The sequence below is a fragment of the Thamnophis elegans genome, chromosome 10, assembly GCF_009769535.1.
Source record: "Thamnophis elegans isolate rThaEle1 chromosome 10, rThaEle1.pri, whole genome shotgun sequence".
In the NCBI taxonomy this organism is placed as follows: domain Eukaryota; kingdom Metazoa; phylum Chordata; class Lepidosauria; order Squamata; family Colubridae; genus Thamnophis; species Thamnophis elegans.
In genome coordinates, this window is record NC_045550.1 from 410,257 (window position 1) to 473,801 (window position 63,545).

Below are 63,545 nucleotides of genomic sequence, written 5' to 3' on the forward strand. Positions count from 1 at the left end.
TTTGTCGTAAACTCCTATTCAAGTCCTTTAATTTGGCAGTGTAAAATAATCTGTTTTCCAAATATTTTCAGTAAAAAGAGGTGCTTGGGGAGTGCAGACAAGGCAGATTCTTTTTGTGATGATAAGTTATTTAAAAGGAATGTAAAATGGACCTGCATAATTCATCTATCCTAATGGAAACCATAGAGATGCTCTTTTAAGATCCACTGATACTGATAGGAAATTTAGGCTTTTAATAGCATCTGAGCATGGCCAGTGTATAATTAAAGTTATATGCAGGTATTTTCAGCCAGGAATTATTATGACAGAGATGTAATATTGGAGCGTCCGCCTGGGGGTGCGATAATTTTCTGCGCAGTACGTCTGGCAATATGGTCATCTGCTTGAGATCCTAGAAGAGATACAAAATAGACTGTCGACATTTAAGTAAATGAAAACATGTATTTGATCATACAGTACGCTCTTATAGTTGCAATTACATGGAGATAATTAAAAGCAAGTTCAGCCAGCAATTTTACGTACTCTCTCTCTCTCTCTCTCTGTATGAATATGTATACATGTATGTATATGTGTGTTGTGTATATAATTACATATCATAGTTATCATATAGTCGATATGGTGTGGGTGGGTGTATACATACACACACCCCCATATCTACTGTATAACTATATATGTAATTCCTCCAAAGTAAACAGTGTTTAACCAGATGTGATTTGTTTTTGATTAGACTTCATGGAATTATTCTACCAAACATATTTATGCTGAGAAAGGAAACTGTATAAATTAAGGCTGAAAATTGCCAAATTCAAGTGAAAAGAGGTTTTGGAAACCAGGTCTTCATATTCACATGTACAAGAATGCTTTTTTTAAAAAGCCTTCAACTTCCAGTCTTTTAATCAAATATGAGGAACTACTAAAAGGGAGGAATTTTGTATACATTAGTTTCTATAGAAGAGATTTATGATTGTGCTTAACTTCCATAATTGAAATTAATAAAAAATAAAAAATGCTTAGCTAGCTGGAATAGACCCAAGGGATTCTCGAATGCGTTGTATGTAAGTATTTGGTATCAAAAAAATCAAAGTTCTGGAGTCTGACACGTGACTGGCGTGTAAAGTAGCTATAGCCTATTGGTAGGAATATCATCATCTTTATCACCACCACATTCTTTGCCATCAAGTTGGTTTTGACTCTTAATGGCCACACAGATTTTCTCCCTGGTGATTTGTCCATAATATCCTTCAAATCTTCTCAAAGAGCATTGATTGCTACGTTACTTGGTCAACCTTCCTTGATGCAGTTCCATTTCCTTCTCTTTCCTTCCACCTTTCCCAGAATTAGTCTTCTTCAAGAGAATTACTGCATGTCTTTTACTTAATATATAAAATGTAGGATAATACAATCCTAGCCATTTGTGCCTCCAATGGAAACTCTGGGCTAATTTGTTCAATGAAACGTTTGTTTTCTTGGCTGTCCATGGTCTTCTTGTGAGTCTTCAAAGGCTTCGTTCTATCTAGGTTCTTCAAAATCCAACTGGCTTGCCCTATTTGTAGGTATAGACACATCATTTGAATAACTTACCAAGACTTCCATGGGTGCTCTACTAAGTGTTAAGCTGCAGTATTTTTATTGACTACTTGTTGCTTTGCAGTAATGTTGGTAGTTGTTATTAAAAGGCAGGAGCTAACTTTTATTTTATTTTATTGATCCTATAATCCATTGCATCAGGGTGGAGTTGGGGCAGCTGAATGGAGCTGAGCATTTACTGGCTGGATGCCCTTCCTGATGCCTACACAGAGCTCATAGCAGATATTTTTCTTGTGTGCCTAAAGAAAGAAATACTTGCCACTATCTAGGATCAAACTCAAATCCCCCTGATTGTGAGACAAGAGCTCCACCGCTGGGCCACCACACTACTCAAAAGGCAGAAGCTATCTACCGCTTTGATAATTTTATTTCAATTTATTGTACCTGTTGTGATTAGTTTGATCCTCTTTTTATATAATTTCACTCCCATTTTTTTCACTGTGGTTCTCAACACTTATTACAGATGCTTTGCATTTTGCCCGATATCAGCATAGAGCAGGTACTTGATGTTTCCTCCTCCAATTTTAAAACCACGCTCATATTCCAATCCAGCTTCCCTTAATATACATTCAGCATATATATTATCTCCAGATATAAAGGGCTAAAAAGTTCCCAAGAGCTTTATAATGACTGAAATATAAGTCATGCACTGCTTACCAATTGATGATCTCAAAGATGATAGTAAGCTGTCATAATTCTGTTATCACCTCAATTTTTTCTTTCTTTACAACTTGACTTACCAGACAGACTGAAGCCTGACTGATGAAGGTTGCGGATTGGTGGAACCTGTATTTTGCCTGAGCAAGTAGCTAACCTTGAGGTAGGAGCTGGAGTAACAGCTTTAGCGGTTACTATGACATCATGAATAGGCCCATCATAAAGCCCACGAGGTACACCATGGATTTCAGCCAACTGTAAACATGCAATAGAAGGGAGAACCGTTATAATTCCATGGACAACTTTATGGGTAAACAATTTAGGATTAAAAATCAAGCTTCATTTAATTTTCATGGCTACAATACAGAAGGGATCTGCCATTGTCTTCTGGTGTATTATGGAACACAAACATGCTCACATACTAAGCATGTTGTGCAAATGCACGGGTCATATTCTGCAGGTTTAAGTTTCTACTTAATACAAACTTAAAAACTGAATATATAATGGTGAGAATGGCAATGGCAATCATGGAAAGAAAATCCTAAATTCAAATCTTTAACTATAGGAAGTTCAAATCTTTGCTTAACTGTGACTTTCGCTGATCTTTAGCCAGCTGTCACCTAGGTTCTCTTAGCTTGTATTATATACTAAACCATCCTGTAGTTGCTTTATTTTGGCTTCGTGTGTTGCATAGCACCTGTACTACTACTGTAGTATGCCTTAGGCTCCTGTATGAACCTGGTCACAATTTATTTGCCTAGGCTACCTCACAATGTAGGCATAACTTCTTTTTCTCAGAAAATAGAAAATCTGGACCTACGTGAAGGAAAGCCAATGATTTAAAACCTTAATCGAAGACCATGTTTCTGATTTTCCCAGTCTTTGTCCTGGACTTTTGATGGTGCAGACATAGTAACCGTTAACCAACAAAGTCATGGATTTCGTATAGAGAAAAATCCTCACCCTATTCCGGGCTTTTATTCTTTTGTAAACAAAATCAGGGAATGTCTTCCGAGGAATGAAACGACCAACACCTGGGGTGACACAGAGGTTCCCATCCTCCAATACAACCTTCCCTTGACTTATAACCACTGTGGGGACACCACGACATTCGGCTCCTTCAAATATGTTGTATTCCACATTCTGGCAAAGCAAGTATTACAGACTCAGGTTAATATTCAAACAAAACCACAGGACTCAATGCACCAATGTCCACGCACATCATTCAAACAAAGGTAGGAAAACTATACACTCAGGGATGGAAAGGTACATATAATCTTTATATTCTCCAAGTAATATTGTGAATATGTGCCATTTTAAGGTGTAGGTATGGCACACACATTAGTCAGTCTTTTATACTAGGCTTATGCATGATGCTGGACCAATATGAGAGAGCCTTAGGAGCCCTATACATATACGGTGCAGCACAATTCAACTATCATTCATAGAACTCAAGAATATAAATTGCTCAGCCTATGAATTTCCCAACGAAGTGTTTTTAAAAGCTCTTTTATCTAGCTTTAAAAAAAAAGATGAAACTTGACAGAACAAAGAAAATGACTTAAAGGCCCAATTCGAGAGAGACAGAATTTATAACCAACGATAGATGTAAAACCTCAACATCAAATATTATCTCCCTTGACAAGGCAGGGTTCGCAATCACAGAAAGAGGTACCCAGATATGTATGTATGTATGTATGTATGTATGTATGTATGCATGCATGTATGTATGCATGCATGCATTGTATCACAACCCCTGGTATGCCCTAATATGGGAGGGAGCATACTCCCTCCCATAACACAACTGCCTGATATGTAATACAGCCCAGGTTCGAATCCCAGTAAGGGTATGGCTAGCTGATGAGAGCTAAATAGCTTGAAATAGATCTATACTAGTCTCCCTTTATTTATTTATCAGCACAAATGCAACACACACACACAGTGTGTGTTTTCACAGATTTTCACGGGTGTAGGTATGCTGGTCTTTTTGTATTCGGGTCTTTTCCCGTGTAAGATTGAGATTGTCATTGGAATGTGGCATTGAATGCAATTTCTTGTATTTGATTGCTTAAAATGATCTTCATCTTGGTGTATTCGGGTCTTTTCCCATGTAAGATTGAGATGACGAAGACGAAGATCATTTTAAGCAATCAAATACAAGAAATTGCTTTTAATGCCACATTCCCCCCCAAATAATGGCAATCTAAACAAGCTACAGCTTGGTTTATCTTTCTAACCTATTACAACTGAATTTTTCTTACTATCCCAGAGATAGAATTTTTAATGCATTGAACCAGGTCTCCCAGTAGCCTAAAGGAGTCCTCCCAGAATGCCCTGCTGCAGATTTGTACTTCTTTTGGCCAAAGCCTAGTCAGATGTTCCTTTGAGAAGCCCGATGGAAGAGCCGTAGGGAAGGGTTGGAACTCTGCGTGAAAAGACCAAGTTCTGACACACACAGATTAAATCCTCGCACTACAAAGGAAATCCTGAGATTTCCTGCCTGTTAATTGAGACAGGACTGAGTTAGATGGATCAGTGTGCTGTATCTGAATTATGTACCTTATGAAATTCAACAATGAGATTGAAACCATTGTTATTTCTTCCATTTCTGCCCAACATTTCCCAAAATGAAATACTCGAGTAACAAAATTGTACTAGCAAATGGGCACGTAGTTATGAACAAGAAAAAAAATCCCTCTATGATGAACAGGTTTAATGCAACTAAAGTTAAGGATGCTTATTTCAACTGTAAATTAAGCTTGCAATTCATATCTAGTAATTTGTACGTAGCATCAATACTACCAAAGTTAACCGATGCAGAAAATGATAAAGGAAAACTAGCAAGCTCAGTCAGATCACAATAATGACTATTATAAACTATGGAATATCTAATCCAATGAAAAATAAAATAATTGTAATTATTGTTTGCTTTTACCGAGTTGTGAGTTTTTGCCGAAATGATCTTTGTAGCTTTAGAGTTCCAAATAACCAAATCAGCATCTGACCCCACAGCAATCCGCCCCTTCCTGGGATAGAAGTTGAAAATCTTGGCTGAATTAGTGCTGGTCACTGCAACAAATTCATTTTCGTCCATCTTCCCCGCTGCCTAGAAATGAGGTGTGTGTGTGTGTTTGGAGGGAGAGAGGAAGGGGGGAGAGGAGGAAAGGAAGAGAGAAGTTGGAGAAAAAACATGAGGTGGGAAAAATAATAATTTGAATTATGTTTCTTATGAATTCATGAACTAAAATTCAGACATTCCTTGATTTCACTTTCAAATGCCAAATAAATGGCAACTTTTTATTATATGTTCATTGGGTAAATAAATTATTTCAGAACACCAAATACCACTGTAAGTAACAAGACAAAGGAGGGCTGCTATTAGTACATTTAATGGGAAACTTTCCAGAAATATCTAAGATAAACAGATATGGGTGATAAGACTAGTTCTGAGAGCCTCTTGGGGTTCCAATCTTTTCACTCACGGGCTGCATTGAGTAAAGAAAACTCTCTTGGGCCGCATATAAAAGTTATAATATAGTTCATGTATATAAATCGCATAATAATGTTAAAAGCTTACAATCCTGCGTGGCTGCATGCAGCCCACAATCCATGGGTTGAACATGTTTGCTCCAGATCAGTGGTTCCCAATCTTTTTTGGCCATGCCCCACTTAAGCATCTCTAAAATCCTGATGCCCCCCCCCATGTGATATATAATTCTTACTTTACTCAAAAAGTGAACTTTACTCACGTGAAGGAAGCCTAAAAGGACATTAACTTGGTTTAAACAAGGTTCAAACTGCCTCCATTAAAAATCAAATTGCCCCCTTGTGGGGCGTGAGCCTCATTGCTCTAGACAGAGCCTCTAGATACATTGATCTACCACTTCACTAATTCCAAGTCATGGGGGGTTTGACTCAAGCCATGAGAATCCTTCTGATGAGCTAGAGAGGAGGTTGAGATATAAGGGATTTAGAGATGGCATTGATTTCTGTTCTCTTTTAAAGGCATGGCAAGTTTGTCTCATAGCAACGAACTTCCTTCCATGTCAATCCCAAACGTAAGCATTTTGACTGATGTTTTTGTTAAAAGAAAGGTAAAGGAATTCCTGCAGATTTTTCTCCGCTAGCCGTTGGCTGCCTAGAGGGGGCGGTTTCATTTCAAGGCCACTGAGCCAGCGCTGTGTGAAGACATGTCTGGGTTCATCTGGCCAGCATGATGTCATAAAGTCCTGTTACCTTCCCAATGAAGTGGTACTTAGTTATCTATTTGCATTTGCATGTTTTCAAACTGCTGGGTGGGGTAAGAGGTGAGGATGGGAGCTCACCCCATTGCATGGATCTCAGCTGCCCATTTCCCAGCTGACAAGCCCAGCAACTTCACTTATGAGCCAGTCGCCAAGAGTCTAAATTTTGATCATGGGGACAACAATTGTTAAGTGTGAAAAATGGTCCTGGTTTTTTAAGTGCCATTGTAAATTTGAACAGCGTCACTAAACAAATGGTTGTAAGTTGAGGACTACCTGTAAACCGAATGTGCATCCTTGAATTTGCCCTTTATGTCATGAAAAAGTAAAGTTTGAAAATCCCAAAGCAAACGAGGATGTTATAACCAGTTAAAACTTCATTATTTTGTAACAAACTTTTTCCGCTGAACTTACCACACATTTTTCCCAAATTACTGACATTCGTTCTTCGATGCCATTTGTTCCTTCTGGAATCAGAGTGAAGTTATCCTTTCCAACTGCCTTCTGGGCTGTGGTGAAGGTACAGTGAGCACTGCCCACCACTTGGAGATCTCCACTAATTAAAAGAAATGTCAAATCAATAAACAAAAAGAAGAGGCTCCAAGACACTCAACATCTAAGGCACTTCTGAAATTTGATTTGAAGTCTCATCGGTAGAAAGGAAAGAACGAACAAGTTTTTTTTTTAATTCTTAAAGAGTACAATATAATTTATTTTGGTATTATTTTATAGTTGAAAGGATGCAAAATCCACATCTTTCCACTGCTTTATAGCTTTCTCAGCTCTCTGCAATTTCTGGTCTGAATAAGTACAATGAAAACCTCCCTCCTGTTATCTTCTCTTAGATTTAATTAAGGGAAGGAAGCCAGGGAGGTTACAGAGGACTGTCCAATGAAAACCATAGTTTGATGATGTTATAATTTAATAACTGCCCTCCTTTGCAAAAATACGATATACTAGATTTCAAAGCTATGGACACACCAAACAATATGTCTTCTTAATGACTACGGTGAAAGCCTGCCAATTGGTTGCTATTATCTGGATCCCAAGAGGGATTCTTGAGATCCAATTATGCTGTTTTCCTGCTCTCCACTCTGCCCATTGAGATATCTCTTGGGCTCCAGACAGGCTTCCTGATCCATCTGATATTTTTCAAAATAATTTCTCTTAGTTAAAAAAAAGTGGGAAGTTGATATTCTGCCAACAAACACCAGCTTTGAACAACATTTATTTAGTTGTTTCCAAGAATGTTTGCGGCCCTGAAATGAACTTCTCCCAAATATTTCATGAAAAGTAGATGAAGTCCATTACTTTGGAAATGTTCACAAGTATCCAGAAAAAAAATCAAGCTGAGGTAGAAGAATCTAGGCAAGTGTTACAGAACAACCTCATTAGATCACAATTAAATGGTGTGGAACTAGCCGGATTTCAGATGTTTCCTCCATCTTAGAAAAGGTTGAAAGTCCTGCATTAGCTCTTCCCATTAAAATTTTGTTTTGCAGATTGAGAAAATGACTTACCAGGCCAAGAGCGAAGAGAGATAATCAGGGGTTGTGGGGTCTGGACTGACAGGTGGAGATGTGACAAAGGCTGCCGCTTTTGCCCAATTCTTACTCCAGTAATGGGAGCCATCAGTACCAAGGCTTGCTGTAATGGGCTCTCCATACACAATGGTGCCTAAAGACATAATTGTGTGTTGGTCATTCCTGGGACAAATGAGATGAAGTCTCTCCCAACTAGAATAGAATAACAGAGTTGGAAGGGACCTTGGAGGTCTTCTATTCCAACCCCCTGCTTAGGCAGGAAACCCTACACCACTTCAGACAAATGTTTATCCAAAAACTTCTTAAAAACGTCCAGTGTTGGAGCATTCACAATTTCTGGAGGCAACTTCTGTTCCACTGATTAATTGTTCTAACTAGATGTTCTTCAACTAGCGTGTTTCCCCGAAAATAAGACAGGGTCTTATTTTCTTTTAACCCAAAAATAAGCACTTGGCCTTATTTTCGGGGAGGACTTATTATTTTGAGGTGCAGGAGGCGGTGAGTGTGGTCACCTCATGGCTGCTGCTGTGTTGCAATATTTTCAGGAAGGTCTTATTATCCAGGGAGGTCTTATTTTCAGGAAAACAGGGTAGTTCTGGACATTTGATGGGAAGAGACTGCTCCTGTTCTTTTTTATTTACACAACTCTTATATATGCAGGTCTTGGCCTTTTCTCGTGTAAGATTGAGAGTATCTTGGTGAAGTTTCAGGCTGGTGCCTTCAGCTTCGTGCTTGTGCGAGCAAAGCGTGATTGGAGCTGCCGTCTTTCTATAAATATTGGTGGGGTGTGTGTGGAGTGCTGGCTTTGTTGCTGTAAGCGGATTGGTTGGCTGTGTTGCTACATCTTGATTAGTTGATGGAGTTAATGTATGCAGATTAGTCGGCTGTTTTGTAACATCCTATGTGGCTGAGGTGCTAGCTGTGTACCCATTAGTCTTTTGTGTTGTAACGACCTGGGTAATGGGCTGTGTGATGACATCCTGAGCTCTAGTGTAGTGATATCCTGAGTCCTTGTACTGCAACATCCTGAGAGGTTGGCTGCATTGTAACATCCTTAGTCTTTGCGTTTAACCTCGTTGAAACGTCGCCAAGATTCCCTCAATCTTACACGGGAAAAGACCTGAATACACCAAGACCTGCATACCTGTATCCGTGAAAATCTACAAAAACAAATATAAATATAAATACAAACACACACACACACGTCTGGTGCTGGGGAAAGAGAACACACGCTAAGAAAAATCCGGTGATAGTTAAGTCCAATGACAATTTCTCGAATGGACAATAACCAAATTAGCAAATCGCTAGGGGCAAATCTATTCAGAGAAATGTAGAGCTTTTCAGGTAGAGAATGTATCCCTGTGTTTTTTTAAAAAGCTGACATTTCTGGACCTCAGGGCTTCTGCAATAGGAATGATTCTAAAGGCAATGTGACAATTTGACAGTATCTTGCCTGCAACCTCCTCGCATGTGAAAGCCACTGCCACCGCTAAGGATGCAGGCATGAAAGAATTTCAACTTCACTTTTAAAAGGAAATCAAAACGCACTGCTAGCAATTTTGCTTAACCTCCCGAAAAAGTGCGCTTGCTATAAATGTGGCAGTCTGGATCCTCTCTTTTTCCATTTAAAAGCTCTTAACATAATAGAAAACTACCCATGGTTTTCAAACATCAGGAAAGTAATTAGTTCTAATGCAGAGAGGCTGAGGAAGGAGGCAGCGACAAACTCCTTATGAGAAACTTTCCCAAAAGGACTGCAGGGACCTGCAGAGTGTTTGACTAGAGTATTTCCAAGAATCAGACACGATGGAACAAAAGAGAGAAAAAAGCTAGGCTCAAGGTAACAGCCGTTAAATGCAATTAGTCCTTGACCTATGCGCGCAATTGTACCCAAAGTTTCTCTTGCTAAGTGAGACATTAGTTGAGTTTTGCCTCATTTTATTATCTTTTTCACCGCAGTTGCCAAGTGAATCACTGCAGTTGTTAAGTTAGTAACATGGTTGTTAAGTTAACTTGGCTCCCCCATTGACTTTGCTTCTGAGAAGGTTAGAAGACGCTGCAATCGTCTTAAACAGGAGTCGGTGTGAATTTTGCTCAAGTGGCCATGGAGGTGGCTGAAGCAGTTTTAAGTGTGAGAAAGGGTCATAAGTCACTTTTGCCATTCTAAATTTGAACCATCACTAAATAAAGTGTTGTAAGTTGCAGATTACCCGTATCTGCCAAATGGGTTTATTGTGACCAGACCTAGATGGCATTCCATGGAACTGAACTATAAATAAATAGAAAATAAAGAGAGAACCAATGGTTTATATTGTATAACAAATAGGTATTCAATATATTATTCAATACAGAGAATGAGGGAGTTGGAAGGGCTGTTCTGATCATTCAGTCCAGCTCTCTGCTCAAAACAAGAATTTAATTTAAAGTATCCAGCCTCTGTTCAAGTGCTGGTCATGCGCGCATGTCCGCTGGGGTCACGCATTGCTTTATGGGTGTGGCCACCACAGCTCCTGTGATCAGCTGCAATTTTCTCATTTATTAAGAAAGGTTTTGTACACTCTATATAAATATGTTTTATTTTTCCTAATTGAAGAACTATGTACCACGTTAACCTTCATATTGGGAAACATTCATATCCCGCCCCCAATCATTAATAAAAATGAAGAAGAATGGTTGAAAAACACTAGAACAACTTCGAGGCCGCAAGAGTTCATCTGTTAAATTAGCAAACAATTTCTCCGTCAATCATGGTTTATATTGTAAGTTTTAAAACGAATCAATTTTCCTCTTTGCTGAAGCTTAACAAAATTGGGATGAGAAATAACTGAATTGCATTACCGTATATACTCGAGTATAGGCCGACCCGAATATAAGCCGAGGCACCTAATTTTACCACAAAAAAACTGGAAAAGTTATTGACTCGAGTATAAGCCTAGGGTGGGAAATGCAGCAGCTACCGGTAAATTTAAAAAATAAAAATAGATACCAATAATGTTTTTGAATATTTATTTCAAAGAAAAACAGTAAACTAGCGGTGTATTCAATGAAATACTTCACTCACCTCATGATGCTGATGTCCCGCTGTGATGATGATGCCCCGTGCAGCCGCGGGAGCGATGTCCCGCCTCCTATGACACACGGCACAGTGATTCCTATCATTGGATCACTGTACCAGAGGAGGTGGGACATCGCTATGTGGCTGCTTGCCATAACAAGGAGGAGGTGGGACATCGTTGCAGAGCGGCAGGAGGGGGAGGAAGGGGAATCGTAAGACAGCCCTGCATTACATTAGAAGGTGAGGAGGGGGGATGGTGCGGTGCGCGCTGCGCGGCAAACTGACACAGAGGGAGGGGAAACTCACAGGGGCGCCGGGCCATTCACGAGTGTCACCCAGCGGCATGGCCCCGCCCCTTTTCCTCCTCCATTTCGGGCAAATTTTTCACTGACTCGAGTATAAGCCGAGGCGGCTTTTTTCAGCCCAAAAAGTGGGCTGAAAAACTAGGCTTATACTCGAGTATATACAGTAAATAGTAATGGCATAGGATAGCAACTATAGATTTATTCTTTAGCTTAGAATGGATGGATATTATACAACTATTAGTACTGGTGCAACTACTAACAACATTATTACTCTTACAGTCTGGATACCAAATTCTTGGAAATCAGTTCAGCTCAACTCATAATTAGCAGTTGCTGTTCTTTGTTTTTCAAACTTCACCTCCGCCACGTTGTTTTCCTAACTTTTGCCTACAAATGCAGGATCTACTTTTTTTCTTTTCTCAGGTTAACAGTGCGGGGATTCATGGGGTGCAACAGGAATGGACCAACTAACTTCTCAGTTGAGCTGTCATGGGCAAAGGGGCTGACTGGCCCCAAAGTCACCCAGCTGAGTTTCATGCTTAAAATGAGACAAGAACTCAGGGTTTCCTGGTTTCCAGCCTGCAGCCTTAAAACCAGAAGACTGACCTGGCTGTCAGGTTCCAGCACGAAGATGTATAGAAACAAGGTTCAACTTGTCATCAAGAAGGAGACGCGAAATGGCGCTTACCTTTCCTCTTGGCCTGGGCTATGATATCCGCAGCGCCTCTGCTCATAACCTTCGTGACATACAAGGGGCAATTGGCTTGTTTTGCGATAGTGATAGCACGATACACGGCCTCTGTTTCAACCTTGGAAAAGATGGACAATCAGATACCTGACTCAAAGTGACTCTTTCATCCAGACCTGCATGGTTAAAGGATCACTGGAATCCAATCTTTTTATTCCAATTTTTACTCACGGGAAATTGGCAGTTCCAGAAAAAAAATGGGAAAATTAGCGTTACGACTTTTGATTTTAGAAATTGTGAACAATTCAGTTACGCATTAGTGATTTCAGGTTGAAGCTCAGTATTAAACAACTGGGAATTGCAAACCTTCATAGTCAAGGCATACATGCTATTAAAAAGAACAGGATTAGGATCACTGCCACTCAGAAAAATTTAAATCAGATTTTTCCCCCCATTATAGGTAATCCTCAGGTTATAATCATAACTGTGCCCAGAATTACAGTTATAAGACATTCTGGTTGTTAAACAGGTTACATGCATTATTTTATGGCCTATTTTGCAGCAGTCATTAAGTGAATCACTGCAGTCATTAAGCGAATCTATTGTCTAAAATTGGTATATTTTGCAGGAAAGTAGAAATAAATGCCAATTTCCGGCAAAAAATAATGCTGTAAGGTGTCTGAGGAATGTTATTAATGGCTATAAATGAGGACCAATTGCCAAGAACTCAAAATGCGACCAGATGATGGGGGGAGGGGCAGTTGTAACTTTGAACCAGAGTCTTAAGTAGCTCTGGGGGGGTCTGTTGTAACTTTGAATAATCACTAAGAGACAGATCGTAAGTCAAGCACTTCCTGTATTTCTCTGTGCCACTTAGAACATTTTCTTTTTAACAACTTATGAACTAGTTATCAAAAGTATCTTACGAAAAACATTTTTTTTACTAATTTTTCCCTTTTAAATTATGTTTCTGTTTTAGTACAAAAGGTGTATAGTTTGATCAAATTCTGAAATCTTCGTGTTTTCTAATCCAAAATTAGAATAAAAGGATTGAGATCCTAAATCAGGGGCTTTCCCCTGAGGCCAATGTATTCTTTGAACTGTCCATGGTTCTGTCATCAATGGAAGATTTTAATTCACTGTGCACAAATTCCTGGGACTCCAAAGAACAGCCCACATTGGATTCTATCATGTGAGGAATCAGAGAAAATGCAGTGCTTAGCTCAGGAAATGTGGAATACATTTGGCATATACAATTTGCAGCAAAAAAGAAATCCTGTTCTAAAATCAAGCACACATGTAAAATTATTCAGTTTTTCCTGAAATTTATCAGTGCAAAAAGGGAATAATGTAGTGCCCTGTAATTTCACTTGAGAAATTCTTAATGCAAGAAAAACTAACGTGTCAGGAAAAGATTAGGCAAGATTCATTTTCTGTGAAATGCTAACATTTCATAATGTTGCATAAATGTTCCTGGGGTACATTTAAATATAGTATATATAGTTTTTATTGTCATTGTACAAAATAAATACAACAATATCTGTATCTTCACACATCAAAGTGTTTTAGTCCTTTTGAGAGAATTTTTTATTTCTTTCTTTGTAGCCTTCTTGAAAATATGAAAATGTGTGAAAATTTGCAAATGAACCAATTTTGGGGGTGGGCATTTGGAAATTAAGCTAATTTTGTGGAACAATACATTTATTTCTATGAAACAAGTTAATATTACCTCTTCTGGGTGGCTGAGGACATGACCTTCTGGACCTGTAATCCCCAATTCCAGGAGTCTTTTTTGCTCCTAAATCAATCAATAAACACCGAAAGAATGATAACAACAAGATGTACAGATATGATACCTCAAGTAAAAAGTAAAACTTTATAAAACCTTCACTTTTTGAAATATCCTCTCCTGGCTGGATGCTCTCTGGATAAGTATTGTGTTTCCCCGAAACTATGACATGTCCTGATAATAAGGCCACGCCATATTTTTCATGTGGGCAAAAATATACGCCCTCGTCTGATAAGCCCCCTGGACAATTCCCCCCCCCCCCCTCTAGCCAGGCACAGCACCACTCACCAACCTAGCGATATCCCGAAGGCGCCAAGTCGCAGGAGTCGGGGGGGCAAAGGCCCTCACATTGCTTGCCACCTTCGGGATACGCTAGGTTGGTGAGTGGTGCTTTGCCCAGCTGGAGTGGGAGGTTGCCAGGCGGCTGCTCTCACGAGCAGCTGCCCGGGAACCCACCTTTCCAGCCGGGCAAAATGCCACTCATCGACCCAGAAATATCCCAAAGGCACTAAGCCCGTGGTGCTCTACCCAGCTGGAAAGGAAGGTTGTGCGAGAGCCTGTCCCGCCCCAGCTCATGTTCCTCCCAGCCTCAACATGCACACACCCCTCAGTGCACCCCACCCATGTGCACATGACCCCTGAGCATGCACGTGCATCTCCCACACATGCACGGCAGAGACCTGAAAATCAGCTGGCTGGTGGGAGGCGTACGTGCATGCGCAACAGAACTGAGCTGGGGCAATGTGGCACACATGCCATAGGTTCCCCATCACAGCCCTGGGGTAACTCTATGACTGATCTACTAAATCTAAATACATTCTATTTTACAATATATGCAAACAAGATACTTTTGAGAAATCTTCATGACGGCTTTTAAAGGAAATGGATACATCTGTGTTTATCTGAGACTTTAGCGGCTGGGGAATTCTGGAAGTTAAAATCTATCCATCTTAAACAGGCCAAGTTTAAAAAACACTCCCTTACGAGTTGGTTTCCTTTTGGAAAAGAGATGATTTGGACAGCTCCTTTTAAAATAATAATTCAACATTTACTCCAAGTTGATTAATTATAAGTCACTTTCTGATTTTTTAAACATCTTTGTTTAATATTGATTTCATTTATCTCATTTATGAAAACCCTTACGGATACTAATATTAGTCAAAAACTGCACTCTTACAATTCTGCCATATAGAAGGTTTGACCTGCAAAGTGTCCTGCTATTAAGCACCAAATCATATTATGGTGAAGAATTGGGAGAGAGATATCAGCTGAAATTTCCCCATCAATTATGAATCTCTTAAGGTTTAAAGTTGGTTATCTCCATCTAGAACGAAGGGGGATGGGTGCAGCTTTTGAACTCCTTATTTTTAGCTTACCCAACCCTGAAATTCAGGAAGCAGCTGAAGAGGAGGGATGCGAACATGTCACAAATGATTCAGAAGAAATCCTTTGGACCTGGCACAAGGGCGACACTTCTGTCATCCATTAAAACAGCCTACCATTTTTCCTGCTTCTGTACAAGCTCGGTAAGAAACACGGCTGCTTTAAGGCTCCCCTCCAGTGATTCTTAAACTGTAGAGTGGGCTTAATGAATAGCAGAGACATGTGGTGCTTGGTGAGGCCTGAAACCTCCATCCAAATCACTGTCAAACTGTAAATAGCCCTAGAGGAAAAAAATGGGCTTCATTGGACACTCACCCATGTGGGATGATGTCATGCCTTAAAGAATAGATGGGACTATTAGCATGTAAGGTTTGGCCATATTTTTGAAGACCATCTAGTCCAGGGGTGTCAAACTCAAGGTTGTTGGCCAGATTCGGCCCACAGGGCCACTCTGGAAACAGTGGAGGACCGGCCCACGGTGCCTCTGCCAGTGAAAATGGATTTCGGGAAGGCTGCGTGCTTCCTTCCCAGGCTCCAGGCTCCATTTTCACTGGCAGACGGCTTCAGGAGAGAGTCATGGCCAAAAATGGAACCTTGGGTGATGTGGAGCTGGACTCCCCACCCACTGGGGTGAAACACAACACTGATGTTGCCCTCAATGAAATTGAGTTTGATACCCCTGATCTAGTTCATCTCTCATCTTCAATCTAATGCAGTGTTTCTCAACCTTGGCATCTTGGGCATGTGCGGAGTACAAATTCCATCATTCTGGGAGCTGAAGTCCACACCATCTTCAGGTTGCCCAGGTAAGAAACAACAACACTGGTCTAAGAAATTCCCCAGCCCTCTGGGGTCCAAGATACTGACTTTGTTTTCTTAGGAAAATGGCATTGTCTAAAGGCAATAGATGGGCGGATGCCAAGTTGCAGATCTTGGGTGATTATTTGGGGGAACTAGCCTCAAAAGTAGCACAGCATTGTAAAAACTGAGAATCAAATTATAAGTCTATGGATTGGATTTTATTCCCTTCCTTTCCTTTTTATAATGCAAGGGGGGGAAGTATAGCAGAGGGAGGCCGCTTCAGGCTAATTTTCAAATGACATGAAAACAGACTCAAGGCACATATAAAAATGCAGGAATGACAATCAATCAGAAGGTGGGGCAAAATGTGTATCCAGAGAATAGTTGATATAAGCAAAAGCTCTGCCAATACTTGTAGTCAATCAGCAAAGAACTGGGATCAAGGCTTGCCACAGAAGTATGTCAGCGATACCTTAAGGCCATTATCTTCTCCCTACTACTGATGAGAAGGGGAGCCCCTGCTATAACTTTAGCTCTGAACCAACCTATCAGCTGCCATAAAGCTGTTGAGGGGATTCCAGTGATGAAACGTCTGTGCTTTTGTCTGCCACGAGCATATAGGAGTGGTCAGGCTCAGGATAAGGGAATGAGAACAAAGAACATGTAAAAGAGGAAAGCCAGAAACTGTCATGGATCCTAGTTTTCTTATGAAGTTTCCATAAGTGCCATAATATTTGCTGGCATTCTTGTAGTTACCTACAAGAATGTAGGTAAAGTTACTCTTCTGATTTTCAGGAATGGACACCCAGGGCATTTGTTTCTTACCTATTTTGGAAAAGACTTTGGCCTCTATAAATGGGAATGTGACATATTAGGTTGCTATATGGTCCAGATTTAACGATAAGCTCAACAATTCATTCCATGCAAGTATATACAGGTAATCATTAACCTATGACCATTAAATGGGACTGGAAGTCATTGTAGTCATAATTGGAGTCAGACCTGACTTTACAACAATTCTTACAGTGGTTGTTAAATGACTCACCCAGTCATTAAGTAGACAATAGACCTGTGAATCAAAGCCAGTTTCCCCAATGTGCTTTTTGTTGGAATTCAGCAAGATGGTCACAGATGGTGATCATGTGGCCATAGGGCATAAATGCAAGCTAGTTGTCAATTCCTTAAGCCAAAAGTGAGCAAAAAACTGCCTGCTTTTTGCTCATTTTTTCCCCTCCCCAGCCCCCAGGAGCACTCTGGAAGCCTCCTAAAGGCTATGCAGGCCCTTTTTTTTGACAAAAACCAGGGGCGTTTTCATGAAAAATGGGCTGTTTTGGGGAGGTCTGCAGAGTGTAAAAACTATTTTTTTATTTGCCTCTTCAAAATCTTGGTGCAACTTATACTCCAGTGCTCTTATACTCTGAAAAATACGGTACGTGGAACTTTGGTTTTCTTTAATTGGGGAGAATTATACTTAGATCCTTTAATCAGTATAATCTAGTATTCTTTTCCTTCACTGTATTGCCACTATTCCAGGTAGACTTTTTCTATTTCATGACAGTAAGCAAAATAAGCAGTATAAATGATATCATCTGCAACATTAATATGCAACTCCCTATCACATCCCAAAATGTAACACGGCTAATTTAAATAATTACCGACCTAATATATGCTAATGAGCACTGACCTTGGTAATGTGTGTATTTATCAGACAAATAATATCTAAAGCAACAGACTTCTTTAGGCATTCAGTTGAACATGTGGGAAGCTTTCAATTAAAAACTTAATACTAGTCAGGTCTTGCCAACTGCAGGAAACAGTAGAATTAAGAAACGGAAATGCATCTTGTTTCCTTTTTAAACTAAAAATGTCTATACCAGGGTGAACATTTTTCCTACCTCATCAATGATGTCTCCATTTTCTGCATGAACTTGGGCAATGGCACCCATTTCACGAATAAGGCTGAATATTTCATACATCTGCCAGGAAAGAGAGAGGGGGGAAAACAAGTCTTAAAATGTAATAGTTTACATTTCTGTACTACAATGTCATTAAAACTGGTGTGCTTCCATTATCTTTAATTACCTGAGCATCAGTGCATTGCAGTTTGTCTTTGTAGGACATGAAAACAAGGAAAGAGTTCACACCTTAAGAAAAAGAAAAGTGAATTATTGATTGCAACTGAAATAAAAACAACAGTTTTTAGGTTACAAAGCTTGGCTATCTATATTCAGATGATAAAAACATAAGACTTTATTTAACAATGAAACATAATCAATGCTCGTGGTTATGTTTCTAATCATGAAATTGTTTACTTAGAAGTAAATCCACACTGGCAATTTAGTTATTATTGGTGCTGCTACAATAGAATTTGTATTTATATAATAGAATGATATTTATATGCGTGCAAATAATTTCAGCTTTCTTGCAGCAATCATTCCACCAACTGTAACAGGGAAAACAGAATATTTAGGGTTTCCCTGGAAGATGCTCACCAGAAGAGTTTCTAAGAAAATCTGTTAGTTTAGATAATCTGGGTTAAATGAGAGCCAAAGTCGACCTCTGAATTCCATAACCAAATCAACCAAAGCAGATTTTCTTCACCCAACTTCAGAACTGGCCTTCAGCATTCCAGCAGCAACATAACCACTCACGCATCGTCATGTTTTCTGAAGAAGCTTTACTCAGAAAAACGGCTTATTTTTTTTAAAAAAAAAATATTATTGGCCAAATGTTATAATAAACAAGCATTCAAGTTACAATCTGGTGGTACTCTGATAAGAGTTTAGGACATCCCAAAATACATCATATTCCTTTCTTCAACCTTACGGGGGAAAATCGGATACAAGCTACCAAGGGTGAAATGCTCTCAAGTCCGCTACCGGTTCGCTTTGCGCAGAAGCGCACCGCAGGTGCTAAGAAGCCTTTTCTGAGTCTACAAAGGTTAGTAGAACAGCCTCAGGGGGAAACAGCTGTGCCGTGTGATTTAGATTCACTAGAAAGCAGGATTTCCTGCTTTCTATCGAATATAAATCACACAGCACAGCTGATTGTCACACAGCTGATCATTGGAACTTTAAAAAAAAACTTTTAAAAAGCATTTTAACTACCAGTTCAGGTGAACCAGTAATTAAAAGAATGCTTTAAAAAGTTTTTAAAAAAGTTCCGACAATCAGCTGTGTGACTATCATGATGTGGCATGCGATCATCGGAACTTTTTTTTTTTTACTTTTTAAAAGCCTGTTTACTACCGTTTCGGGGAAATCGTCGTGAACCGGTAGCATTTCATCCCTGCAAGCCACCCACTTCTTCTGAGATCAGGAATTCCCAAACTTGCAGGGGCCTCAAAACAAGGGTAGAGGAGGGGGCAGTGAATGAAATGTGTGAGGTTTTGGATCGGAAGTGTCAGGGTTCCAAATTGCATCTGAAATAAAATCAGAGTCCAAGGCAAGAGATTACTCAAAACACCAATTTATTAAAAGAGTCATGTTGGCACATCTGGGAAAATCCGAATCTGAAAGCTTCCCGGTTTTCCCACCCAGTTTAAAGTTAAGACCCTTCCCCAACACCCACAAGTCCATCACATGGTCCAATCTTCCACTGCCACGAAGACAGATTCCTCCCATCCCGATCCGGCAAGGTGCAGAGACAAAGTCGACCTTGACTTTCTAAGAAGAATGTTGTTATGGCTACATTTTACCCAACTCCACATAATCCCCCCTCCCAGTTTCCCCACAATAGAAAGTGTGGCAGGCCTGAAGTCCAAAAAGAAAAGACATGACAGGCAGCTTCCTTTCCCTCCATGAACATTGACAAAATAAATATGCATCAGACACATACGGATCCTGCTGCTTTCTGTCTCTGTCTTGGCATTTCCCAGTCAGCAGGGCGTTAGAACTTAGGGGAAGTGAGGACTATATCTACTCAATGGAAGTATAATTCTCTAAAGCTGCAATCCCTTACAACTTACTTGGAAATAGGTTCCAATGGATTTAGGAACATAAATGTAGAATTACACCATAACAGAATAACATTTGGGAGATACTTATAATCCTGTATTTATGGTACAACCAGAATCAAATCCCACACATGGGAAGCTACTGATGGAGAGAAGCACCACTTGTCTGGAGAGTCTTCCTCAATCTGATGTTCTTCAGATGCGGCTTCAGAGGACGACTCCCACTACCACACATCACGGGGAGCATATCCCTCTGTCTATTTTGCTTGAGATACTTTTTGCAGGTAGAAATCTACAAGAGCCACAGTTCCTGCTCTCTTGAATTGTCCAGATCTTTCTCACCTTTGTCTTTCACAAGAGCTTCCAGTTCTTCTTTTATGCTCTCATGCCAACGTGTGATGTCAACATGCAGAGAATAGTCACAGCAGGCTTTGCTATCTGCGTTTTCCTTCCACTGGTCGTAGGCAGTCAGTAGGTTTGTTCCAGATTCAGGGAAGACGTGATCAACTTGAGAAACAAAAACATTTATTTAAAAGTAAGGATTGAATTGCCCAGAATCTGATGAATGCTTTTCACTTCAAAGAATAAAGCACAACGAAACTTTGAAATACATATAAATATATTCAGAATAATCTAAATGCATTGATTATATGTGGGTATCAGAATTCTTCCGTAAGTTTTAGAAAAACAAAACTGCAGAAACATTGAAGAATTACAATGACATGAGAACATGAGCATTTAATTCTGCTGTGCGGAATTATTGAAAGGTTTTTTTTTTTAAATGAACAAATAGAAACATTGTTCTCTGCAGGTAAGTCCTCAACTAACAACAGTTTATTTAGCGACAGTTCAAAGTTACAATTGGATTGAAAAGTGACTTTTGACTGTTTTTCATCTATGATCATTGCAGCATCCCCATGTTCATGTGACCAAAATTACACTTGCTTGGGAACTGATTCATGTTTATGACACTTTTTAGTGTCCCAGGATCAGGTGATCATCTTGTGTGACCTGACAAGCAAAGTCCACGGGGAAGCCACCAGTGATTCACTTAACGGTGGCAAGAAAAGTTGTAAAATGGGGCAAAACTGACTTAATAAATTTTCACTTAACAACAGAAATGTTGGGCTCAATTGTAGTCCTAAGTTGAGGACTACCTGTATAGGTACTCTATAGGTACGTGGTGATATAAATGCGTCCACGTGCAGTATAAGGGAATTATAGTTCTTTATTATTAGAGTTGAACTTTATCTGAATTTGCTCAACTTAGAAGACAAAGAAAATCTTTTACTGGCGTCAAAAACCAGAACATACAAAACTTGCTAGTGTAAAAGAGTTTACAGACATATGGACAAGTGCAAATCATAAAGTTAACTGAGCACATCATATGACTGTGCATTCTGCATATAACAAAATTAAGTTATAATTAGAATATCAAAGTCACTGTTATTTGCAAGTTAAAAGTATAAATAAAGCCAGCCAGAATGACTGGGAAATTTATTTAAAAGTGGGTTTATCAATTCTGAACAAAAACAGCATAAAATGGGCAATATAAATACATGTGTTTCATGATTCTTTAGTAGCTGCTTTGTTGTATGGGCAAAACCTTTATGTGAGTGATTGCCTTGGGAAGGTTACCAGATCCCTCTATCGTGGTTTTAATTCAGATCACGTGACTCCTTCACTTCAAATATATGAATAACTTGAAACATGCTGATAAGTTGGGACGCCCTCATTTGAAATGAAGAAGAAACAGCTCTTGGGCTTCCAAGTTTCCTTTATTTATTTATTTTAACAATGGGTTCTAAACAATTCTATTATGGCCTGTTCTGGATAAATGAATGGCCAGCCTTGCTAGGGCTGACCAAGGAGACAATGAGAAGGAACAGGTGAGCACAGGTGCAGAACTTGGCAGGATGCCCAGTCACAGGACACACAGGGTAGCTTTGAAGGGTAGCATGAAAACTGATCTGCTACTCAGGAACAGAAAGTCTCCTCCTCCCCACCTCAATGCTGCTGGGGGCTACTTAGGAATAAGCATCACACCAAAAGGAACCTCCCAACACCAGCATTGCTTGCATTCCTTGCTTTCTTCTCAGATGACTTGAACCAACCTGTGATGTCTGAACTCTTGATTGACAACTTTTGTTTAACGTCATTCTCTACTCTTTTATTTCCAGATCTGCATGTTGTTGGGCTTCTTCCTTTCTAAAACTGCCTTTTATTTGCTATGACTACAACTCTGGACTAGACTCTGTGAACCTTCGGCTTCAACTCACCAACACCAATAATTTTGCACCCTCACTGACACAACGACAATCACTCATTAAACGTGTGTGCTGCCCAACTCTGAGCCACTCTACCTCACCTTTTTTCACTGCTCCCATCCCCCATCTCCTCCTACCTATCACCGTATGACTGTAACCTTGTTGCTTGAATCCTTACGATTTATACAGATTGTTTCCTAGTACCATTCGATTGCTTTCTTGTACCCCATGAATATCATTAAGTGTTGTACCTTATGATTCATGATGAATGTGTCTTTTCTTTTATGTGCACTGAGAGCATCTGCACCAAAGACAAATTCCTTCTGTGTCTAATCACAGTTGGCCAATAAAGAATTCTATTCTAGTCTACATTTCTCATGCAAGTTTCATATGACTGCTCAGTCAAGCACTGTAGCTGTCTTGTTGGTTGTTAAGAGACACAAATCCATCACTAAACCAGCTACACATTTGCTACCATGCGATTGTTCCCTCTAGAGCAGGACAAGTACATGACAAAGTGACTACATACGTATCATGGTGGTTCCTCCTGCCAGAGCTGCCTTTGTGCCTTGGTAAAAGTCATCGGCAGAAGTCATTCCCATCAAAGACATCTGTAATCTAGTGTGGACGTCTATCCCACCTGGCATAACTAACTGGCCATAAGCATCAATTGTTTTCACTCCTCCGGGAACGATCAGATTTTCTCCAATTTGCCTGAAAATGACATTAAAAATTATAGGGAAATAAGACTTTAAAGATATTCAGCATAACTGAAACACCCTGAAATTGATGGAACATGCTAATGATGACTTGGTTCTTCTAAATGCAACGAAAACTGGAGGTTTAATTCAGTAAATTATATTTCTGATTGTTCACAGAGTTGTTTTAAGTTACCTTTTTTATGACTAAGAGACACTTTAAACATAGAAATGTCTCACACTCACAATTATTCAGCTCTACATAAATAAAGAGAAAAAGTGCCACCTTGGAGTAACATTTCTGTCAAAGTTATAGATATATTTCTTTTGAGGTGAATATGCTGCTTTTCTAAACTTTACTTTCCATATAGGTATGGTAGAAAATATTGGGGAATTTGGGGTTTCAGTGGAACATCACATCAATTCACTCTATACAGATAAAATGTAAACATGCTGTTTCACGTTCAATGACGTGTAATCTAAACTAATTTATTCAAAATAAAGCACCTTAAAATAAAACTATATGCAAATATCTACTAGCTTTCTCCAATCTAGGGACTTACAAACGTATCTGAACTATTAATTCTTAAGATTCCTGCTGGGGAAGGCTGTTATAATTCTGCATATAAAAATACAGAATAAAAATATTTAAAATATCAACACAGACTAAAATCATGTTGTGTATTATACAAGTTTTTGAAGCAAATATATATAATCAAATAACCAACTTACTTAATCAAACCATCTTCCACAAAGATATCTGCATAAAATGATTGATCGTCATTGACAATCTTCCCTCCTTTGATGAGCAAGCGGTCAGTCTAATTTAAGTAAACAAAACATTTCCAAGGTAACGTCAGATGTTTCATTCAAAGGCCACAATAGGTATGTAATCAGAAACCCAATGCATGTAGAGCAGAGATTGCAACACAAACACATTTTTCAAATTCTGAAACATGCATTTTATTTAAATAAAACATGCGTAACAAAAACAGTTCGTGCATCCTTGTCATTGCGATTTTGCCAGTTATAATTTGAAAAATGTTCATTTATGAATGTTAAGGATTGTACCATTAAGGTGGCCAACATTTCTATTATAGCGTATGAAGAAGGACAGGCAGCTCTCAATAAAAATGGAAAGGTTTTCTATATTTTTTAGCCTTGGAAATAAGGAGGGTTGATTGTATTCTCATAAAAAGCCTTTGTTTCTCCTCTCTCCAGGCCTCCCTACCACTTCAAATGCCGCCTCCAACACAATGAGGTACGGACCAATGCAGGCTGTGGCATAGCTATAAACAAGGGGCCAAAAGGGGTGTGTGTGTGTGTGTACTAGTCAATTTGTTTCCTTTCATCTGATATTCTTTCGTAGATGAATATACATGTTAAAAATACCATACTTTCTGTGTCCTCCGTTTCAATGAGCACATGGGAAATTCCATGATCTTTTCAGTAGTGACACTTGGGATAGGAGACGGCTGACAATTTGTGAATCTTCTGTAACCTTCACTTACCAAGCAAGATACCAATTGATAAACAGATAGACACAGGCAGTCCTAATCTCAAAAGGAACATCGTTTCCATCAAAGAAATTGAATGTTGTTATGTAAAACGAATCAATAATAACCATTAAGCAAGGGAGAAAGCAATACAAAAAAGAAAATCATTTTTATTTTAACACAACTCCAGTTTTATCACAAGCAGAAATGTATGGCTAAAATTGTCTTGTGACTGAAACTTTATTGTAGATACTTCTAAAAATACATGAGTGTTTGCCTTTGTCTTTAAAAAACTCCTATGATCACGAAGAGTTGACACTGAATTAATTGGACACTGAATTAATCAAAACTGGCTTCTTTATTAAACTGAGATGATGGATATAAGGTTAGTCATCATATTCAGTCTCATGGCCATATGGTGCTTAGGTCCCTAAATGCAGACTCACCCAAAAATGTAGGCGTTGAAAGTAAATAATCTGTACTTGCATTTTTCAAGGTATTAATAATCTAAAGCCTCCTTTGCCTCTAACATACAGGTAGTCCTCAACCTGTGACCACAATTGAGCCCAAAATGTATATGCTGAGTGAAAAATTTGTTAAGTGAGTTTTGCCCCATTTTACAACTTTTCTTGCCACGTTTGTTAAGTGAATCACTGCGGTTGTTAAATTAGTAATCTGGTTTTTAAGTGAAGCTGGTTTCTCCATTGACTTTGCTTGTCAGAAGGTTGCAAAAGTATCACATGACCCAAGAACACTGCAACCGTCATAAATGTGAGTCAGCTTTCAAGCATCTGAATATAAATCACATGCAATAGTCAAAAATTGTCATAAGTCACTTTTTTCAGTGCCACTGTCACTTCAATCGGTCTGTTGTAAGTTGAGGACTACCCGTAATCATAAAAGATGTGGTCTAAAACCGGTCTGTCGAACCTGTGGGTCCATGGGCCACATGCGGCCTTGCACAACCAGTAATGCAACACGAGATGTAATAAAAATATAAAAACTAAAAGGAAGTTTGTTCAACTATTCTGCTTCAATTATAACCATGGAAAAACCAGATAACCCCGAGCCACCTGTATTTGTTTAGCTTCTTTTCAACTCAGATTCCAGAGCTGGTCTGCTCTGGCCCATACAATGCTAAACAAAGAAACGTTTTTAAAGAACCCCTCCGTCAGTTGGGATCAGGAGACCCTTTGGTCAAATGCTTACTCGTGTAAAACCTCTTATACCCCCTTAAAGCAATATTTTTCATTCAAGAGGAACAGCGGAATATTATCAAAGAAAAGAGTCAATGCAGAGAGACTTAGCCAAGTTATTTAACATTAGATGGGGGACTGCAATGGGGAGGGCATGCAGAAAGTACCACCTCTTTCTTCCATTAAAGCATTTTAAGAGTTGATAAGTTATAGGGCCATTAGAAGAAGAATGGTTCACCAGCCAAGAATAAATTGATAATGCATAAATGAATTATGATAATGCATACTTAAATCTCAACTCTATAAACCTTAAGTGGCATTAGAATACAATCAAACATATTGGCCAGGATCCAAAAATAATGGCTATGTTCACCCAGGAAAGATTAGGCCAATGAATTTAATGGGGAAGAGGGGTTTGGAGCCAATTATCCCTGACCAAACTTCCAAATGAATATGCCAAGAAGTTTTGGGAATAACTATTTTAACATTGCCATGGATTCATTCTTTTCCATTCAGAATCCCATAAACCCTGATTGGTAGATTACATGTTACTCCAGGAGGAGGTTTATTAATATCTCTGCATTTTCATTTAATCCAATCGTAATTTACTGTATGTGAGTCTGGCATATCCTTACCCACAATCTTTAAAAAAATAGCAGTGGGCCAGAAATTAGAAACTTTTAGCAAAATATAGGGACAACATTAAAAATATATCGAATAGTAGTTTTAATATCAGGCTCTTTTATATGCAGACTCAGAAATAACTACCACTAAGTTTCATTAAAATCACTCTTAAAGTGGGAACAGGACTTCAGTCTGAGGAAAACAAAACAACGTATGCAGACTATTAACATTGAAGTGACCATAAGCATTATGTAACTTGTTCCATAAATAGAAGTATGCAGATGTACAGTGATGCAAGTGATTTTTTGCTCCTCCCACTGATGAAGAAACCGTGGCAACAGAAGAAATATGGGATGTACTAAAATTGAATCACTGATAATAGCCACCAAAACATTGATTCCTTCTGACACAACACCCTAATGTTACACCTTGTCCTTTTTGTTTATAACAACTCAATGTGTATCTTCACAAACCTACACTCAAGTCAATTATGCACAGGATTACACCATCCTGCATTATATAGAGATCCAATACAATATATTGGAAAATAGATATCTAGACAAATAAAAGGAGTCTGATTCAACCTTTATCTTATGATCAGCAAAACTCAGAACACAGGTAAGCCATTAGGAAGAGTCTCCAATGAAGCCAAAAACACCATTGAGCCCTTCTGAAGTTCAGGATTACAGGGGGAGTTATACCCAACAAACGAGGAAATTAAGACTCCAGATGTGTGCTACTTTCATTTGAAAAACATAACTCACCCCCCATAGGAAGTATTTTGTCACCCCCTTCCATTATTGCTTCCATATTCTCAGGTTAGATAAGATGCCTCAACAGCCAATTCTATCCATGGGTGTTCAGTGAAGATTTTTAAAGGAGATGCATCATCACACCATCACATTGTAACCTTTATCTGTTCCAAATGTCATCTTATAGCTGGCATTGATTCGCATTTCCTAAAAATTCTTCTTTATCTCCTGGTTTGCTTAAAGCTTTCACAATTCTGCAATGGTTCTAAAAGTGTGTGTGTGTGTGTGTTTGTGTGTGAGAGAGAGATGCGGCAGGGCTGGCCAAGGAGCCCTCCGTTCAAACAATAACAAACAGCGACAAAAAATCGTAGCGGAGAAAACTGTTTTGCAAAGAAGGCGCCTTCCCTTGACTTTTGCCTTCCCAACCATCGGAAGACCTCTTACTGGCAGGATCCAATCCGGGTGGGTCCCCGGGACCAGAGGGTTTATCTTCCGACCTTTCCGACTCCTGCTGGAGCCGCGGGATACAACCTTTTATTGTCTTACAAAGGCTCCTGATTCCGAGGCAGTTGGGGCGGCAAAACCTCCTGAAATGAAGCGGGAGACCCCAACTGAACGGGCGGAAGCAACAGAAACCCGACGAAATCACGGGGAGATGCGCCGCTTCCGAGGAAAAAGGGCAAAGTATGAAATTCAGATCTGAAATAAGAACGGGGGGGGGAGGACATCCCGGCCCAAAGGGAAGCCGGGGACGCCCCAGGCGCCCCCACTGCTGGCCCAGCGGCTGCGGCGGGTTCGAGTCGGAATCTCGGGAGGGAAACCCGCTGGTCCCGGTGACCGACCCAGACTGGATCCTCCAACACGATCTTGGGACGCCTCTGTTGGCCTCCATTCGTCTTTCACCGCTCCTGCAGCCCCGAGGGACTCCGCCGGTGAATCGGCCCCACCGCTCCTCCCGTTCCCATCCAGAGCCAAGCCCGGTGGCGGCCGAGCAGCCTCTCTCCAGCCTCTCTGCAGCCAGCTCGGCCGGCCCGTTTCCAGGAGTTTCCCTACAGCGCTCGCCGCGAAAGAGCCAAAGGCGGGAGCCCAGGCAGGTGGCCGGACAATCGGCTCCCCTCCCAACGGGCGGGAGCCTCGCTCTCCCCTCGCGGCCGCTTCCACTTCCCCCGGCCCGAGTCACGCACAGCTCTGGGCGACGAAAGCCCCGTCCCTCCGCCGGCGCCGCACCACCTCTGCCTCGGGGGCGCCGCAGCGAGGCCTCGTCCTAAGCCCCCCCCACCTCGCACCCTCGGGGTCTCGCGGAAGCCGGACTCTCGGCGCCTGCCCCCCCCCCCCCGCCCGCCCGCCTCGGCGCCCAAGGCCGGCAGGAGCTCCTGGCCCCAGAGGAAGCGGCCAAGAAAGCCGCCCGGGGGCGCCTCCCCTCACCGTGATCCGAGGGACGCTCTTCTTGCCCTGGTAGGAGGACATCTTCCCCTCGAGGCCTGCAGTGCGGGAAGAGCGCAGCGGAGGCGAGAGGAGAAGCGGCGGCGGCGGCGGCGGCGATGGGCGCGTGGCGGGGGGCGTTTGCGCGCGCGGCTCCCTCCCCGCCGGGCGGATGGTTCTGGCGAGGGGAGGAGGGGGAGGGGAAGCGGCGACGCGGCGGCTCGAGTTGCTCCGCCGCCCCGCAGCCCCTCCGAGCAGCTGCCTGATTAGCCTTCCGCCTCCGCGCCTCCCCCTCCCCTCTCTAGACGGGCGGGCCGCTCGGCTTGTGGGGCCTCCCTCTGGGCAGACCGCCCGCAGATGCGGCCCCTTCCCTGGGCAACAAAGGTTCTGGGCCGCCCTCGCTTGAAAACAAAGGACACGTGGCCGAGGCCGCTGGAGGTGCTGGGTCGGTGGCGAGGAGGCCCCGGGATCTCGGGGGCGCCCTGGCTCGGTTGGACATGGAAGGGTCCCGCTTTTGGGACGGGGTGCTTTCCCCCCCCCCCTCCTCCGCCGCCCTATTTCAGCTCTGAATGTCAGACTTTGTCCTTGCAGCCAGATTTCCCCTTGGAAGGCGCGTCTCCTGGATTTGGTGGGAATTCTGCTGCTTGCGCCCCTTTGTGGGAAGCGCTCCCCGCTTTCTTTCGGGACATTTGTTTGCCCAGGAATGGATCTTTTAATACAGTATTTATTTCTAATTTAAAATAGAGCGAGCTGCAAGGAGCCGCGCGATTATGGAAAGCGACCTTCCGCTTGATTTCTCCCGAAGTGTTCGCCCTCCAGGAATGGATCCTTTTAAGACAATACTTTAAAAGAGAGCGAAGTGCCCGGGACAATCTATTAGCCGAGTCCCCCTTTTCCCTTCCTGAGCATCAGCAACAACCCCCCGCGAAGATCCGGGAAGGTCCTCCCCCCCCCGGACACGTGTTCTTTGTTGTCAAGCCAGGCCGGCCTCTGTTCACTTGTTCCCGAGATCCTATTCCAGTATCGATCTGATTGGGGATCAGGTTTAGCCAAGAGACTCTATTCCAGCAAGAAGGAAGGTTTCCATTTATAGGGGAATGCCTTCATTTCAGATCCGGTGGAATATCCATCGCTGAATATGCGGGGAAAGTCATTTGCTGTAATTCCTCCTCCACGGACGGACCGCAAACGTCATCTTCTCCAAACGTCAGCGGACACACGCACAGATAGGCGGCCTATTTCTATTTCTAATCGGGTGAATCCTGATCCCATCATGAATGTAGGCGACCTCGCAGAATCTATATTTCTACAGATCAGAATCGTGGTTGCTTTTTGAACCCATTGTTTTCGGAATCCCAAGTGGAAATTCTCCAAACTATTCTCCTCCTCCTCCTCTCCACCCTGCCCTGCGTCCCGTCCTTTATTAACAGCCATAAATCAGGAATGACAGCAAGGTTTCTTGGCTCCCCTTACTCCGCCCCCTCCCACCTTCGCCCAAGTTTTCTTTGCGTTCCAGTAGCCGTTGAAAAGCAAATATTTTTTTTTAAATGGGGGGGGATTTTTGTGTCTGATCACAGCTTATCTTCGTCAATGCTTCAGATAAAACATCCTTGCGTGGCCTATTTTCGCTTGGGTCGTGTTAATCTGGGCAATTTTTGTGCCGGTGGGGGTTTAGGGACTTTGAGAAACATAACCCGCTTCGTTAATTGAGGCTTGGACGGACTTGCACAAAGCCAGAAAGCGGGCTAATTCAGGCGGCCAGTTAAAGGCGAGGCTAAAGCCGAAGGCGGGTGCGGATTGCGCCTCTTCTCTTCCCGTTTAAAACTACCCGCTGTCAGTAAGTGGCGGCGCTTCTTAGTGGAGTTTGTGTAATGAAACGTCTGCAAAAAAGCAGGTTCGGGGAGCACCAAGGACTCCTTCCCTGTCGGCTTTGGTGGGAATAAATGCGACGGCTCAACCGCAACTTTCTAAACGCCACCTTGCACTGCAGCCATTCGCTTCTCCCCTAGAAAGAAACCCCTCGGTAGCGATACGGTTTCCTAGCCCACCCCCGAGCAGCCTCGGATTCACGCTGGCATCAACCAATCAGCCGCCAGCGCCCACTGACTTCCAAAGAGAGAAGCCGCAGCGATTGGATGGCTGAGCGGAGAGGGGTGGGGGAGGGGACGGGAGCCTACCCGTTAATTTAAATGCAAATTCTGCTCCGGAGAGGTTCAGGGGTCGAAATTCGCTCCTCTCCTCGGGATTTGCCTTGCTAAACTAACACGCGACCGATTTCTGGTCCTTCTGCGGGGCTGTAGGGGAAAGCCCCCCCCCAAGGCCCCATCAGCAGGAGCGAGGGGGTTGCGAGGGTAAAGCCACGCGCCCCGGCTGCTAAATCAACCATCGCCCCGCTTCTGCCCTGTTTTCTTAGGCTGCTCCCACTGCGACGGCAGAGTGTAAGGAAAAGATGCGGCTTTAGTTCGAAGCCTCCCTCGGATATAAGAAATGGGGCTGATATATTGTGGCTGTTCAATAGGGGGAGGACCTGCCTTCCTTCTAGCCCGGGGCGGCGTCTACTTCGCGGACAAACGCACACCTGCCTGCCTGCAAAATGCAACCTCGGTTTAAACGATGGGGCCGTTTTGTTTTTTTAACATTTCTGGACATGTTTCGAATCCTCTGCCATTAAATGCATCCCTGAAAAAGGGGCCGGGTCGAGGGGGATGAGGGGGGGCGGCATATAAAAGTTAATGGGGAATCCAAAACTTTTCCTTCCTCCCGGGACAGCCGTTCCCCGCGTCTTCTTCCCTCCCTTACCTGGTGGCCACCGGTGGGCAGCTGCTCCGCCATCCCAGGTGAAGGCGGGCGTGGCGCTGGCACTGAAGTTGGGGAGAGCGCAGCGTTTGGACTCCCGCGGCTGGTTTCAGTCTGCTCTTCCGATTCGCTGGGCTGCCGGCTGGAGCCTTCGCGGTCGAGCTTCCGGCTCTCTTTCCTCTTCTCCCAACTGAAAGAAGCGAAGTTCAGGGTTTTGTTCTCAAAGGCGCCCTCCACGTTGCAAAACATGCCCCCGTATTTCTGCCTGGGCTTGGGGCTCCCGGCGCCCAGCGCCGCGAAGTAATCGGGCACTTCTTCCCCTTTCTTCTCCGGCTGCTGCTGCTGCTCTCTCCGCTCTGCCATGGCTGCGGGGGAAGCAGGCCACCCTCCGGAGGCTGCTGGTGCCGGGAAATGAACTGAAGCTGGAGATTTAGGGAGGGGGGGGGTCGCAGAAAAGCAGGGATCCGGCTTGACTTTCCCCAACGAATCACTTGGGCGATTCCTTAAGCCTGGGAGTAAAAAAAAAGGGGGAAAACCGTCTCTAGCTGGAGCCGGGGGTTGGCAGGGAGCTGTCCAAGATATATGGTGCTGAAAGAGACGCGTCAGAGAAGTTCATGAGAAGGACATCTCGGCGGAAGCCCACCTACGGGAGAATTCCCATTGCTGTCAGTTATACTGGTTTTCCTCTTGGGTGGGATTGATTCAACTTCACTTCGCTGCTGCTGGATCTGGGATGATCTCAGAGAAAAGAAAATGGTACTAAAACGTAGTGACAGCTATTAAACTATTATTATTGGATCAACTGTTAAACAGAGATAAAATAGATTGGATTTGCTTTTGTCCTAAAAAGAATGTTAGCCGAGGATGTGTAATAAAAATGAAACATTTTTTGGTCAAAACATTCTAACTGCATTGGCTTACTGAAAACTGCATGTTCTTAAGCCTGTAAACTTTGATAAACCTCCATTTTATTGTTCTAAAATCTCCCAATTTGAAATAAATGCCCATGTTAATAAATATGGGCTTCTTTGCTAAGTACTCTTTTTTTCCTGTTCTGTCTTCCCTTAATTTTTATCCAAATTTTCTACAGAAAAAAACTAGTAGAGCAGAAATTATAATTACTGTATATTTTCAACATTTTTGTAATGTAGTGCTCTTCCCTCTCCTATTTAACATCTACACGAGACTGCGGGGGGGGGGGGAGCTCACCTGTCACCATAGGGTGAGGTATCACCTGTCAAATTAAGTGATGCTGTGGACATCCTCTCTTGGTGTCTGGGGGCTGTGAGAGTCTGGATGGGAAACAACAAGCTTCAACAGAACCCTAGGATGAATGTATAGCTTGTATTCAACCCTAGGATGAATGTGTGTATGGGGTTTGGAGGTCTCTGATACTAGCACAACACCATTGAGTGCAATCTGGCGAGCCGCCTGTACTCGGGACTCATGCTGAATGAGCAGGCGGAGTCATGGCCAGGAGGATCTTTGCACAACTCTGAATTGTGTACCAGTTGTGCCCATTTCCCAATGAAGGGGCTGTACCCGTGATCACTCATGCCCTGGTCACCTTTCAATTGGTTTGTTGCAATGTGCTGTACATGGGGCTCCCACTGAAGACGCTTCAGCTTGTGCAGAAGGCAGAGCCACAGACAGTAACAAACAAGCAGTTGATTCTGATGGCAGAAGCTTAATTTGGAGGCACATGGAGCCTTTTGGTATGCGCAAAAATATCCAGCTGTTCCCATGTGCCACTCAGCATGTGATAGTTTGCGGTAGACTTTTTTCCTCCTATTCTGTGTAGAGAAAAAAATACTAAAGTAGTTATGGATTTTTAAAGATTTTTTAATTAAAAGTTTACAATAATTTATGTACTTTACAAATTAATAGAAAGTCTCTGATATATAGCATATGAATCACAATACAAAAATATGTGTAAAATTTTGTACATACGCACCTACTTGAGGATATGATTATTGTGAGATTACCTTAAAAATAACACAAATAAAACATGGCATATTTACCATGGGGGGGGAGTTATTCTAGATGCATTTACTTTATACAAATATTTACAGTAAATGTTATCCACTGTACAATTAATATGCAGCTATACTATACATATTCGCAGTATGATTTCCTGAGTCTGAACTAAATCCATTACTGTTGAGAAACACATTTTGTACTGTGAGTTTCATAATGATTTTACTGATCCATGATGATTTGGCACCTGCCCACCAGAAATAACTTTCAGATAACATTTTCTACACAACAGGTATGTAATGTTAACAAGCTGCGTAAGGCACTCAGGGAAATACAAAGGTATTTAGTGAGCTGAATATTTCTAAATAACAGCTACAGTCCTTCAACAGCTTGGACAAGAGGCATAAGTCTAAACTACATAATGCACAATCACTGACAAATTAAGCAGCAATTCGCATGGGTTTTACATTCAGACCTGATGTAAAAATGACCCAGAAATATGCTCCTTCTGGAACTAGTAAGTATAAGCTATGCAGGATATCACTGTCAATGTGATAGATTTGTTAAGGCTTTTCTGAAAATCTGATATTATAATTAAAGGTACTTATATGAAATTATTTTCTCCATTTCTATATCAGCTATTTTCCTATATCAGTCGTTAAAAGGATATAATTGCAATGAAGTTCAGACATAGTCTCAGCTCAAGGGCTGTACAGTAGATGTGCTGAGACTGAAAATGAATTCTAGATAATTCTTCTCTATCACAATTGGAAAATTTAATATGAACTGGATTTTTTAATGCTTAAATCCCCTTTCAAATAAGGCCTTCCTATTTACTGAAATGACAAGATGACTCCATTAAGATTGCACACAATTTGAGTAGATGAATTGGCATGTTCCAATCAATGAAGTCAGTTCTTCCTCCTCTGCCTTCCCAAATACTGGTTATGTATTATCAATGAAGTACACTTGGGGCTAGACTTTTATAGACAATGCACAAATAAGTTGCATCTAATATCCAAAGCAAAGTGTATCAGAACAGCACATGATGTTTTATGTTGTCATGATAAGCAATACCATTTGAAATATTCAGAACAGTTAAGGCTACAAATTTATACGCATTAATGTAGGAGTAAGCCTTACTGAGTGCAGTGGGATTTATTTTAGGGCAAACATGCCTAGGATTGTACCCAAATTAGAGAAATTTTAGAAATCTGCACCAAGGGTTTTGATGTGCATCTATAGCTGTTCCAAAGTGTTGATGTCCCCATTAAACCATAGAAAAGGCAGAATTACAAATGTACATCTCTATATGTCTATATCTGGTTTTGCAAGAGCCATCTGTATCCATTAAAAACAACCAGAGAGCTCCAAATTGTGGCAAAACTGAGATATATTGTATGTAGCCTTTTAAAGTCTATATGGTAAACAAGAAGAACAAAAATAAATCTCAGAAACTATTGCAATATATAAGGGAGACCTATACACATGTAAGAATTAAACAAAAGCAGTTTTTCCTTTTACTTTTTGCACTATCAAAGGAATAATGAATTTAAGCCTTAATTCTAATGCCGTAATTCTAAATACATTTCCTTGTATATTCTATTAAAATCCATGGGAAGTATATTAATCTAAGATCAATGAGTTTGGAGGCAGCTTTCTGAGCAGGATGAGAAGCTGAGGGAGAAAGCGGCATTGGGAACCAATTCAGACAATTCAAGTGGACTTACTGTATGTCTTTTGATCAGGCCAGGTATCGGGTGGCATCTAACTCATAGATACCTTGGTAACTCCAATCTGTGCCCAATTCTCTGCGCTAAGCTATTCTATGGGACAGTGGTGAACATGGACTGCAGAGTCAACCAGGAAAGCAATTCTGAAAAAGGAAAATAAGAATGTTGGTTTCTGTGAAACCCTTCGGAGGAAAAATGTTTTTCTTCTGTTACTTAATAGACAATAGTTTGAAGCAATCTGGACCAATCTTTGTGAAGGTGAGATGAACCTCAAAATGCTCTCTCTCTCTGGGTTCAGGGGTAGTTTAATGTAGGCAGTGAAAATGTCCTGTTTTGCATCCTCTGACTAGTTCCAGTGAGGAGAAAGTGTCATTCTTCAATCAGTATTGGGAAATACTGTACATGCAGGCTACTTTGCCATAATGGCATCTTCTTGGAGTCCAATATTATGTTAGTGCAATCTAGGGTTGAGTATCTACTTGTTTCATCATAGACATATTTGTTTAGAATTAAATTGTGATATTACATGGGATTTTTTTTCATTAATTAATTTGTAGAGGACTTCAAAGCTGGCAAGCAATCAACTTCCACAAATTTGGTAGTTTCCACATGCACATAAATTCTGAGGATACAATTCAAAGAATTCCTAGTCAACATTGACAAAGATATGGAATTCAAGGAGTTCAAGCGCCAGCAATTTCCAGGGAGATTAGAAAAGACTTGATATAAGCTCTACAGTTCTGGTCATATGTTTATTGAAGAATGATAATTTTAGACTCACGGATGTAATTCTTCATTTTCCTTTTTCTATGTGGGACGTGGATGAATGTGCATGTAAAATACATACATATGAATGTGGTGTAAGAAAATACATTCACTGAGTTACTCTTATGTGTACAATGCATATTTCCATATGAACATTAGCATATTTATATACACCCTCACTTACTTTTTTACATTTCCCTGTCCTATATAGATACAATTGTTTATATAAAAGTTTTTAAAACGATATGTTATTTGGTAATTATAGGACAATTGAATGAAGCACATATACAGCATGCTAAAAAGTCTGCAAAAATAATTGTATACCAGCCAATTTTCAATTCTGCAATCCATTCAATGCATCACCTATTGCTCAACATCACCAGGCCAATAGCAGCATCTGAAAGCACACCAATTGCTTTACGTCAATCTCAATCTCAGGAACTTCAACTCCCAGAAATGTCCGGTCACCATATTGAAGTTGAAGCCCACACATCTTAAAGTTTCTGAGATCGAGACACACAATTTTAAGGCATTTAAATGGACGCCTGCATACAGTGTTACTTCCATACAGTTGAATCAGATGTTTGCTTTTAATAAGATGGATGACAAATGCGATGCTTATGGCACTTGCGCATGAGTGAAATAGGGCCAAGGTATTAGGCCAAGGAGACTTGGGTTCAAGGGCATCTTTAGGCATGGAGACTCTCTGGGTGACTTTGGGGACAACCTGCCTGACAAGAGATTTTCTGGGGACTAAATAAAACACTCTCCCTCCATGTAAGCAATCCGGGGCTCCTGGAGAAAAGGTGGGTTGTAACAAGCAGCAGCAAAAGCAAAAATGTAAGTTTGCATCTCCTGTTGCTTTCAACCTAAGTGGGTCTGAAATAAGGACGTTTATGATAGACGTGAAAATGTGTCTGTAGGAACGAAATAGTATATCCCGGAAGTATTCCTTGTTCAAAGACCAGTTGGATCAGATCAGGGCAACTGCGCCCAGAGGAACTTCATGGCATGCGTATTTGTCTGATTTGACATGCTTTGGGGCAGGGGTGAGTTCCAGCAGTTGCTACTGCCGGTTTCCTCCTAAAAATTGCTCTGCGCATGCACAGAAGCAAAAAAACAAGATGGTGGCACCTACAGCGCTGCTGGGAGAACTGGTTCAGGGGTGTTGCAGGCCTGGGTCACTGCCAGTTCCACCGACCCAGGCCACCAAACCACTACCAGTTTGACCGAACCGGGCCGAACCAGTGGGAGCCCACCATTGCTTTGGGGGATGTGAAGTGGAGCTTGATGAGAGGAAAACTACCACAACATATTTATTCTTTGCGGGGGGGGGGGGGAGCTTATAAGGATTCAGGAATAACAGGAAACATGTGCATTGTTAACGAATAAGAAGCATAGTCATTAAAGAATCAGAGGGTTAAGCCTGAACTTAAAACCCAACTCAACATTTAATTTAATTATCAAAATTTATATGCCGCCCAATCCCGAAGGACTCCAATTCCTGTAGGTAAATGAAAAATTATAGTCTTAACTTTTCTCACTAAAACATTCTCTGAATGTTAATGCAGCAGCTCTAAGGGTAGAAGTCACCCTATGTTATTTACAGGTCACAACACACATGTACATGACAGTGAAAGTCGCATTCTAATGAGGCTGCTGTGGTCTCAATATAATTTCTGAGCAAACTTGCCTTGGCTCATTCTGACCAGATGGCTGAGTTTCAAAGGGCTTATTCTCTATTTACGATTAAAGTATTACGAATATAAAAACATAAGATTTCTTCATAGTTATTTAAATGAGGATGATTCATACACAGTATTATCTTTTAGATTTCTTCTATTTTGTCATCAGTGGCAACCACTTTAAATGGCAGACAGGAAGGCGAATATAATATTTATGTGGACCATATATTTTCCCCATGACGTCCACTTATTTTCATCCCCAGGTACATAAAATTGTTATAAATTATAATAATAATCGTAACGACTGAATAGATGAATAAAAATGCCAAATTCAGCCTAAGCATCTTGCTGACTGTGTGACAAAGCAGTAATAATAAGGGCCTGTTTCTGGAGCAGATTTTAAAATAAAAATCGTTCTGTATATATTGTAAAACATTGAACTTATAAGCATTTGAGCAGAAGGACATTAGGGAAAAAAAGTCCTCAATGGGGGGGGAGTCTTGTGTGGCTTTCTATCTAATTGGTTTTCCGGTTTCCTCGAATCTGGATTACTGTTAATAGATGCATTTCCTTAAGTTCATATTTAATTAGAATGTGCAGCATCCAATTTGCAAACTGTATCTGAAAGAAAAGAGAAAAATAAAGCTAAATACAATATTTTTGTTAAAAGATTTAAAGTTTCAAGAGTGGTAATCCACCAAACTACACAGCACGGTTGTGAAAGGTTTTAAACAAGATGCTTTACAAAGTTGAATTTTCAATAGTAAAGTATCGTAGTTGTGGGGTTTTTTGCAACTCGTTGCACATGTGTGAACAACACATTTTTGTGTTGAGAAGCAGTGCACTTGGATGTTTTGCACAGCCCTGAAAATATAATATGGGAAATCCTCTACTTACAATCACAATTGAGCCCAAATTTTTTGTTGCTAAACTTTGAACAGTCATTAAGAGAATAGTTGTAAGTCAAGGGCTATGTGTGTGTGTGTGTGTGATATATATATATATATATATATATATATATATATATATATATATATATATATATATATATATATATATATATATATATATTCATTTTAGCATTTTGGACAATGACACTGTAAGAGTCTTGTCATTAATTTTTCAAATTAAAGAAGCCCTCGAAGAGCTCCTGCCCCAAGTAGCTGACGTAATAGCACCTCTAAAATATCTATCTAACATGCTTAATCCAGACTCCGAAAAAATAGATGCTTTGGTTATTTGTCTGTTCAGCAAGAGCATCCTGGTGAGGCAGCATATGTGACTGATGCGCACAGCCTTGTTGAAACACTAACTGCATGTTGAGTCACAGCAGGCAACAATATCTCACCATCCTTGGCTGATTTTGAGAAACCTAAGCAGAGTCACTGCTGGTTAGTGCTTGGAGGGTGGATGATAGGTAAAAGTCATTGGAAAATGGCATGTTACTCAGTTAGACTGGGAAGGAAAAGAAATCCTAGAAAAAAGACAATGATGAAATATTGTCATCAAGAAAATTTATAGGCATGAGTCAAACTCAAGTTGAGAGAATCTTTATATTTATGTGAAAATTATTCAATAATGGCTGATAGAGTTTTGGGAATGAAATAATTAAAAAGCCACTGAGATATGGTGAAAATCTAATCATGTCCGGGTATACCATTAAATATGTTTCTGGACCAGTTAAGCACACTGTAACTCTGAATACAGGTAGCTGTCAACTTGCAACTGTTTGTTTAACAACTTAAGTTATAATTACACTGAAATAAAATGAGTTAAAACTGTCCTCCTACCTATGGTTGTTGCAGCATCTCTATGATCGAGTAATCAAAATTTGGCAGCTTGCACCCAACGTGTACTTATGAGGGTTGCAGTGTATTCAGTGGTGGGATTCAGCCAGTTCGCACCACTCTGGGAGAACCGGTTGTTAACTTCCTGAGCAGTTTGGTGAACTGGTTGGCGGAAGAAATCATTAGGGCAGAGAACCGGTTGTTAAATTATTTGAATCCCACCACTGAGCGTATTAACTTTCCCAGCTAATATCTGAGAAGGAAAATCAATGGGAGAAGTCAGATGCGCTTAATGACTGAATGATTTATTTAACATCCAAGGATTTGCTTAAATGTGGCAAAAAAAAGAGTAAGTATCATAAGTATCTAGAAGCCATAATGGCTGATTATCTGTAAAGAAAGTTCCGGACAGAGGAACTTGGAATACCAAGAAATCATGTATAAAACCTGTATAAAGAGCTACAGAGAATACAGGTAGTCCTCCACTAACAACAGTCCATTTAGTGACCATTCGAAGTTTCAACGGCACTGAAAAAAGTGACTTATGAATGTGTTTCAGACTTACGACCATTGCAGGATCCCCATAGTCACGTGATCAGAATTCAGATGCTTGGCAACTGACTCATATTTATGACGGTTGCTGTGTCCCCGGGGTCATGTGATCACACCTTTTGTGACCTTCTGACGAGCAAAGTCAATGCCAGATTCACTTAACCGCCGTGTTACTAACTTAGCACATGCAATGATTCACTTAACAACCATGGCAAGAAAAGTCATAAAATGGGGCAAAAGTCACTTAACAACTGCCTCACTCAGCAATAGAAATTTTGGGCTGAATTATAGTCATAAATCAAGGACTGCCTGTAATGCAATTTTAGACAAGATACTTTAATTAGCTAAATTAATTATTGTAGGGTAGTACAACTCTACAATGCTGGGTTGTATCCTGATGAATCCTCGAGCAATGCAGAAGGCAGAGATCCTCATACATAGAAACTTTAAGGATGCTTCATACATATAGCTGTAATAAAAGAGCCATGGTGGCGCAGTGGTTAGAGTGCAGTACTGCAGGCTACTTCTGCTGACTGCTGGCTGCCTGCAATTTGGCATTTTGAATCTCACCAGGCTCAAGGTTGACTCAGCCTTCCATCCTTCCGAGGTGGGTAAAATGAGGACCCAGATTGTTGGGGGTGAGAGGCTGACTCTGCAAACCAGTTGGAGAGGGCTGTAAAGCCCTGTGAAGCGGAATATAAGTCTAAGTGCTAGTGCTATTCCCCACTTACTATTCTAACCTATTCTGGAGGTTGCAAAAAACAAACCTCAGGAGCTGAATCTGTGAGACAGCAGGATTGAAATGGAACTGAGGAGGCAGGAGAGTAATGTTCTTAGGATTTTTATAATAATCACTCATTAATATCCATTAATTTTTTAAAAACGTTGTGAGCCAAATCAAGGAGAAAAAGTGGAGAGGAGTCCTTATTTCACTTTGGTTTGGCTATTATTCTGGAGTCCTTCAAGACTCCTCCAGGCGATAGCGGATCTTAGCAAACATTATCAGTTGGCCCTTAAAAGCAACCTTTACAAACATATCTCCAATATTACCTATGATATTGGTAGGAAAACAGTGACGGCGACTTCTACAAATATACTGAAATAGTAGTGATATATCACCACTTTTCTTCCAGAAGGGGAAAAAAAATCAATGCATTGTCTGCAGCTGGCCTAATGGGCCCTAAGGCATGTAACTATAGATATTTCTCTCTCTTAAGGCAAGGATGAAGTGTCTGCTTCCTCTCATGCTGTCCTTTCAGTGGAAAAATCTAAAGAGAAAGGAAAAATACAAAGAGGGATTTGGGGGGTGATTTTTAAAGCCTTCCGAGTGCTTCAATATATAGCTGAGATTCCTGTAAATCTTTTCCACCCTGGTTCTCTGAAATGAGTGGACAATCTATGTCCACATTTGTATCTGAGAATGGATTATAAAGCTAAATTTGAATCACAAAACAGATATTTTAATATATGAAGAACTTTGCAAAAATAATGTTTGAGTCACGTTAATAATTTCCATCTTCTACCCACAACATTTACTATCACAAATATTTTTTCTCAAAAAAATAGAGGCGTTGAATATTATCTGGAATTCTAAAAGCACTAATACTCACATTACCATTAAAAATCTTAAATAGAAATTGTTGAAATTTAGCTGCTTTGGATGTTGTAGAAAATATTCCAAGTTTCAGCAGTGAAAATATTCATCAAATGAATCAATTGTATGCTTATCATTGATAGTGAACATAGTTTTGGAAAAAAAAACCATTAAAATTCATAACTTTGGTTTGAAAAGTAGGGCTTCCTTAATCTTGCTTTTTTCTAAAAAGATCTTGAGGATAATCATGAATAAATAAGAAAATTCCCATTTGACACTCAGCAGATGGTCCATTTGACCTTGTGGTCAGTTCTCAATTGGGCATTAGACATAAAAGTCTCCATATGGCTGAGAAAAACAAGGATTATGAATGGTAGAAGAGGGTTATATTAATCTATTTATTTTTGAAGAAGAGTGGAGAAAAGGGTCAAACTTCTTCAAACTCCTTGCCAACTATATTATTCACAAGACACAACATAATTTGGATTTTTATTTTTTTTACATTTAAGATATACTGCTTTATTAAAGAGAAGTGTATTTTCTTCCATCACTTCCTTGTGATGATTTTTCTTTTCTTTTGTAAATGAAAAAAACAAGCAAAAATAATATGAGGAGATCAATATTATATTGCAGGATTATTTTTAAAGTCATTGATATGAAACAAAATCACAGTTTATCAATAGAGTAATAATACAAAAACAAGCTCTTCTAAATCACAGCTGCATAGCAGACAAAAGAGAGTGTCACATTTCCTGTAAAAACAAAATGATACAGAATGAAAAGGTTTTTCACCTAAGCAATTTATTTATTTTTTTAAAGTAAAGTTTCAAGAATTATTTATTCACATTCTCCATGAGATAAGTAGGTTAATGCTGCATTTGTTCTTAAGAAGACTGGAATTGTATTGCAGCTTTGGAAGAAATTTATTATATTTATATCGATGACAGCAGAAAGGCCTACTATTAGCCAAACTCTTTAATTGGGATTTATTTAAACTTTATTTCCAGTTCTGCCCCATAATATTTGGGATGTCTACTAAAGTGAGGAAAACCACAATAAACCTAATTACTCAGCAAGTGTTTATAAAATGTTTATTTTAACATTTGTTTCTTTATATATATTTTTTACTCTTATTAAATTTAGCTTCAATTCCTCCTGGTTTCTCTTTGTATTGGGGAAAAAAACTGCTAATATAGAAATGTACCGTAATCAAAGGTGATCAGCTGCCTAGTCAGTTCTGATTCATTCCACCATTCTTCACAGGGTACAAAGATAGGGCTAAGAGATTTGCAGACAGTTTATATTAGACAAGATCTCTTTAAAAACTTAATTTCTGCAGCAGCCGTTCTTCTCAATCAAAAAATAAGATAGTATACAATATAGTCCTAGTCAATATTAATATTTAGATATTAAAAATCAGCCAAAGTAATCCATTAAGACTTTCCTTCAAATCACAGTCAATAGATAGATTATTTGCTATCAGTAAAAAAATAATATACCTAGACGTTGTAATCAGGCTCTAGAAATTGACAGCTATATTCACACACAAGACTCAAATGCTATTAGAGTTGATAAAATTAACCCAAGCTTTTTGTATGGGTTGGAAACAGCCTTTTTCTAGAATTAGGTTCTTGTGTTATCAAAATATCTGGCAATTAAATTGTTTCCAAAGGTGGAATGCTGCCGGTTTGCACCGGTTCGGGAGAACTGGTATGGTAGTGGCGGTGGTGCCATCAAGGACCTTCCGTGCATGCCCAAACATGCATGCTCCCACTACCAAACCAGTAGTGAAGAAAATTGAATACCATCACTGCTTGTTTCAATTTATCCCCATAAGGTTGAATGCATGTACATTTCTTGGTTGCAAACATGGGTTAGTCCTTAAGATATACGATCTGTTGTATCTGTTTCTCTTGCTGATTCAACCAGGACCAAATGCATTCATGCACAGAAGGCAATGGGCATTCTCGTCTGGGAAAAGCCATGTTGAGTATCAAAACATAATTATTTTTCTGCCCTTATTCCTAGAAAGCTGGCTAGTGGCTCTGTTCAGGATTATCTGGGCCTTCCTGGGGAGGGAGGGTGCAAAGGACCATCTGCAGAGCCACTGTGAGAAACATTCTAGACAGCTGATAGAAAAAGTGCTCAGGTGTTCTCTGAAATGGACCCCAACCGTAGAGTTGACTGGAGCATAGTCACTGTGTTATCTGGGAGGGGTTTGAACCTATTGGTCCCAAGGAAGTGGGGAGAGACTGTGGGCTTGGCCACCAGATCTTTCTGGTTGCTTAAGGTTGCCTAGGAGGTGGCACATGGTTGGGTTCAGGTAGTAGTTACTTTATTCTTCCGTCATGGAATGATTTCGTCTTTGCATAAAGAAGTGGTTGTTCAGCCACTCCTCAGAAAGTCTTCACTTGCCTCAGCAATGTTGACCTATTTGGACTAGTTTCCACTCTCCCTTTTCATGGAATGTTGTAGATAAGATAGGTAGGCTGCAGCTTTAGAAGGTTCTGGAGAATGTGGGTTAATCAGAAAACAGCCATGGCCACAGATGGGATTTACTGCACTGGTGAGTGACCTCTGTAGAATGGGATGGAAGTGGTGGTGTGGTCTTCCTGGGCTTTAAAAAAAATCTCTCAGCAATTTTCAATATTATTACTCATGCTCTCCTTCTGTACCAGTTTAGCAGGATGCAGTGGGGTAGGGCTATATGGTGTTACAATGAAGACCAGCAGGCACGCCAGAACCCGGAAGAGCAAGGGGAGATGGCCGGTGTGCCTGGAGAGATGGCTCTGGGTGCCGCTTCTGGCATGCGTGCCGTAGGTTTTGCCATAGCGGCTCTGTAACATAAAAGAGGCAGCCTCAGGTTTGTTCCTGCCATCCGTTCTTTTCCCATCTAAGGACTCCTATTTAGATAATAGAGAGAGAGAAACCACTGAGAGAAAAACGGACTCTCAGTCAACCCCCTGAAGGTATGGAATGGTAGAGTTAGGTATTTAAGTTGTCCATTTTATTACTTCATTTATTTTCATGTGTTGATTTCCTGAAAGATATGGGAGATTAAAAAAAAAGATGATAGATGGCCTACAGACCCAACCAACAAATCATTTGAAGGACCCTCTCTCTACAGTTACAACTATCCAGCCTACCAGAACGGGAAAGCCAGGTATGTTACACGTCCCACCTATTAGGGAAGTATATCTAGTAGGACCTCCTCAAAAAGAGCCCCATCTCCCCATGAGCAGATGCAGGCAATGAAACTCCATACGTTCGTGTGCAGGTTGCAGGCAGCACGTGAAGTCACACACACGCATGGGAAAACCTCTCTCCATGAAACCAGGCCCTAACACCCACTCAGTTGGGGCTGCTGAGCTAGATCATACACTCTCAATTGTTCTTTAAAGTTAATCATAAAGAAGATACTTCTTATTGATCTAGAACAGCCAGTCTAAATAGCATAGTCCTATTGGGTGTTCTTTGGTATTGCTACAACAGAGCGTAAATAAAGGAACAAAACTCTCTTCTCCCTGATGGCTTGTTAATTTACAATTTAAAAGCAATGGTCTCCCATGGGAAGGAATAAAATTTTAGAACAGATCTATGACAAATAGATTATATGCTAGTTTGTGGACATAGTGGGGTGCCAGGAAGGTTTTGGATGTAAGAGATACCAGGTCATGGTTTTCCCAAGGCTACTTTTTTCCTCAAAGGCAACTGGACTATGTCGTTCCTTGAAAACATTTCGTTTCTCATCCAAGAAGCTTCTTCAATTCTGACTTCCATTCCATTCTTTATCATTCAGTTGGAATTGAAGAAGCTTCTTGGATGAGAAGCAAAACATCTTTAAAGAAAAAAGGAAGTCCAGTTGCCTTTTGGGGGAAAAACACCTTTGGTCCAGCAGAATCAGAGGTTCTGGTTCTGGAGACAAGAGTTGATTTCTATGAGTTGAATTTCTTCTACTTCAAGCTGTTGGTTTTTTTTAAAAAAAAACCTTGGTAGAAAAAACTGCCTGCCTGGGACAAGGAATTTCTGAATCAATTAGGCCAACATTTTAAAAGAATGAAAATCTGAAAGAGTTGATAAGAATTGTAAGATTTTTGCACTGAAATTGGTGCCATGTTGTTAGAGCCATGAATTGTTACTTTGGAAGAGGTTGCAGTTCACCCCATGGATATCCTTTCAAAACAATTATTAATGGAGAACCTTAGATTGAAAACCTTTTGAGAGAATATTTTGGTTCTGAAAAGCAACATTTTTTTTTTTTAAAAAAACCCTGTTTAATAGTGTTGTGTATTACAATTTACTGAGACAACCGTTTTTAGTGTTTTTATGCATCCAGTTGCTCCATTCTTAGAAAAACCGAAGGAGTTGATAGAAAGCAGATCTCATTTTGGCTGTTAGCCATTAACATCTTGATAGGCTTGTATAGGGAAATCACACATTCAGATCCTGGCAACACATGACAGATTGCAAGTCCATAGGGATTCCTAAATGAACAATGCTCTATTAAACCTCTAGATGCAAAATGATCTCAAAGTCGGCATTATCAGTAGGTATTATGGAAATGAGTTACAATCAAGCAATAAAACTATGGCTGACCAAACAGAATAGGTTGCTGATTAATTAATATCCGAAGGAAGCGGCTAAGGGTATTTGTTCATCGAGAAAGTAAACCCAATAATTTTGATCTCTATATTCCATCTATTCTAAAAATAAAAATATTGTGAAATATCATTTGAAGAATAGAACAATATGCTTTTTGGAAGATAAACCTTAAATTGACTAGTGGTTGTTCATCCTTAATTTTTTCATGCTGAATTCATAATTCTTATAACTGCATGTGAGAATTGATGTGAGTCTATTCTCCAAAGCACCTGAAGGACAGGACAAGAAGCAATGAGTGGAAACTAATCAAGGAGAGAAGCAACTTAGAACTAAGGAGAAATTTCCTAAGGAGAAATTAACCAGTGGAACAACTTACCTCCAGAAGTTGTGAATTCTCCAACACTGAAAGTTTTTAAGAAGAGATTGGACAATCAATTGTCTGAAATGGTATAGGGTTCCTGCCTAAGCAGGGAGTTGGACTAGATGACCTCCAAGGTCCTGTCAAACTCTGTTATTCTGTTATTAAGTAAAGTTCATCAACTACTTTGAAAGTGGAAAAAAGTAACTGGTGCTTAAAATCAAAGAGAGATAGCTACAGAAAATGATGGCTATCTTTAGACCAAATAACTATAGAAATACACTTTATAAATTGTTTATAAATCATTACTTTGGCAGTGAAGACTGTGCTATTACCATCTACTTCTTGATTAGTGGAGTTTATTGTTCCTTGACAATTTCCTGATATTTAAGATTATATTCAAGAAATTTGTGTATTATTTCCACATCAAAATAATGAAATAAATTGTAAGCTGATTCTCTGGCTGAGCTCAGCTATTGATGACTATATTGGCATGACCGCACCGTCTTCCTGGCAGTATTGGTTTACCATTCACTTCTTTCAGGATAGTTTTTCATTTTGCTTACCAGAATACTATTCAATCCCAAATTCTGAGTCATGGGGCTGCAGAGGTCTGAGTGTAGTATTGATTGCAGGCTAATTCTGCCAACTGTCAGCAGTTGATTTTGGCCAGCGTGACATTAATTGTTTGGGGGGAGGGGTTAGGGTAAGGACACTGTGTGACTTACAGAACTGGTTTTCTCATTAGTCAGATGTCATCATCTGTCACTCAATAACAATCTTTCTATTTCTACTTCTATTATGCCTTTTAGTCACTATCCTTAAATTCCTATAAATATTTTGGAGATAAATTGTAGATCCCTTTGGAAAGGTATTCCTTAAAACCTGCCCTGCTCCATCTTTTAAAAAATTGAGTTAGATATCTTTATTTTGAAAAAATTGACCCACTACACTGCATATGCAGAAGTCTCGGTAAAGACTTCTGAACTAGAAGCAAACATAGGTAACTTGAAGCCCTAGAGAAATTGTTGAACTGACATTAACCAAAAAGGTGTCCTTAAAAAAAAATCTAACGCATATACACATAGCATCCTCTCTAGTTGAATGCCGATTAGCATAATAAGCAATGTTGGTTTCCCATCTCTTGCGAAACAAGCCAAAAGAATTTAAACTGTTAAGCTACTAAATTATAAATTCTTAGCCTGTCAGCTATAAACTATATTAATAACAAAGTGGTTAACGGAAGAAAAAAATGATAACAATGAACACATTATGTAAAAATATAAAAGTAATAAAAATTGTGAACAGTAATAAAAGAAAGACAAAACTGAAATTCCAAAAGCTTCTCTTAAGAAACTGGTATTGTAATCAACTGATAGAAAATATAACGTGGCTTCAATCCCAAATCACCCCAAATATTAATCTTAATTGGTCCAGGATCAAATATCCAGGTTTGTTTCTTTATAGCGTTTCTTATCAATTGGTGAACAATTTTGTTATGTTTTCTCTTTTGTTTTTGTTTTTGTTTTTGGTGGGTGTTTTGTATTTTAATCTTCTTTGAATAAACTAAAATTTTCAGCAAAAAAAAAGAAGAAAGAAAAAGAAAAGAAAGAAATTGCTGAACTGCAGTGCCCAAGTTCTAAAATATAGCCAAAAATGAAGGTTTTGGTGACTTGAACCTCACAAAATCTGGGACCCCGTAGGTAGTGGTGAAATTCGATTTTTTTTACTACTGGTTCTGTGGGCGTGGCTTGGTGGGTGTGGCAGGGGAAGGATACTGCAAAATCCCCATTCCCACGGTCAGCCAGAGGTGGTATGTGCCGGTTCTCTGAACTACTCAAAACCTCCGCTACCGGTTCTCCAGAACCTGCCAGAACCTGCTGAATTTCACCCCTGCCCATAAGTTTCCCATCTTTAGTAAGAAAAACTGATTCTCACTCCCTGCCCTGCAATCCCCTTTCAATCCATTCCTTTGGAGAACCCACCACATCTCCATCTTTCCAGCCTTCAAGGATCCTATTTGGGATCACAGAGGGAAATCCTGAGAAAAGGAGATCAGAGGTATCTCTCTTGAAAGTTGATCTGCTTGAATGATGTTTAATGTCATTTCAAAATGATATTCAAATTCAGCAACCCTCTAAGCCACTGTTAGTTATTCATATCAAGTCTTTGTTCAATATTTTCATTTCTCTAATGTGTGATAAAAAAAACAATCAAAGCCATTTACATGAAAATGAAACTGGGATTGCCCAGAAGGCAGATGGTTATTCAAGTACCATGGCCTGACCTTACGAAATGCGGATATCATTTTCACCAGTTATTCTCTTGGCCTATGGCCAAGTAATTGAATTTAGTAATTATAATCTGCATCTGAATGCACAGATAGTACAATTTAGACAATTATCACTGAACTCAAGAAATTCTCCTTATCAAATATTTCCATTATTCAAATGTTATTGAGGATAACGTAAGCATTTCTAGATAGGTGTTTATGTATGATCAGCATTCTCCCATTGTATATCAAATGGAAACATTTTAAGATTCCTCCATCTCTTTATTAAATAAATCATAATTGATTCAGACTAAAACTTATTCAGTAATGATAATCTCTGCAGGAGATGAGTCATTTGAAAATTTCATCTGGTTTTGAAATAATTTTATTTATTACGTGCTCTTTCTATATATTCATTAACAATACATATAATTAAAAAGAGCAACTGTCAAATTCCATTTTTATGTCCAGAACGACAAACAAATAAAAAAATAAAAAATAAAGCTGTAGTAATTGGGTTATAAATGGCTTTCCAAGATTATTATTTTTTTACCTATGATGAGAATCAGGGGAAATAAATATTTGAGTTATTTCAGCAATTTACATTTTTCCATGTGGGTTTCTACAAAAAAATAAATAAACTTGATGTATGTATAGCATATTTATTCTAATAGGACAGCGTTTATTTATCTATCTATTTATTTATTAGATTCACATCATATCTTTCCTACAAGAAGTCAGGACACAATATATAGCATGTTCTTTCTCCACTTTTTTTCTCCTTAACAACATTAAGTTATGTTGGGAGCGAAGTCATGCACTGAACTTCCCAGACCAAAGGTAGACTTGAACCTAGGCCTCCCTGCTCTTATTCTTAACCATTTAGCTATTCTAATCACCGTAGTACATTGTGCTGTAGTCCGAATAGTTTTAGTTGACAGTCACCATGAAATTCAAATAGCTATTAGCGTTTGTGAATCTGGAAGAAAGAAACTAAAAGATGGATATTAGAAGAGTCTATAGAAATGTTAATTTTCCACAGTGAGATGTGCACCTATTAAAGAAGATAATTATTGTAAGGTGATACAACAAATTAAATCAGATTTGGAGAAGTGGAAAAACCTGCAGCTGTCATTGATAGGAAGAATAGCTCCCATAAAAATGAATATCTTGCCGAGATTATTATATCTATTTCAAACAATTATAATAAAACTGGGAAAAATATTTTGAAGAATTAAATAAAACAATTTCAAGATATATTTGGCAAGGGGAAAAAAGCAAGAATAAGCCTGAAAATGCTACAAGACTTGAAAAATAGAGGGGTTTTTGTATAACTCAAATAACCTGGGATAACAGTTTTGACCAGAGGTGGTATTCAGATGGTCCTGATCAGTTCTGGAGAACCGGTAGCAGAAATTTTGAACAGTTCGGAGAACCGACAAATACCATCTCTGGGTGGCCCTGCCCCCATCTATTCTCTTCCCCCCCCAAGTCCCAAATGATTGGCTTTGTTGCCCTGCACAGGAGAACGGGGCTGGGAAGCAGAATAATGGGGTGAGGAGAGAGTGGGGATTTTGCAGTATCCTTCCCCTGCCATGCCCACAAAGCCACGCCCACAAAGCCACGCCCACAAAGCCACACCATGCCCACCAAGTCATGCCCACAAAACCGGTAGTAAAAAAATTTGAACCCCACCACTGGTTTTCACTATATTTTTGCTTTCTATTCCTTGTTTATGTAATTTTCAAGAAGAATATTAGCACAAGATATATAATTTTCACAAAGAACTATGGTAAAATGATTGTTATTCATAAGCCCTAATGATGAACAAGATACTAGCTGTGGACAATCGCCCACATATATCAGTGTGAAATAATAACAGCCCAAAAGACTGAGTGCATGTATGATATCATTTGTTGAATGCTAGTAACACCAATAAGTGTCATCATCCCATTACGATAAATAATGACTCTTAAATCACTTGAGTGATAAAAAGTAAAGATATGAAGGGCACCAATTTCTTTTTTTACTATTTACTAAGAAAAAAATGTAAATGTACATGAATAAAGTACTAATATTAATATTACAACTAGTAAATAATGCCCATAACTACTACTGGAAATATTCATTAAGATGGAAAGGATTGATGGAATCTGAATCAATGAGAATGAAAATGTTATTGAGCTAAAACACATTGATTGTAATTTGGCATTATCCATTAAAGACTGAGAAGCTCAAGTCGTAGCAGTGGTGGGTTGCAGGTGGTATGCCCAAGTACGGGCGTACAGGAGCCTGCCTGGGTACCATTCCAGTACGGTGCTCTGGGGGGTCCACCTCCCTTCCCCTGCTCCTTACCTGTCTTTAAATCCTTCAGCGCTTCCGCGCATGGCACATACAACACCTGTGTGATGCTCTGCTGAGCAGCTGGAGTATCGTGAAGGCTCACGGAGGCATTGCTGAACACTGCACATGTTCAGGTGGAGGACGCTGGGCCCCATTGCAACCATACCAGTTGCAACAGGATCCGGAACCAGCACTGAGTCGTAGCTACAGTGATCAACACTCCACATCCATTATATTGTTCCCCAAAGCAATTATGGATGTTTCTTCCCTTCCTACAAAATGTTCGCATTCGGAAGCTATCTTCCATAACATCAGGGTAGTCTAATCAAAGAGCCAAAATGTCAAAAGTTGGAGAGGTTTATGGAACAATAATCTTTGATGAACTATGTGCTTTGTGGTTACAGGAGTCTGCCGGGAGTCCTCCCCCCCCCATCAGAAATTGAAAGTCCGTGAAACAATGGGCTCCTTGTTGCCTGCCTTGATTGACAAGGGTCTTCCACTGAACCATTGGCAGATGGAAGCAATCAATTCTTTACCAATAAATGGATTTGCTGCCTCAAATGTAACAGCTGTGAAGAACTTTAACAGATGTAAGGGCCTTTAAAATGGAAATTGAGGCAGTTAACTTATAGTTGATGAATACAATAGATTGAAAATTGCGTAAGTCTTATGACTTGAGAAATGCTCTGCATGAGTTCTGCTCAAATTTATAAGCACAAGATATTGAGACGGCCTTAGTGAGCTGGTAAGCATAAATCTACCATTTGTTAAAATCCTGCTATGCATACTGTGTATTTCAACGGTCTTGCAAATGAGAATGTGCATTTCAATAGCAATTATAGATTTCCACTTTTTGAACGGGCACAATCCTATTTAAATAGCTCATCACCAATTGCTAGTTTATCTTTAGAATCTTTAAGGGTTAAAAAGCATTCTGGGAGTCTCAATGTTTTTCATGTAAATATCAACAGTCCTCTTATTTTGGGAATAAGTGAAATGAACCCATATATCAAGTTGCTGCTGTATAAATCTAATCTATAGGGGTGGCGGGGGGGGGCAAACTCAAGGCCCGCAAGCTGGATCTGGCCTGTGGGATGCTTAGATAGGGCCCATGGGGCCACCCCGGAAACAGCGAAGGACCGACCCACAGTGGCTCTGCCAGTGCGTCCCTCCTGAGCCCTGTTTTTGCTGACAAAGGTTTGCAGGGGGCTGTCACATCTGGAAACATTGTTTGGGAGCCCCCAACACAAGTGACGACAAGCTGGCCATGCCCACCCTGGGCACACCAAAACCACCACCCCTCCAAGGTCAAACATGACCCTGATGTGGCTCTCAATGAAATTGAGTTTGACACCCCCGGTCGATAGTGAAAGAAGGAGTAACTTAGATGTTATTCATACATTATTGTAACACACAATTTCTTATTATCACTCATTGTCTAAAGATGTTATCTTTTCTCCACGATATAATGAATTGTTAGGTAAAAAACTCAAAATCTTGTGAGAACTCAAAACAGTTTTAATGCAAAAACTGATTCTTAGGTGGCATTTGACATTTCAGGCTCTCCCAAGATTAAAATAAATGTTTTTTAAAATAATATTGGTATAGTTCAGTTGCAGAAAGTGACAGGTGCCAGTAGGACTATGTTATTAACAGGGTCCCAAGATACAATGATAAGTTCACATCTATTCACATATATTATGAACTCAATTATATATATATATATATATATATATATATATATATATATATATATATATATATATATATATATATATATATATATATATATATATATATATTTAAAGTCACAACCCCTGGTATGCCCAAATATGGGAGGAAGGTCACACTTCCACTCTCTGTCTTCGGCTCGTCACAAGAGACCATCCAGACAGAAACCCAATATTTTTTACTGTTGCCTTTTTGTTACATTTGTTATATTTATGCTGATAAATAAATAAAGGGAGACTAGTATAGATCTATTTCAAGCTATTTAGCTCTCATCAGCTAGTCATACCCAGGTTCGATTCCCAACATGGGTATGACTAGCTGATGAGAGCTAAATAGCTTGAAATAGATCTATGCTAGTCTCCCTTTATTTATTTATCAGCATATATATATATATATATATATATATATATATATATATATATATATATATATATATATATATATATATATATATGTGTGTGTGTGTGTGTATATATATATATATATATATATATATATATATATATATATATATATATATATATATATATATATATATATATATATATAGCTATGTGTAAATCAGGCCAACAAATGCTCTTTGGTTTTATGCCTTTACATCAGGAGGGTTAAATTTGATTTCATTGAGGGCCACATGAGGGTTGTGTTTGACATCAGGGGCCCAGGGTGGGTGTGGCCAGGATGGGCAAGGGCCACTTCAACGTCACTCATGTTGGGGGTGCCTGTGGGGTCCCGAGGGCTCTGGAAGGAAAACGGAGCTCCATTCTCACTGGCAGAGGCACCGTGGGCGGGTCCTTCACTGTTTCCAGGGTGGCCCCCAGGGCCAGATCTAAGCGCCCCATGGGCAGGATTCGCCCCGCAGGCCTTGAGTTTGGCACCCCTGCTTTACATTCTTTTAATGGAGGCCTACTTGTCAATGATATTTACCCGATCACTTTAATAAAACGAAGCCGAATAGGTACATTTTCACATCTTTTTCCAGTGGGGAACGATTGATGTAGTCTTGAGAAGCTTACCTGTCACTGTAGCCAACTCAGCTCTGCTATAAAAAATAACCTTAGGCTTAAGCATGATGTAATTGTTCTGCCTAAGATCATCAACTAAATCTCATCACAGAAGGAGATAAATTCAGCCTGGCAGCATCATTTCAGTCCATTTCTATTTGTCTAATGGCTGAAACAGTGAAACAGAAATACCTGACTGCTTCCCCTGCTGTAAATATTCGGTTATTTTTTTAACTGTTCAAGGTAATTTTTCATTCCTATTTTACTCTCATTTGCATGTTTTCTGCATATTTTTTTAAAAAAATATTTACTTAATTTAAAGGAACCTGGTGAAGAAAATATTTTGTGTTTGAGAACAAAAGCCTTTTTTAAAAACTAGATAACTGAAGATATAATAAGGGATCAGAGGTAGCAGCAATCATGCTTAATTTATTGAAAGCAGTGAGACAGAACCCATTTATTTCCCTGGTTCACTCTAAATGTAGAAAGTCACATTATCATTACATCTTTGAAACAATAGCCAATATTGTCGTTTTAAGTGGCAAACACTTCTACTTCCTAAATTATTCAAATGAAACTAGAAAATGTAATAATCGCAAATAGCTTTTATGTATTAAATGGGAAGCCATCCACTTCATAAATACAAAATTGTGCTTGAGAAAATATCAAAGCTTTTCAGACTGGGTAACATGTACATTAATTTAAATTAAGGCTGCAATGCTTAATTTAAACCTGTATGGTCCCGTACTATACAGCAGGGGTGTCAAACGTGCGTTGTCATGTGACATCATCACGTGACGTATCATGAATCCCCCCCTTTGCTAAAATGGTGGGCGTGGCCAGAGTGTGACGCATCTGGGGCTCGTGAGTTTGACACCCCCTGTTATACAGATAGCTCTTGATATAAAATCATTTGTTTAGCTGACATCCAAAGGTACAACAGCACTGAAAAAAAAGTGATTTAGGACTGGTCCTCACACTTAGGACGGTCATACCATCCCACAGTCAAATGATCAAAGCTTCAGCACTTGGCAACAGGCATCTATTCACAATGGTTGCCATGTCCTGAGGTCATGTGATTGCTTTTTTCTTATTTAACCGAATTATAAGAATTATATTATATATTATAATCATTACCACCTCTCAGATGAACTGAATAATTTCTTTGTTCTTCAAAGCTCCACCTTCTATTTATATGGTACATAGTAAAATTATTTTACTGGTTAGCAGTAAACATATTTTGAACCTTCACGGAAAAAAGGATCTCTGATCATTCCACATATATGTCAAAAAATCGAAGTCGTGAAGTAACCTAAAAAATAAACACCACTGACAAAAATTAAATCCAGTAGATTAGAAAAGTAGAGATTTAAGTTTCATTAGGACAATGTTTCTTAACTTCATCAGTTTTAACTTACATAAAATATGTAGATTGCAACTGCTAGGAAACCTCAGTCAGTGCATGCTGGCTGGGAAATTCTGGGAGTTGATGTTCACACAGCTTAATATTGCAGAGGTTGAGAAACACTGAGGTAGGAGAACAAGGATTACTAAATGAATACATCATCTGGAGTAGGATGGGCTGCGTTACTCTGACATCCCCCTCCTGCCTGCTGAAGCCATTGGATGTGTACTTTTTTCAAGATCTGATGGTCAGAAAGAGAGGTGGATCTCCCTTCCATCGAAAACAGAGCAGACCAAAGGGATGATGAGAGGGAAGGAGGATGAGAGCCAGAATTATATCACCTAAGTCCTGCACTTTTTAGCATGGACTATGTCACAATTCATGTTAAAAGTTATGAGTTGCTTTGATGGAAGGATTCTGGCTGCCCTATTGTCTTTTTTTTTTTTTTTAACTTTATACCTGCAGACAAAAGTTGTCTCAAGTTGTACTCCAGAAACAGCAAAAGTGACTCAATCCTGAAGGTAAGTGAAGTCTAATATAATGAATTTAAGGGTCTTAACAACCTTCCCCTCCTTTTCTGGGCTGGATAGAACTCAGATTCAGCACAAATTCAGCCAGTTTAATATTGGGCTCAGCTGCCTTGGTCCTTCTGGAGATATAGAACTGGGCTGCCCCTTAATCAATGTGTCAAGGCAAAACCCTGTTTGACTATCACGTGATAATCAGGATTTATTGCATCCTGCATTTCCCTCCTGGGATTCCTGATATGTAGTCACATCACTACTAGCTGAACAATGTGCGAACAGAGCACAGAAGAATGAAATGCAGCTATTTACCATTCAGAGAGCAGCTGGGTGAGAAAAATGTTTGCGTGCATATAGATATATCTACTTTCTGCTTGGCAGAACAGCAAATACAGGAAAAAAGACCATTTATGCTTTTTGATATGCCATGACAGAATTGCATCTGACAAAGCAGACTGTAGGGCAAAATAAAGATGTTAATTTGCTATAGGACTGTTCTTTTTACACCTGTATTGGAGCATGTGGTGATAAACCACAATGTGAGGGTTTTTTTTCAGCAGAATCTATTTGTATGCCTTAAGAGTCGGTCTCATTCTCTTTAAAAAGTGTCCCTATGTCCATTGTAAACTCTCATTCAGAGCATATGGGAATAATTGGAACAATATGAAGGAATGTACATCTCAAACATCATCTGATGGATTTAGTTAAGGGGGGAAAATGATGGAGGAATTCTGCAGGGGAACAAATAATGATTTTGATGGCACCTGCAGTTCAGTTGGAATTAAGATGGTAGCAGTTGACAGCCAGGAGTTCTTTACGGAACACAATTGGTTGAGATGGGTGTGAATCCCCCAAGTTGTCAAGATGAATGAGGACATGACGGAGATGTTTCCACTTAATCAACATTGGGTTGTTGAGGTCAGTTGGAGGATTTCTTGCCTAGCCTTTCTCTTATTGTTGAATGTAGAAGACAGAGCTTAACCTTTGAGCCTTGAAAACTAGTGTAGTGAAGGATCGGGGCCTTCTTGGAAGGTATTTATATTGTGAGGATGATGATATGCAGAGTATTTTGAATTGGGATGGTATTATTGTCCAGTGTGAATCTCTTGGAACAAGGGACCCCCCCCGCTTAGGCCATTTAATATGTCTAATATATCATTGGCAAGTAAAGACAACTGTACCCGCATAACAGGTAGTCTTCCCAATCACATCTACCTTTGCCATCAGGCCAAGCAGGAGAGCTATGCTGCAGGAGCCACCTGCTAAGAAGCTGCTTCTGGTGGGACCCAGTTACATGCGTTTGCCACTGAGATCCCTGCCCCTTGAAACACCCTTCCCTCTGAGATGAGTCCCATCCCTGCTTGTCTTCTGGAAAGTCTTTAAAATATGACTGTCCCATCAGCCTTGGGATTCCAGATGGCTGTGTGATGTCAAGTGAAAGATGATCCACTGAAATCTTTGGATTTTCTGTTTTTTTCATTCTTACATTTATTCTCATGTTTTATCTGCCACCCAGAGAGCGAGATGGGCGATTACATTAATATGCTAAATAAGATAAATAAATGACCCATGAGCTAATTATCTGTCATGTTCCATAATCCAATATTGTATTACACTCGATTTGTGTGAAAATTCTAAGATTTATAAAAATACTTATACAAGTATGGAAATGTTAACGTTTAGTTGGAAAAAGGAGACATGAAAGGAAAAACTGGAATCTCGAGGGAGAACAGAATAAAGAGCCATCGGAGAAAGGATGACCCAGTTACGGTGGTATCTTCAGCAGCTGCCACTTTCAGCAAGCTTCCTAAATTGTCAGACATGGAGATGAAAACACAGATAATAATGATGGTTCCACTTCATTTTGATTGGAGCTCCCCCAAGTGGATGTTAAAATTATGGAAAAGAAACCACCAATAAAATTAAATTCATAATATGTTTGACTGTAACTATAGTCAGTTGGAAATAAAAATATTGCCAGTAGAATTTTCTTCCATGTCAATGCGTTTAGGATTATAGTGTAAATGAAGAAATTAGGTGGCCTATTAATATTCAAATTATCTCTAGAATTTGCTACAGATTCTAAGATTGGGAATAACGGAAACCATCGTCTGAATCAAGATGGTGCTTCTTGCCCTTTTTCAACCCAATAGAAGCGTGGTGGTATTTTTATGCAAACTATTCCACACTCTCCACGCAGTTCATTAGTAAAGACCCTCCTGCTCAGTGGTGAAATTCATTTTCTTTTTACTACCGGTTCTGTGGGCGTGGCTTGGTGGGCGTGGCAGGGGAAGGATACTGCAAAATCCCCATTCCCTCCCCACTCTGGGGCCAGCCAGAGGTGGCATTTGCTGGTTCTCCGAACTACTCAGAATTTCTGCTACCGGTTCTCCAGAACCTGTCAGAACCTGCTGAATTTCATCCCTCCTCCTGCTTGACCTGACCTTCCCTAGAGAGTAAAAGGTTAAATGCAAAGGATTTTATTCCACCAGCCATTGCCATCTATAAGGGCTGAGCTCATCTCTGTTTCAAGGCCCCCCAAGTGGATGTGGATACGCGGCTTAGTTTAGAAGAACTCCTGACGGCCGCGACCAGGGGGGCCTTTTACCAGGTTCGCCTGGTACATCCCGATTCCTTGATCGGGATGCTCTGTGCACAGTCACTCACGCCCTCGTCCTTTCTCGCCTGGACTACTGTAATGCTCTCTACATGGGGCTGCCTTTGAAGAGCACCCGGAGGCTTCAATGGGTCCAGAATGCGGCTGCCCGGGTTATCATGGGGGCACCCATGTTACACCCCTTTTAGGCGGCCTGCACTGGTTGCCGGCTGTCTTCAACCGGTGCGATTCAAGGTACCACTTATGACCTTTAAAGCGCTCCATGGCTTAGGCCCAGGGTACCTGCGAGACCACCTACTGCCACCGGTAGCCTCCCATCGTCCAGTGCGATCCCACAGAGTTGGCCTCCTCAGGGTGCCATCAGCCAGACAGTGTCGGCTAGCGACCCCCAGGGGGAGAGCATTCTCTGTGGGAACCCCTTCCCTCTGGAATGAGCTGCCCCCGGAGCTTCGCATAATCCCCGACCTCCGGTCCTTCCGACGCGCCCTAAAAAGTTGGCTTTTCCAGCAAGCCAGCCTGGCCTGAACAAAACAAAATAAATTATTGATCACTGTTAATTTTAATTGAATTTTCTTTAAAATGTCATTGTTAATTCTAATTGAGTTTGTTTGGGATATTCTATTTAATTCTTTTTAACTTTTGTAATATGTATTTTTTTTTAATGTTGTACGCCGCCCTGAGTCCTTGGGAGAAGGGCGGCATATAAATCTAATAAACCAAACCAAACCAAACCAAGGTCACTGAACAAGCGCCATCCGAAGACATTTCCACAGTCATGTGGCCAGCATGATGTCATAGAGCGCTGTTACCTTCCCAGCGAAGTGGTACCTATTTATCTACTTGCATTTGCATGCTTTTGAACTGCTAGGTAAGCAGAAGCTGGGGTGAGAACAGGAGCTCTTATAATGAAATCATCTTTTCTCCAATTTCTTTTGTTATATACACCCCATTGCATGGAGTCGGGTCTCAAACCTGAGCTGCCATCTTTCCAGCTGACACGTTCAGCATCTTAACCACTGAGCCACCAGACCACCCATACCTTGTAGAGAGTAAGTCCTATGAAATCAGGGGAACTTTTAAAAATGGAGGGAATTAGATTGAATATGAATAGCATCAAATTTACATTAGAAGCAAGTCTTACTGAGGTGGTGAGTCACAAAATCTAGGCCTTAAGGTTACCTCATTTTTATTTGAATTTAATTGAGTTAGAGATTTGGTTTTTCCATGAATTGATGTGTCTGCACCAATGGAAAGAATTGTACATCTTCAGATGATAATCTGATGTTATCCACATAAATGTTTATATATATATTGCATTTGTATATGTATAAATGTATAAAATAATAAAAAACAATAAACTATTAAAAATTCAAACAAAGCAAAACAAAGCAGTTTATCATATTTAAAACTTTTTAATAGAAGAAAGAGATCATTAAAAAGTTTTGTTATAATTTGGTGAATAATAAAAACCACCTTCTCACCTGTTGATAATTCCTGAATATCGAGATCACTTTCTGGAGAGTTGATATTTTCTCCCTCTGCTCCTTCTTCTTTCCATCTTAAAATAACAGCTGGGGAAGATAGATAGATATATACGTCTGTCTCTCCTATATCCCTGTATAATCTTTATTTACTGCTTGCTCAACTCTTTTGTTATGTGCTCTCACTTTCTCTGCTTCTTCATTTACAAGCAACTCTTCTCAAACCAAGAGATCCATTTCCATCTGCTGCTGCTTGTGATTTCTTAATATATTTCTCACATTTTTTCAAGTTTCCATTACAGTTTTAATAGTTTTAAGTGATTTTGTTTTTCAATTAGCTTTTTCAATTAGCGTTTGCTTTGGTTTCTCCTTTATGCTGATAATACTGACTTCCCTTCATCCAGGAATCGAAGTGCATTAAATTTTAAGTATTGTGCCTTTTATGTTCTCCTGGCCAGGCTGTAGACAAGCTTCACTGAAATTTCAGAATGGAGTGGAAGTTTGGGAAATGTTCCAAGCTTTTTTGTCTCAATGTTCCTCATGGTTAGCGAACAAGTCAATTTAATATGTACTATGGAAAGACGCAATCTAACTGCAACTAATTCCTCACTTTCATGAATGAAACATTATTCCCATTCATTCATTCACAGTTTCACCAATGATCAGCCTGGAACTGTTTCCAATCTTCTTTCAAGACATGTATTTAAGCATTTACAAATAACAGTACAAGGACTGAATTACAAAACAGGATGAGTTCACTTCTTTACAGAAGCAGTTTACTGCCTGCTTAGCAGGGAACTAAAATATTTTCACTTCATCTGAACGAATTTACTGCTTTTCATGTAAAGCTGAAGTTGTTTCGGGTACCACAGATGGGGCTTCCTTCAGAGAAGCCAGTTAATTACTACGATTTTTTTTTCTTTCTCTTTTTTTTTTGGCGTTCTTCTTTAACAATTTTAATACTAGTTCATAAAAAGTTAGAGAGCTATACTTGTCCGAAGATCAGGCTTAACTTCAAAATAAAATTCACGCAAGTTCTTCTTTATAAAAATGGTCAAAAGTTTAGAACGTCAGTCTTCCGTGTCAAAATAAACTGTAGTCCACTTTCTTATAATGAAATCATCTTTTCTCCAATTTCTTTTGTTATATACAATGTTCCATTGTCCTAAAAGATAAACATTTCTAGTCTTCTCTCTGGGCTGAAAAAAGAAAACACAATACAGAAGAAGAAACTAAAGTTATTTAAGAGAGGAGCATTATTTTTATTTTTTAAATCAAATTTCTCTACCACCCATCCTGCTTGCAGACCTCTGGGCTCTCTTTCTACAGTTACATGAACTTGAATTTCTTTTCTAATATCCTCTTACCTTTTTTAGGTATTGCTATTAAAACATAGGAGAGGGATGGGCATATAGAACTCTTGATTCTTCTCAATCACTCTCTGCCTGAGACTTTTATGAGGATGGATGACCTTTCTAAAGAACTTCTAAGTCTCACCTAGAAGGAAATATTTTCAGGCATGGAAGCATACATATTGCTGTAAGCTCCATGTGAATGTGTTGTGTGCACACAGAATGGGTGTGTCTGAATAGGTTTAAATGTTGAGTGCTACAATGGCCAAAAATGGAATTCCATACATGGCATGTGGGAACAACATGAGCCAATTATTTCTGACTCCAAGCTCAGTTGCAGTATCTCTCTGCTATTCTGTGGGATGCTTGTCTCACAAAGATTATAATGGGCTGGTTTGTGGAGGACACAAACCCTGAAGTTACTTTGTGAATGAAGTATCCAGTCAGAAGAAAACTAGAAACCAACATGTAGTTTTGCTCTATACGAAAGATAATGAGAGCCAGTTTGGTGCAGTGATGAGTTATGAATCCCGTTGCAACTGATACAGTGCAGCGGGGCCGGGTGTCCACCACATGAACACGTGCAGTGCAAGCGCATGTGTACTTACCACCCACGATGCTCCACGACGCCTCCACGATGCTCCAGCTGCTCAGCGGAGCATTGTGCAGATGCCGTAAGCTCCCTGCGCATGCACGTAAGCCCCAAAAATTTCAAATACCGTTAAGGAGCATGGGCAGGCGGGCGGGCCCTCCCGAGCACCGTATCGGAACGGTACTTGTTGCTCCTGGCAGGCACTGGTACGCCCATACCGAGGCGTACCGGTCGTAACCAACCACTGGTTTGGTGTAATAGTTAAGGTTAGAAACCAGGAGGCTGTGACTTCTAGCTGGTGACCTTAGGCCAGTCATTTGATCTCAACACCAGGAAACCACTTCCAAAATCTTGCCAAGAAAATTGAAGGAAGATGTCCAGGCAACTCCCAGAGGTCGAGAGTGTTTTGAAGTCACACATACATTCACAAAAGGCTATTGTTGATAAGAATTATATTAGGCATCCTAGGCATGCTTACTCAGAGCATGGGGGGGAGTGGGGGGGGATATATATATTAGTAGATTCTCACAGGTGTAGGTATGCTGGTCTTGTTGTATTCGGGTATTTTCCCGTGTAAGATTGAGATTGTCTTGGCAATGTTTCGACGAGATCTCCCTCGCCCTCTTCAGGCTGGTGTTTTCAGCTTAAAGCCTGGTCGGAGCTGCATTCTTGGTGGGGGTGTGTGGAGTGCTGGCTTTGTTTCAGTAAGTGGATTGATTGGCTGTGTGGTTGTATCATGATTGGTAGATTGGTGCTGATTGGTGCTGGCTATGTGTCCGTTGTTGTTTCGTGTTGTAACGGCCTGGGTGGTGGGTGGGGCTCATTTGTTGACTAGGGCTGGTTTCCAGATGTCTGGTAGGCGGGAGGTATCGTCACGTTTATTCATGTTGTGGGGGTGTTTCTCTATTTTGATAACTTCCATAATTATTCTCTTGTTGAAGTGTTCAGTTTTGGAGATTAATTTGGTTCCTTCAAAATTAATTTCATGTCCTGTAGCTTTAAGGGGCTGGAAAAGGGAGGATTTTTTTTCTTACTGCGTTCTTGTGTTCTACGATGCGTCCATTTATTCTCCTGTTCGTTTGTCCAATGTATGTTGCAGGGCAGATTTTGCATGGTATTTCGTAGACTCCTTGGTTTTCTAGCTGGATTTTGTCTTTGGATCGCAGAACACAAGAACACAGTAAGAAAAAAAGAAAAAACTTCCTCCTTTTTCCAGCACCTTAAAGCTACAGGACATGAAATTAATTTTGAAGGAACCAAATTAACCTCCAAAACTGAACACTGGGACAGTCCTGGAGTCTGGGGAAGGCTCTGATGAGGGCTCTGTGTGGGAGGCAGAGAGGGGGCCAGAGCTATAGGCCAGTTATCTGCTGCCTTCAGAGTCAGACATCAGTGAGGCAGATGAACAGCTGGAGCCTGTTCCCAGTGTGCCCATGTGCAGAATTGCCAGACGAAGGGAACAGCTAAAGAACAGGGGTTGACTTGGGAGTAAAGGGTGAATGGCTCCTCCCAGAGGAAATAAAAGAGGAGCGAAAGGGGAGTGGAGTTTGCAGGAGACAATTAGTTTGCCTAATTGGCTCGTGACTCTCCGAGACTCCTTGCCAAGTTTTGCAGATATCAGCCTGGCAGTTCTCTACACCAGAGAAGGTCTGTGACTGTAAATCCTCCCTTGAAAGACTTGACTGGATGTGAATGAGCAGAATTCACAGCAAATTAATAAAAGGGGTTTTTGTGAGGACAAGGAGTTTGCTTCATGCTTTTAGGAAGCCTCGGTCAGAACAAAACCAGGCCCCAATAAGACACTATTCTAGTCCTATGTTGGGCAAAATACAGTTGTGAGACTTTAAACTAGTCCCTCTGACAGGAGGATGTGGCAAACCGCTTGTGAAAACTGCAGGAGACAGATGTTGGG

General features: G+C 40.2%; 1 protein-coding gene across 2 annotated transcripts; it reads right to left on the reverse strand.

Annotated features, from left to right (window-relative positions):
• Positions 1-299: 299 nt before the first annotated feature.
• Positions 300-31,622, reverse strand: DPYSL4 (dihydropyrimidinase like 4). 2 transcript variants are annotated; one of them, XM_032225461.1, is made up of 14 exons: positions 31,263-31,622; positions 23,706-23,794; positions 22,805-22,989; positions 20,351-20,515; positions 18,136-18,197; positions 17,949-18,029; positions 13,810-13,878; positions 12,081-12,201; positions 8,009-8,165; positions 6,899-7,044; positions 5,180-5,346; positions 3,208-3,387; positions 2,328-2,499; positions 300-391 (listed from the first exon to the last, which is right to left on the reverse strand). In XM_032225461.1, exons 1-14 carry the CDS (start codon positions 31,620-31,622, stop codon positions 300-302), a joined length of 2,046 nt encoding a protein of 681 aa, XP_032081352.1. The 2 variants fall into 2 exon arrangements, with proteins under 2 accessions (XP_032081352.1, XP_032081353.1); XM_032225462.1 differs by lacking the exon at positions 31,263-31,622 and adding an exon at positions 28,467-28,508.
• Positions 31,623-63,545: the final 31,923 nt, after the last annotated feature.

Excerpts from the sequence above, each read along its gene's own strand:
- DPYSL4 (XM_032225461.1), bottom strand. The coding sequence starts at position 31,622 with ATGGCAGAGCGGAGAGAGCAGCAGCAGCAGCCGGAGAAGAAAGGGGAA. Across the intron at positions 22,990-23,705 it reads GTGGAAGATGGTTTGATTAA|GCAAATTGGAGAAAATCTGA; the intron begins GTAAGTTGGTTA and ends TGTCATTTTCAG. Across the intron at positions 5,347-6,898 it reads TTGGGAAAAATGTGTGGTAA|CGGGGAAGATGGACGAAAAT; the intron begins GTTCAGCGGAAA and ends ATTTCTAGGCAG.